Source organism: Schistocerca cancellata, chromosome 9, assembly GCF_023864275.1.
Source record: "Schistocerca cancellata isolate TAMUIC-IGC-003103 chromosome 9, iqSchCanc2.1, whole genome shotgun sequence".
NCBI classification, from domain to species: domain Eukaryota; kingdom Metazoa; phylum Arthropoda; class Insecta; order Orthoptera; family Acrididae; genus Schistocerca; species Schistocerca cancellata.
Genome location: NC_064634.1, coordinates 214,544,785 through 214,616,873, shown reverse-complemented (window position 1 = coordinate 214,616,873; position 72,089 = coordinate 214,544,785).

Genomic DNA, 72,089 nt, shown 5'->3' with positions numbered 1-72,089 from the left:
TCTTAACTTGTTCTCTGTAGATATATGGAACAGGATAATGTTTGGCTTTAAATGTGTCATGCTGCTTAACTTGAAATTCGTACATAAAACCAGACATAGTACCAGGGACGTTGTCAAAAACTGGAGCTTGCTGTAAAAGAATTTTGCGTAGTTGCGTACGTTCGTCGTCTGTATTTGCACTGCTCTGTTTAACTTTATCATAAATCATTTGCATAACGTCATAGTCGGCTTCGTCTGGTGTATTATAGTTGTGTACGTACGTATCTGTGAACAATGTGGAATGACAGTCCGTGTTACGCGATGTAGGAAATACCTGTGTCCGGTTAAATGCCTGTTAATCTGCAGATAGAGCGTGCTGAAATTCTGCCAGTTGTACATTTCCATCTGTTAACATTAAATAGGAATTTTGAAAGTCAATAATTGCGTCATGTTGTACCAGAAAATTCGTACCTAAAATAATGTCTGTCGTCAATAAGGGAACAATCCAAAAATTTGAGTCGAACGTATGACCTAGAATACAAAATGATAAGTGTGTCTGTAATTTTACATTTACTCCCTTACTAGATACTGCTCCTTTTACTTCGGTTTTGCCTAATGGTAACGTAGGATAGGTATTCTCTTTGTTACATTCGCTGAACGTTTTTTTCATTTATAACTGACATATGTGATCCAGAATCTATTACTGCTGAAAATGTGGATGATCCAATGTTTACTTCAATGACAGGGTGGGAAATGGTTTTTTGAATAACAGGTTTTTCATGCAAAAGAGTGTCCCGGATGTCGTCAAAAGTAACATATTCGTGAACAACATTCTGCGTGTCAAAAGTAGTGCTTACGTTGTTGGAAGATGCGACCTGTACTGTATCTAGTAAAATTCTTTCTGACGTGCCGTTATTTGCGGGAGGATGCTGTGGCATTTCAACTATTTGTACTGTCCTGCTATTTCGTCCTGACGCATTAGGTTCGGTATGATATCTACTGTCTGGGTCATTCATGATAATCTGTTGTTGCGGATGATTCTGCTGCTGGTAAGACCTACTGTTATTAAATGTACGCTGCAAATTGTGCTCATTACTTTTACGTCTGTCATGATAGTCATTTCTATACGGCGCGTTGCGATAGGAGTTGAAATGACGTGTTTTCTGTACGTACTGATTTCCTTGTTGCTGTGCGTTACTATTTCGTGGAGCCGACGCTATACGTGTAGGCGGCGAAACATTAATGCTTGGTTGACCTTGCACATTACATTGTTGGTTAGGTATGCTAACCGGCTGGTTTAGTTGCTGTTGTGGGGAAAAACCTCTATTGTTACCAAAATGTGTTTCCTGTTGCTGATAATTTTGACGATACTGGTAATTAAATTTTTGTCTGTTATTAAAGTTATGCTGGTGGTTGTCGTTCCTAAAGCGTCTATTACCTTTGCTATTGAAATTGCGTGGCTGATCGTAATTACTGTATGTTGGTTGCCCTTGGTTATGATGTGAAAATTTTTTGTTTATGAAGGAATAATCTGATTGCTGAACTTCCAAAAGCTGTAACAGATCTCTAAATGCCGAAATATTTTCTTTCTGCGGTCCTGTTAAAAGTGACACTCTTAACGATCGTGGCAATTTAGAAATACAGAATTGGATAAGTGCTGATTCACTGTATGGCTCATTTAAGTATTGGTTTTGTTGTGCCATGTGTTCAAAAATTTGCGTGACAGTGGGGAAATTTGAGTTCTCATAATTCGGTAAGCTAATTAATTGATCCTTGATTCCGCGCTGTGTCGTCTTCGACCAATACGCTGGCAGAAAAGCATTCTGAAATTCTTCTACCGAGTAGCATTGTGTCGCGATCGGTCTCATACGAGTTGCCGGTTCGCCTTCCAAAAAACTGCAAATAAATTCAAGTTTGTGTGTTACGGGCCAAGTTGATGGAAGAGCAAAGCTAAATTGTTGTATCCAATCCAAACGGTGAATCTGTGTTCTGTCATTTTTAAATACCTTAATTTTCCTAACGGATAGAAAGTGCTTGTAATCAAAATTATCGTCTCTGAATGTCTGAACAGGTTCAGAATTGTATGATAATCTGTTTGTCAGTGACTGTTCGGAATCTAAGTCACATGCTCTCTGTAAATTACCTAAGCTATACTGCCTGTGTAAGTGTGACAAATGTTCAGAATGTGGCATATGCGGTGAAGTGTTAGAGGCTGAAAAAATTTTCATTTCTGTCACTTCTTGCTGTAAAGATGACAATTTTCTACGCAATGTATTGTTGGACGAACCTATCTCACTGATTGTCTGCTGTAAATTTTGGAATTCGGGTGTTTGATTAAACAAAACTGGTGAAGTATCGTCTGATTTGATGTCATTGTTATTTTCGATAACGTCAATACGACTGGCCAATTCATCAAATTTTTCAGTCAGTGCTTTTACGTGATCGTAATTTTTAGTGTCACAAGCATTAATTTGTTTTTGTATTTTACGTGTGATTTTGTTCAATTTCTTGTTGTCTGCTTTGATGGCATCGGGATCCTGTATTAGTTCCAACTTTTCAAGTCTGTTGGTCATTGTCTGAAAGTCTAATGTGTGTGTGTCTGTTTTTGTTTTAAGATCGGAGATTTCACCATGCAGCTCGGTGTTCGACTGTTTGATTTCGTCTGATACTGTAGGAATGTTGTTGTTTACGTATGTTTTTGCTTTCGTCAACAACTTTCGCTTATCGTCTTGTCTCTGTGCAGTAATTGTTTCCATGACTTGTTTCTTTACTTTATTCTGTTCCTGTATAAATTTACGGTAACGCGTTTCACTGTTTTGTGGTTGGTGATTAAAACGTTCGTCAATTTGGCTGTTCTGTTGGTCAAATTTCGTGTCTACTTTCGCATCTAGTGTGCGAGAAAGTTCTGCTGACATTAATTTCAACTCGTCGCGTAACTGTGTTGCGTTTTCTGAACATTGTTTACCAACTGCACTAATTTCATCTCTAAGTAATTTTGTTGTGGCTGCATGCGTATTACTTAATTCACTTAATTCTTGTGCAACAGATCTAATTTCTTCCTAGCACAAGCCTTAATTTCCTCACGTAATTGTTCTTTAGTATCATGACATTGCACGGCAACAGCTTTAATCTGTTCACTAAGCTGTTTGAAATTGTTGTCTTGTTTTTCATCCGACTGTTTGGAATTGTTGTCTAGATTTTCATTAAGTTGTTTGTTCGATTCATTAACTTGTAGCAATAACGCTATAACTTGATCCAAGCCAAATTTAGCGACTCTATTTTCTGTGCTGTGTGATGGTGTATCTGCATTTGTCACGTTTTGTGTATCCATTCGATCATTCTCTGATTCTAGAAAAGGTTTGCCAATTGGATGTATGCTGTTGGTCACTACAGCGGAATCAAATAAATCTGACGTACTTGAGTACATTGTTCACCTTCGTTAGAAACATTTATCTGTTCACTGCGTAAATTTTGCAAGTCAGGTGTGTCAAACTGGGCAGCGTTCATTGTTACGGAACGTGCCGCGTCATCAATTGTCGTTAAATATAGTGCGGACATAATTGAATTTGTTTGCTCATCATTAGGATTGAAATCATTACTAGTGGTCGGTACGCAGTGATTATCTGTAATTAGAGGATTATCACTATGACACTGAGTGTTGCTAGTATTATCAGTCAAATTATTCAAGTCGGCTTTTTCGCTCATTGCATATCGCGATGTACTGTTAGCAGTTTTTCGCGGCATTCTCATAAGTTAAACATAAGCACAAAATCAAATACAAAGCAAAATAGAACAAATACAATAACAATAAAGTGCAATAAATTGCCGATGATCTATGAAAGACAGAGTGACAAATTAGTAAATGCGTTGCGCCAGATGCAAAATACATTTAATATTAGGTAAATAAGAGCAGATATATAACTGACTACTTATCAGAAATTCACAAAAATACGATCCTGGCCGGTTGTCGCCAAGTGTAACCTCCCCACAATTAAATAATATTCACATTCAGTGTAACCTCCCAACAGAAAAATAATATGTCTAATAACCTACCAACAGTAAAAAAATATAAGTATAACATTGACATTTAGTGTAACCTCCCAACAGAAAAGTTCCGAAACCTCCCAACAATAAAATGTAATTACTTATATAATTCACATTCAGCGTAACCTTCCAACAGATACACTCCAAAACTACCAACAGTAAAATTTCGTAACCTACCAATAATAAAATGTGACTAATCAGTAATGACTGTGCATTTAAACTAGTGAAGTTTGGGCGTCAGCGGTGCTGCGTCATGGCACTGAAAGATCATTCTGAATAAATAGAAAATTCTTACCTCAATATGGTCGCCGGATAACGCGTATATATCTGCTCCTATAAGAAATTTTTCTGGCGCAGCTCAGTGCAATGCTGGCCGATAGATTTGTCATGTATAAAAAGAAAGAACTGATTTTTCTTTACAATAATTGGGATGACCATGGATTTGAGAAATAGTAATCTCTTTAAATTGAGATGAATGATTATCAAAAGTTAATTTTTATAAGAAAGATTATTATTAAGAGATTTTTTTAAAAACATTTACATGGGGCTTGACATAACAATAGTACATATGCGCGAGGCTGCTTTTACCTTATATTATATCGCTCAGGCTCCGCCATCGCTCCCCACGACCCGCCCAACCAACTCCACACACACAACTACACGCTAGCAACTACTTACTCCTACTGCTACACAGTTCCTACTACAGTCAACACTGCTCTTTGGTCTCAGATTCTCTTCTAGCTTACATATCGCAGGCAGCGCGTGAGCAATCCATCGAAATTACATCTGCTCTAGTGCGCTAGCAACAAATTCCTTAATCATGGACCTCTTACACTCTGAATTGAAAGACTAGTTTTTTCGCAAGGTTCTTCTCAAAAATCAGTAGGAAAATATTTTCTTTTTGTGATGTACCGATGTAATACGGAAGCAGAATTTCTGTAAAATCTTGCACACTGAAAAGGTACCTACTAGGAAACACGTACGTTTCGTGTGTACACCCCAGCGAGCTAGTTGGCACAGTGTTTAGCGCACAGGACTCACACCTGAGAGCACGGTTGTTCTAATCCCGGTTCAGCCTTGCAAATTATGGTTTTCCATGTTTTCCTAAATCACTAAAGTCAAATGTCGTGATGGTTCCTTTGAAAGGCCACGCCTTTCTTAATCAGACCTCGTACTCTAACGACCTTCTTATCGAAGAGAATTTAAACTCTTCCACCCTTTTTTCCTTCTAGTACATTATTGGGCGATGCAGCAATGGGTCTATCTAGACGACTTTTGCGGCACCAAAGAATATCTGTAATCTTTAGCTACAGAAAGAGAGATAGTCCCACAGAGACATGCGTATGGTCTATACCTTACCATTCATTCCTACATGTAGAGGGCACAGGAATAACTCATGCGCAGCAAAAATTTCGCAGTAGTTACTACATGGGTTATATGTTCATCGTTCCTTCCTTGCAGCCCGTTGTTCTCATCATAAGCATTTCATCTGGTTGGGAACATAATGGTAAAACAATGTTTGGCCACTGCTGTATGAGACTAGCATCAGAATCATCAGAGCGTTGAATACATGAGTCACTTTTCTACGATCAACCTGCTCAAGAACTCTTAACTAAGCCCGCATCTCGTGGTCGTGCGGTAGCGTTCTCGCTTCCCACGCCCGGGTTCCCGGGTTCGATTCCCGGCGGGGTCAGGGATTTTCTCTGCCTCGTGATGGCTGGGTGTTGTGTGCTGTCCTTAGGTTAGTTAGGTTTAAGTAGTTCTAAGTTCTAGGGGACTTATGACCACAGCAGTTGAGTCCCATAGTGCTCAGAGCCATTTGAACCATTTGAACTCTTAACTAAAGGTTTGGTTACGTGCGAGGAGTGAGAAGGAGGAGCTCGTCCTCATTTCACTCTGTACTGACTGATGTTGACAAATGATGGCCGGGGAATTACTGTGAGAATAACCCCGCGCTACCCGGTGGCAGGTGAGGCAACACCGTGTGTCGTCTGCCTCGGTCACTGTGTTTACCGTCGTCCCTCATGGGGCTGCACTTCGAATACTGTCGGCCAGTTTGAGCAATGGCGCACTTTATAAATGGCCATGGTCCCTTTCTTCTTTCCATACTGATTCATCAGTCCTCCGACTGGCTTGATGCGGACCGCCCCACAAGTTCCACTCGTGTGCCGACCCTTTCATCTCAAAGCAGCACCTACCACTGACGCCGTCAGTTATATGAAGTATTCCAATCTCTAACTTCTTCTACAATTTCAACCCTCTACAGCTTCCTCTAGTACCATGGAAATTATTCTCTGATGTCTTAACACGTGCCCTGTCATCCTGTACCATTTTTTCTGGTATTTTCCATACGTCCGTTTCCCCGCCGATTTTGTGGAGACCCTCCTTAATTTATCAGTCAACCTAATTTTCAATATTCATCCGCAGGGCCTGATGTCAAATGCTGCGATTTCCTTCTGTCCAAGTTTTCCCAATGTCAAAAATTCACTACCATAAATTGCTGTGCTCCAAGGGACATTCTCAGAGATTTCTTTCTCAAATGGCTTCTATAGCTTAATGCAGAAAAAGGCCTACACTATCTCATCAGAAGTATTCCGACAGCACTTGTCACTAATGTGTATCCACTCTTCGCCTTCATGACAGCTTCAGCTGCTGGAAACTCTTTTACGAATGTTTCTGAATGTCTGTGGAGGAGTGGCGTGTCATGTTTTTCAGGAGCCGAAACCATAGTAGACAGTGGTATTGGGCTCTGTGATCTAGGGCGAAATGGAACTTGTAATGAATCCCATAGGGGTTGCAATAGCTTCGGGTTGGGACTCTCCGGAAAGCCAGTTCATTTCAGGAATGTTGTTGTTCAAAAACCATTACCTCACTGATGCGCATTTGGCACGGTACATTGTTATGCTGACACAATCATCACCTCCGTGCTGTTCCTTTACTGTACGCAATGCTGTTAGATGCATTCTTATTCTTCTGCATTCGGCGTTTTCATAAGAGCTATTAAATGAAAACACTAACCACGATCAACACTTCCATAACGTAGTAACACTTGTAAGTAGGCTGTTTATGTTTTCTTATTGGTAACGCTACGTAGCGCTCTGTATGAAAATCACTGGCTGAGCTGTGTGCAGTATGTGGCTAGTTTGCATTGTTGTCTGCCATTGTAGTGTTGGGCAGCGGCAGCTGGATGTGAACAGCGCGTAGCGTTGCGCAGTTGGAGGTGAGCCGCCAGCAGTGGTGGATGTGGGGAGAGAGATGGCGGAGTTTTGTAATTTGTCATGAACTGCTATATATATTATGAGTATTAAGGTAAATACATTGTTTGTTCTCTACAAAAATCTTTCATTTTGCTAACTATGCCTATCAGTAGTTAGTGCCTTCCGTAGTTTGAATCTTTTATTTAGCTGGCAGTAGTGGCGCTCGCTGTATTGCAATAGTTCGAGTAATGAAGATTTTTGTGATTTATGAAAGGTATAGATTAATGTTAGTCAGGGCCATTCTTTTGTAGGGATTTTTGAAAGTCAGATTGCGTTGCGCTAAAAATATTGTGCGTCAGTTTAAGCACAGTCTTGTATAATTTTTGAAAGGGGACGTTTCATATGTCGACCCTTAGCCGAGGATACCTCACTGGAATCTTCTGATTTTTTCTTGTAGTTTGTGTAATTAGTGTAGATTTTGTTTATTGCTAGCACGTAATTGTAGAGAGAATTTCCTTTGTAGTTGCAGTCTTTCATTGTTGTACAGTAAAACAGTTGTGGCATGCATGTAGATTTGCACCAAGTATTTCGCAGCTGCGCTTGCAATTAACTAGATATTATTTTCAGTGCTATGTTAATGTGTTCCCCTATTTTTGCTCTTCAAATTGTGTTTTTCTGTGTTATCGTGTGAAATATTGTGACAATAATGGCGTGTGAAAAACGTAATATGAGGCTCCAAAGTAAACTGAGAAATGACAGTGAAGACGAGAGCAGTGTGTTAGCGCCACCGAGTAATGAATTAACTAATGCTAAAAGTAGTAATTTGGTAATTGTACATAGGGAAATGGAGCGGGCTGCAAACAATGGTGTAGACAGTGAAACAATTAGTGAACAGGGAAGCATTATCGATCGATCGGTCGGCAACAGCTTGCCTCAGGAATCCGAAATGACAGGACACGTATTTGAGTGATTAATTTTGTATTTAAATCATTTATTTTTAAAGATATTTGAAGTACAATGATACAAAGGTTTTCCATAATACATTTCATTCCATTCTTGTAGTCTGTAACACCTGAGGTTATAATTACAATAATCCTCAGGGGGGTACACGCTTACTTTGTGTACCATGTGTCTGGCAAGCACAAGGAGCCCTAGCTAATATGGTATTTGCTTATACAACTTTACACATCGGTACCATATTTCTCTAACAAACAAATTACACAGCTATCTGATCATTTAACTGAGAGATAAACACTTGTTTTACTACATCAGTGACAGATGTTTATGTAATTACACAGTTGGATAACTTCACACTTATGAAATTGTATTTTGTTTGTACTTTGTGAAATGCTCATATTTTTCGGAACCATTGTGATAGTATGAGAGCTTTGAATGATGTATTTGGTATGGGATTATGATTTTTAAAGTGCGTTTGAGGCAGATGACACTTTTGACATGAGCAGAGAATTTTTTTAGGTTTTGAAATTATTGCAAAAAGCTACGACGTTTTTGAGAGTTGACTGAGGTGTTACGATATTATTATGACGACGATGTGTATTATGCTGCGGAGGTATGTTTATGATTAATAAGCTGATGCTATATGAGTTATTTGATTATGCTACATATCTATTATGATGAAATGTTGAAGAAGTGTCGACGAATAAGGTAAGGAATAATGAGTGGTGGTTAGGGACTCTGGTTTGTGAAAAAGGTTGTTGGAAACCAAGAATAGTACTTTAAGAGTTATGGTATGTGTGTAAATGCGTGAATGTATCACAATGCCGGCGAAAATTATTTGGACACTGTTATATTCATAAGATTTTGTTTCTACACATTTGCAACGCAAATTCTCGACCCGTGAAATTTTGTATATGAGACTGTCACTGTAGCGGAAACTGCTGTCATAAATATTTCCGTAAGAAGGTTAAGTGACCACCTGCACGTAATGCGTCGTGGGCACCCAGCTGTGTCAGACGCCTGGAGAACAAGCCATTAGGATGTGCCTTTTCGGAAGCACAGGTAAAAAAAGGGGGGGGGGCCTTATCCTCGCTATTGACATTCCTTTGTAGAAAGCATCCCAAATACAACACGCTCAAACTTGAAAACATATGATTACACTGTGGAGCTCTTAATTTATGATTTACTGAAATGCCTAATGAAATGACGAGAAATATTTTATGTCTGCACACCTGATTATGACAAGTATCTTTCTACGAGAGTTGAGAGATTGCTCATTTTGTTTAATATCTGGTTTCCAGCTGTGTTGCAGCATTAGTTTTATAAAATAAACTTAGATGCATTTGCTAATGTGAACACTTTCTGTCAACAGATCTATTAAATAATGATTTTATGATGCACATTCTTCGAAAAAGGAGCTTTTGGAATGGAAAGAACAATAAGAAGGGACTGATAACAATAACTGCATATGTAATTTTCTTTTCAAGTACTTGGTAATTTTTTGTAGAATTAGTTTTTGTGGTGCACCACTTTAATTACATAGACATTAAGATGTGAACAGACATTTCCCTTTTCTGCATTGTTGTTTTTACTGTAATATTTTTTCTGCTTGAGCTATGTCATGTTTAGGTATAAGTTACTGCTGTTTGCCAGGCATAGTGTTACTGAATTTGACTTTGTGTTACTCTTCTAAGCTAGTTTTACTACTGTTTTATTTTTCTTGTTTGCTGCAGAGTGCCTTATATTAGTTGTAGTACTGCAATTGCTTTGCCTATTTAAAGTTTTTGTCCTTGATGTTTGTGTTAATTGTTTTATGCTGCTGCATTGCCTCGTCCCTTAGTTTAGCATCTGAGCTCAGTAGATTTAAGTTAGCTTAAGAGGGGGTAGACCATAAGAGAATGAGTTGCGATGAATTGGGGGAAATGCATTGAGAAGTTATACGAAAAAAGTACAGAAAGCAGGTATAGGTAGGATTTTCTTGGAAAAAAATGATGAGGTAAGATAATGGAAAATAAATAATGAGGTAAGAAATATGTGAACATATAAATACAGAAAGCATGCTTGGATAGGATTTTTTTGGTGGAAGCAAAGATTGAAATAAGAAGAACTATCTATGGAATGAAGTTTTGGGGTGGGCTGCAGTACCAAATGTTACACTGAAAACGAACCCTGTCCTTTCCTTTTGTGTTATCCCACTATGTTTTTGTGTACCCTTGTGTATTTGTTTTCTTCCTGTCTCTGTGTAGTTTCATAGAATTTTTTTCTCTTCTAATACTAAGCTACATTCACTATGATGAGGAATACTGTTATCCTCAAATATAATTGGCATTAATAATATGTTATTTACCTTGTAAATATGCTTAGACATTATTTATTCTGTTTTATTTTAATGCTCATGTGTAAAGTTGATGTTTCAAAAGTTATTCTGATCTTTTATGTATGTACTCATGTCATAATTCCTGTAACACTGACGTATATGTCTATTTCTATTCTTTTGTAAAGCCTATATTACTACAAATGTTATCTGTAATGTTATGTTCTTTAATGATGTATTTTGTACCTTTTTTATTGTATTTTTATGTTATAAAATTGTAATTGACACCAGTTCATCATATTATTAACTTGTACGTTCCATTTCACTGTACACGTTTTTGTTGGTCATAGTATATGGACAATATGTGAGAAGTAGGGACTGTTAGTGTTTGCACATGTGTTAATAATTCAGCAAGGGACTGGATAACAGAATTGCTGGATCTAAGGACAATTCCAAAAAAACTTTGTGAGTGCACAAGTGGTGGTTATGGACTTGCTATTTTGTCCGTAAGACTCTTCGATGGTGATTGTGCACCTGCACAGTCGCAGCAGATGGCTGCTGACTATCATCTCTACAAGGACTACAGTGGATCTACACCTTTGCTGACCCACCAATACCATTATTTCTACAAGGACCACAGTGGGTCTGCACCTCTGGTAGCCCACCAATACCGTAATCTCTACCAGGACTACAGTGGGTCTACTCTGTGATGACCTACCTACCAATATTCTTCAAAACATCGAATGACTCTGCGGTGGGTTTGCTCTGTTGTGGCCCATTACCTGTCAGCATGTCAAGAGTCAGCACTGTCTTTCCGTTGGAGGGACAACACTACTTCTTCAAGACTGCATGGAAATCCACTACTTCTGTGTGCAATTTCTTTTACTAATGAGACTTTGTAAAATAAAAACTGTAATTACTATTATGATGAATGATCAGGACTGTCTTTATGGACTGTGAGAAAATTTTAGCTTTTGACCAACATTGTATCAATAAGTGTGTGCATTTGATTTCTTTGTTATTGTAATTATGAAAAATTTTATCAAATCATTATTGCCCAGTGCCCAAAATAATTTGCAAAATTTGTTGTGGGGAGCGTGGGGGCTATGTAAGTAGGCTGTTTATGTTTTCTTATTGGTAACGCTACGTAGCGCTCTGTATGAAAATCACTGGCTGTGCTGTGTGCAGTATGTGGCTAGTTTGCATTGTTGTCTGCCATTGTAGTGTTGGGCACCGGCAGCTGGATGTGAACAGCGCGTAGCGTTGCGCAGTTGGAGGTGAGCCGCCAGCAGTGGTGGATGTGGGGAGAGAGATGGCGGAGTTTTGTAATTTGTCATGAACTGCTATATATATTATGACTATTAAGGTAAATACATTGTTTGTTCTCTACAAAAATCTTTCATTTTGCTAACTATGCCTATCAGTAGTTAGTGCCTTCCGTAATTTGAATCTTTTATTTAGCTGGCAGTAGTGGCGCTCGCTGTATTACAGTAGTTCGAGTAATGAAGATTTTTGTGAGGTAAGTGATTTGTGAAAGGTATAGGTTAATGTTAGTCAGGGCCATTCTTTTGTAGGGATTTTTGAAAGTCAGATTGCGTTGCGCTAAAAATATTGTGTGTCAGTTTTAACACAGTTTTGTATAATTGTTGAAAGGGGACGTTTCACACTTCCACCGTACATAAAAAAAATTGTTCAAATGGTTCTGAGCACTATGGGACTTGACATCTGAGGTCATCAGTCCCCTAGAATTTAGAACTACTAAACCTAACTAGCTTAAGGACATCACACAGATCCACGCCCGAGACAGGATTCGAACCTGCGACCGTAGCGGCCGCGCGGTTCCAGACTGAAACGCCTAGAATCGCTCGGCCACCACGGCCGTTCACCGTACATCGGTGTTGTCATTACACGTGATAGCAGGTAACGTTCTCCAAGCTCTCGGAAAAACCAAAACTTCCCATCTGATTGGCACACGATAAAGCGGCGTTCATCATTACTTATCACAAGTTACCAGTCATCCTCTGTCCAGTGGTGTCCGTCTACACAACACCAAAAGCTTACCATTGATCGCTTAGCATTGACTACAAAAATGTACAGCTGTTGAGCAGCTGCTCGATCACTGCTGCTCATTTGTTAACCACCAACACAATTTGCGCAAACTGGACTGCTGCAGTACTCGACGATCCGTATCCCTCACTACCTGTGGTCTACCTGGTCTTTGTTTGGCTGTGATTGGTCCTCGCGTTTTCACTTCGCAGTCACGTCACCAGCAGTCGACTTGGGCCGCTTTAAAAGTGTGAAATGTCCCTAATAGGTTCTTTGTTCAGATGACTTCAATTAACCAATCTACGTTGGAAGTCACTGATATCTCTTGAGCGTTCCACTCTGGTCTGATGGAATGTTATCTATCCCTTCTGAATTATTGGTCCTTAAGTCGTCCAAAGCTCTTTTAACTTCTGACTCTAATACTGCATCCCCTATCTATTTTAAATCGATTCCTGTTTCTTCTTCTACCACATCAGACAAATCTTCCCCTTGATAGAAGCATTCAGTGTATTCTTTCCATCTATCCGCTCTGTCCTATGAATTTATCAGTGGATCCCCATTTCACTCTTACTACACTACTGGCCATTAAAATTGCTACACCAAGAAGAAATGCAGATGATAAACAGGTATTCATTGGCCAAACATATTATGCTAGAACTGACATGTGATTACGTTTTTACGCAGTTTGGGTTAATAGACCCTGAGAAATCAGTACCCAGAACAAGCACCTCTGGCCGTAATAACGGCCTTGATACGCCTGGGCATTGAGTCAAACAAAGTTTGGACGGCGTTTACAGGTACAGCTGCCCATGCAGCTTTAACACGATACCACAGTTCATCAAGTGTAGTGACCAGCGTATTGTGATGAGTCAGTTGCTCGGCCACTATTGACCAGACTTTTCAGTTGGTGAGAGATCTGGAGAATGTGCTGGCCAGGGCAGCAGTCGAACATTTTCTGTATCCAGGAAGGCCCGTACAGGACCTACAACATGCGGTCGTACATTATCCTGCTGAAATGTAGGGTGTCAGTGGGATCGAATGAAGGGTAGAGCCACGGGTAGTAATACATATGAAATGTCACGTCCACTGTTCACAGTGCTGTCAATGCGAACAAGAGGTGACCAAGACGTGTAACCAATGACATCCCATACCATCATGCCGAGTGATACGCCAGTACGGCGATGAGGAATACACGCTTGTAATGTGCGTTTACCGCGATGTCGCCAAACACGGATGCGACCATCATGATGCTGTAAACAGATCCTGGATTCATCCAAAAAAGTGACGTTTTGCCATTCGTGCACCCAGGTTCGTCGTTGAGTACACCATCGCTGGCGCTCCTGTCTGTGATGCAGCGTCAAGGGTAAATGCAGCCATGGTCTTTGAGCTGATAGTCCATGCTGCTGCAAACGTCGTCGAACTGTTCGTGCGGATGGTCGTTGTCTTGCAAACATCCCCATCGGTTGACTCAGGGATCAAGACGTGGCTGCACGATCCGTTACAGCCATGCGGATAAGATGCCTGTCATTTCGACTGCTAGTCATACGACGTCGTTGGGATCCAACACGGCGTTCCGTATTACACACCTGAACCCACCGATTCCATATTCAGCTAACAGTTATTGGATCTCGACCAACGCGAGCAGCAATGTCGCGGTACGATTAACCGCAATCGCGATAGGCTACAATCCGACCGTTATGAAAGTCGGAAACATAGTGGTACGCATATTTCCTCCTTACACGAGGCATCACAACAATGTTTCACCAGGCAACGCCGGTCAACTGCAGCTTGTTTATGAGAAATCGGTTCGAAACTTTCCTCATGTCAGCACGTTGTAGGTGTCGCCACCGGTTTAAACTTTGTATGAATGCTCTGAAAAGCTAATCATTTGCATATCATAGCATCTTTATCCTGTCGCCTAAATTTCGCGTCTTTAGCACGTCATCTTCGTGGTGTAGCAATTTTAATGGCCAGTAGTGTATTACCACCTTGCTTTTAATGTCACGGAAGGTTGTTTTGACTTTCTTGTATGCTAAATCTGTCCTTCCGACAATCATTTCTTTTTCGATGTTTTCACATTTTTGCTGCAGCTATTTCGTCTTAGCTTCGCTGCAGTTCCTATTTATTTCATTCCTCAGCGACTTGTATTTCTGTATTCCTGAGTTTCCCGGAACATTTTTGTACTTCCTCCTTTCATCAATCAACTGAATTATTTCTTCTGTTACCCATGGTTTCTTCGCAGTTACCTTCTTTGTACATTTTTTTCCTTACCAATTTCTGTGATGTCCCTTTTTAGAGACGTCCATTCCTCTTCAACCATAGTGCCTACTGAGCTTTTCCTTACTGCTGTTTCTATAGCCTTAGAGAACTTAAAATGTATCTCGTCATTCTTTAGTACTCCCGTATCCCACTTCTTTGCGTATTCATTCTTCCTGACCAGCCTACTCTTCATCACTAGTACATTGTGATCTGGGTCTATATCTGCCCTGTGTACACCTTACAGTCCAGTATCTGATTTCGGAATCTCTGTCTCACCACGATGTAATCTAACTGAAATCTTCCTGTATCTTCTGGCCTTTTCCAAGTATACCTCCTCCTTGTGTGATTCTTGAAACGGGTATTCGCAATTACTAGTTGAAGCTTGTTACAAAACTCATTTGGGCTTTCTCCTCTCTCATTCCTTGTCCTACGCCCATACTCTCCGGTAACCTTTTCTTCTACTCCTTCCCCCTCATTCCAGTTTCCCATGACTACTAGATTTTTGTTTCCTTTTATATAATGTATTACCTTTACAATATACTCATACACTTTCTCTATTTCTTCATCTTCAGCTTTCGACGTCAGCATGTACACCTGAACTATAGTTGTCGGTGTTGGTTTGCTGTCGATTCTGATAAGAACGACCCTCTCTGCCCTACCTTCCTATTCATAACAAATCCCAATCCCGCTATACCATTTTTTGTTGCTGTTGATATTACCCTATACTCATCGCAACAGAAATCCTTGTCTTCTTTCCACTTCACTTCACTGACCCCTACTATATCTAGATTGGCCTTTGAGTTTCTCTTTTGAGATTTTCTAGTTTCCCTACCAAGTTCAAACTTCTGACATTCCACTCTACGACTCGTAGAACGTTATCCTTCCTTTGATTATTCCATCTTTTTTCTCACGATAACCTCCCCCTTGCAGACACCACCCGGAGGTCTGAATGGAGGACTATTCCGGAATCTTTTGCCAATGGAGAGATTATCATGACACTTCTTTAATTACAGGCCACAGAGGAATTACTCCCTCGGTATCTTCATATACTTTATCTGTTTCTTCATATTCTGCTTGCTATATCATATCTGAATTATTATTGTAGACGATTCAGACGAGGGTAATCCTGTCGCTCAACAGTTCACAGTAGTTTCCTCTCTGCCACCTACATATTCATAACGAACCCTACGCCAGTTATACCATTTCCTGCAGCTGATGATGTTGCCCTATATTCCTCTGACCAGAAACTTTTTCTATTTCGTTTCACCGACCCCCACTGTTTCTGTCTGAAGCTTTAGATGTCGTTTCTCAGGTTTTCTAGTTTTCTTAACACTTTCAAACGTCTGACAGTCCGTGCCGTGACTCGTAGGATATTACCCTTTCTTTGGTTACTGGATATTTTTCTCGAGGTAACGTCCCTCCTGGCAGTCCTCTCCCGGAAATCCGAACGATGAATTAATCTGCAATCTTTTGCCAATGAAGATATCTTCATGACACATTTTCACATACTGGCGACACACCATGTGGATACATCTTTTGTCTTAAAATGTAGTAGTATCTATTACCTTTAGTTTCTTCATGCTGCTGATCTTTGCTCCTCTGCGCGATAGCAATGGAAATACTGTCGGAGACAGTGCTGCCAAAGCAGAAATACTTAACACAGCCTTCCGAAATTCCTTCACCAATGAAGATGAAGTAAATATATCATAAATCGAATCATGAACAGTTGCCAACATGAGTAACATAGAAGTAGATATTCTCGGAGTAACGAAGCAACTTAAATCACTTAATAAAAGCAAATCTTCCGGTTCAGACTCTATACCAGTTAGGTTCCTCTCAGAGTATACTGATGCAACTTATTTAACAATCATATACAAACGCTAGCTCGACGACAGATCCGTACCCAAAGACTGGAAAGCTGCACAGGTCACACCAATATTCAATAAAAGTAGAATGAGTAATACAGTAAATTACAGGCCCATATCAAAAAATGGTTCTAATGGCTCTAAGCACTATGGGACTTAACATCTGACGTCATCAGTCGCCTAGAACTTAGAACTACTTAAACCTAACTAACCTAAGGACATCACACACACATCCATGCCCGATGCAGGATTCGAACCTGCGGCCACAGCAGCAGCGCGGTCCCGTCTGTAGCACCAACAACCGCTCGGCTACAGCGACCGGCTCAGGCCCATATCATTACCATCGATACATAGCAGGATTTTAGAGCATACATTGTGTTGCATAATTGTGAAGAGAATTGTCTATTGACATATAGTCAATACGGATCTAGGAAACATCGTTCTTGTGAATTTCAAAGTGATTCCGTATTTATTGATATCCAGAAGGCTTCCGACACTGAACCATATATGCGACTTGTTGAGAAATGGCGTGTTTTCGGAATATCGTCCCAGTTATGTGACTGTGTTCGTCATTTCCTATCAGAGATGGCAGAGTTCGTTCGAAGTAATTGGTGGAATGTCATTCACTAAAACAGAAGTTTTATGGGCTTTCTGCTGTTCCTTATCTGTATAAACAATTAAGGACACAATGCGAGCATACGTTTCCGTTGTTGCAAATGATGCTGTCGTTTATAGTCTTGTAAATTCTTCAGAAAATAAAAACAAATTGCAAAACGATTAAAAACAGATATTTGTATTGTGTGAAAATTGGCAATTGATCCCAAATAATGGAAAGTGTAAGGTCATCCATATGAGTGCTAAGAGGTATCCGTTATGGGTTCTTTTACACGATAAATCAGTCAGAACTAAATGCTGCAAATTCAGCTAAGGACCTAGGAATTACAATTACGAACAACTTAAATTGGAAGGAACTCGTAAGAAATGTGGTGGGGTAGGCCAACTGAAGACTGTATTTTTTTGGCAGAAATGTTAGAAAATGCAATGGACGTATTTTAGAGACTGCCTACACTACGCTTATCCGTTCTCATTTGGAATACTGTTGCGCGGCCTGGGATCCTTACTAGATAGGATTAACAGAGTACATCGAGAAAATTCAATGAAATTCAGCAAGTTTTGTATTATAGCGAAGTATGGGGGAGAGTGTCACTAACATGATACAGGATATGGGTTTGACATAATTTTCGTTGCGGTAGAATCTTCTCACGAAATTTCAGTCCGCAACTTTCTTCTCCGAGTGAGAAAATGTTTTGTTGACATCGATCTGCATAGGGAGGAACGATAGTCATAATAAAATATGAGAAATCAGAGCTCACACGGAATCATACAGGTTTTAGCTTTTTCCACGCGCTGTTCGAGATTGGAAAAATAGAGAATCATTTGAAGGTGGTTCGATGAACACTCTATCAGGCACGTAAGTATGATTTGCAGAGTATCCATGTAGATGTGGATGTAGATGCCATTAATCTTTGGCCTGTGAAGAGACCTGCATGATACATTTTCAGTTGCAGGCCACATATCATGTGGATAACGCTTTTGTCTTTAACGCAGTAATTAGCTTCAGCGCCTCCAAGTCTTTGATATTTGCTGATTCATCCGCTATTTAGGGGCTCTTTCTCATCCCAAGGGCCAGGGTGTGCGCTGAACCTCTGCACGTTCCTCCCCCCTTTTTGACAACACATTTGGCAGAACAAAGATTTCTTATACTGGAAGTGTTCGGCTGCCATTGCTGACGACATTTTATTCAAAAGTAAAGCGCTGGCTGGGTTCGGGCCCACAACATTTCGATTACTTGTCAAAGGCGCTACCCCTTCCCCACCGGTATGGTCCCAGTTTCTGGGTTAAATTGGTGAACAAACGACGTTACAGCACAGCTGGACTATGAGAAAAGGTCGGTTAGTAGATTATATCTCTAAGCCCCAAAAAACTGTAATGAGTAGTGGCGCCTAATCGCAATGTGAATTGTAGGAGACCAAGCAAATCAAGCTTTGAATACAGGAAGCAGCTTCAAATGCATGTACTTACACTGAGATGAAGAGGCCTGCACGATGGAGCCTAACGTGGAGAGTTCCATCGAACTAGTCATGGTACTGAAGACCACAAGCACAAAATTGTAGGATTATGAAATAAAAATAAATAGACGAATAAAATTAGACTGAATTTCCCATTTTGAATTTATATAAGTTCATGATATGCATGCATCAGTGAGCTTGCGTTCTTAGATTGGTAAAAAAAGATGCCGTATTAGCATATGCCTAAAGGAACACAACAGCACATTCGGATAATAGAATACAGCATATTAATGATGCCACAGCATGATGTGCATGCTGAAGTATATTTTTGAGATTCTCGTTCTCTATAGGTTACTGGAACTGTGAAGCAGCTGTATACATTACCTCTTCAATCCTGGTGATAAAACAAGAGAAGGAAAATGTTTATTCGTTTGTTTTGTTTTTGTTATACATAGTTATATTCTAAATTACATTGTTTTAATTTTTATTTTCTGTATTTTCTAAAATATGTAAGTTACATATATGTGTACCTACTTCAGGTCCTAAACTACAGAAAAAAATGTATTTTGTACTACTCGCTAAGAGTATTGTTCTAGGAATGTTTTAAAAGACGCAATTGTTTCTATGCAAGCTGTACACAAATATGTATTACACTCCTTACACCAGGTTATCGTGCGTGAAACGCACCATCATAGCGACATTCAGAGGCAGTCTTCGCTCTTCGTGTTGGAGAAGGTGATCAACAAGTTCAAATAGATTAGGCTTTCTCGCTGGGGTACAACTTTTCTTCTCCCGTGTCAGCTGTCATCATCATTATACGGATATTTCAGAGCTTTCCCGAATTTCCCTAGACATTTCATTGGATAGCCGTGAGCACTTCTCACATCAGGACACTATCAGTGAATTTGCATAATTCCATGTAAAATTTATTAAATTTTCCTACACCTACCTTTGCACAAGAACTTTTGTACATAAACGAAAATTAACACTAGTTAAATCAGTAAAATGATTACACAGTCTTATGGGCCACTTCTTGGTTCTGGTGTCTGACCTGTAATAATCCATGATCTTGCCACATACATCAGTATTGCAGATTTTGCAACTGTAGCTTCATCACAGCCTTCACCCGTGGTCTAGGGCTGCCGGTGCGGTAGCTCAGTGTGTTCGGTCAGAGGGCCAATTGTCCTCTGTAAGGCCTGTAAGAGGAGAAAGATTGAGTTCTGCAATAATCTGTTCAAGAATCACAAGGAGCTATACTTACAGAGGGCCTGGAGACAAGGGAGGATTCCAATCAGATTACATCATCAGACAGACATTCCAAAATCAGGTACTGGATTGTGAGGAGTACCCGGGAGCAGATATAATCTCACATCACCATTCAATATTGATGAAAACTAGACTGAAGTTTAACGGAATCTTATGGAAGAATCTGTGTCGAGGGAAGTGGAATAATTGCGTTTTGAGGAATAATGAGACGCGGCTGAAGCTCGCTAAAGAAAAGGGAGGAAGTCGGGTATAACGTCACGTCGACGTCGAGGTTATTAGAGGCGGAGCACAGGCTCGTTTGGTGTCAGTGATGGGGAAGGAAATCCACCGTGCCCTTTCGCAGGAATCATCGCTGTCGGCCGGTGTGGCCGAGCGGTTCTAGGCGCTTCAGTCTGGAACCGCGCGACCGCTCCGGTCGCAGGTTCAAATCCTGCCTCGGGCACGGTTGTGTGTGATGTCCTAAGGTTAGTTTGGTTTAAGTAGTTCTAAGTCTAGGGGTCTGATGACCTCACATGTTATGTCCCATAGTACGTAGAGCCATTTGAAACATTTTGAGGAACGTGCTACCATAATGCACAAGGTCGATAAGGAGTTGTTTTGGTTGGGCGTTCCATTTCTTCCAAGCGCCGTTGACAACTGTTGGAAAGTCGTTAGTTCATGGGGACTAGTTGGAACAAATATCCGAAACCCAACCCATAGGTTCTCGAACGGATTTAAGTCGGGGGGACCGTAAGGTCAGTCTAATACGTGAATATCCTCTCATTACAGAGCACCTCCACATGCTCTGTTCGATGTGGTTGCGCGTTGACATCCATAAAAATAAAGTCATGGCCGATTAATCCCATGAAAAGACCCACAAGAGGCTCAGAGTTCATTGCCATAACTACCTTGGCCAATCAATGTATCGTGTTAGAAACCCGGAGGTGCGTATGCCTAAGTAACCCTCCGCCTCCATGGAACATAGCACCTACCGTTCGACAATGTTCCTTGCTGCATTACATGTTTCTACCTCTCACCATATGAGGGTACTTGCAGTATTGTCAAACTTAATCGTTTTGTGGTCCATTTTGTCTTGTTGTTGGAGTAAATTCTACAGCCAGCATGGAAGGACATTGCAGAGTATGCATTACTATTCGCGGTGATCACTTTCCCTATTAAGAACACTGTCCCGTGTTTTGTAATGTCCAGGGGGCCATCGCGAATTGCCCTGATCACAGTGTAATTATTTCTTTGGAATAAAGGTGTCATTTCTGTTCGTCTCATTGAGTATTGCTCTCATTTATCTTCTGCGTATGGTCAAGGGAGTATGTTTGACTTCCAGTTATGTGTAAACTGCACAGTCTATCACAGAGTAAATAATCGGTTAGAAGGCGTTCTCATTAATAAGTGTGGTGTGTATCAGTAGGTTAATTCTTACGTTTTGTTAGAGAAGTGATACCTTTACCATGAATTTTTAAAGTTCATATCCCATTGTGCTTTGACATATCTCTGCAATTCACTTCTTTTTCAATGCAAGTCAGAGTTGTCGAGTTGCACAGTTCATGTCAGTGTAGCCCTGAGTCGTTAAAGTAACTGTATGTGCGTCTCCTTGAACCTACAGGTTCATTTATATCACCATCATTATGGCTAATGCGGAATGTGTTGACAGGACTTGCAATCCCCTTTGCAACTAAGATTTAATCGGACACTGTGCAAGGTACACTGCGTCCTTGAAGCCTGATTTTGCGCTTGAGGATTATATGGGAAGACAACGGCAAAATATTGCCCTCACCTAAGGTAAGAATTGTATACCAGTATTGCGTGTGAGATGACAGAGCGATTCAGTGATTGAGAACGTATGGAATCCAGAACACAGTTTGATCACTTAGATCTCCTTAAACAAGTAAACAGGAAGTTGTACTGAAAACCGACACCAATAATAATTTAAAAACAACTCGGTATTATCATTTTTTAATATCTTGTGACGTTGCCAATCTTGGTTATAAGTTTTATTTTCTTGCATTTCTAGTTTAAGGAGACAAAACAATATCATAATCATGTAACTGATTGAAATCAGTCATTAAATAAAGCAAAGAAAAAAATGCGATTGAACACTGTTTTGTATCCTACAAGTATTGATATTCTTTATCACAGGAGGTCCAAGCACGGTTGCTAACAACCTCCGCCAGTCTCGTGGTTTCATGTTTAGATCCAAGTAATTATCGCTTCAGTCTCTGACACGTTAGTTACTTTTTCCTTTATGCTCCCACTCTTCCTTTCCTTTCCCTTTCCATCTCTTCAGCTTCTGCCTAGTGTATATGAATATGTCAATATTGCATTTGGCTATGTACGTTAAAGGAAGAGAACAGATATTCAAGGTAAATTTCTGCTAGATTGCCAACGATTTCGAGTCTCTGGAATTATGGGATGAAAATATTACTGAAGTGCCTGTTGCTTCGTTGTAAGACCGTTTTTTGGCAAATAAACGTTTATTTTGTAAGTCAGGTCATTTCTATCTGTGGTTCAGCGTACGACATCCAATTTATACCGTGGCTAAATAACGTTAGAATGTAGTTCAGTTTGTTAGATAGCACTTTGAGATGTCTACGAATGCGTAAGTCTTCTGAGCCTTTTTACTTGTTGAAGAACCAGATTACGATTTTGTCTATTGACACACGAAGATATTTCTGTTGATACGCAATTTGTGTGTCATACATCAGAGGATTGCCCTAAGTGTACTTCATGGTATCGGTACATGAGTTAACCGGGTATTGTACTTGAAAATGATTTCTGATAATTTGATTATAAGTTCTAAAATGCATGTAAGGAACGTATGACAATATACTATAGAAGGACGTTTATCATATGACAGATGGAGACTCCAAACGGGGAGTCATCTCTACGGTGACCACTGTCCTGTCGGCCAAGAAAAGGGCAGGAAATGGACCAATACATATTTCAGAGGAAATCAGTAATAAAATACGGTGACTATAAAAAAAGTCTTAAACAAAAAGGCTTCACTACACAATATCTTTTATACGTTTAACATCAACTCCATTAAACTGATTAATACCCTCATTATGCAAAAAAACTACTTAGGAAAATACCATGGAAACTTCTTTAATTAAAGCAAAAAGCAAGTAACGTCATCCAAGAAAAAAAAAAGTGCAATGCTGAGTCCCTTAACGACAGTTATTTGATATATAGTACTATATTTGACCGTTAAATTTTCTATGAACTTGAAGGTTGTCAGGTACAAAAGTCCTTCATTCTCGCTGGCGAGTTGAAAAGACCATGTACTGATCTCATTTGCTAAGCAAGTGCCGGCCGCAGTGGCCAAGCGGTTCTAGGCGCGTCAGTCTGGAACCGCGCGACCGCTACGGTCGCAGGTTCGAATCCTGCCTCGGGCATGGATGTGTGTGATAGGTTGGTTAGGTTTAAGTAGTTCTAAGTTCTAGGGTACTGATGACAGATGTTAAGTCCCATAGTGCTCAGAGCCATTTAAACCACTTGCTAAGCAAGTGTCATCTTCGGATGCGTCGTGAAAGCATATCTGCACGTTGTACTTCCGGGTCAAATCTTTTTGAAGCAAACAGATGACAGAGCGATTATGATTTGAGTCGGAATGGCCATGTGGGTGACACACGAACACCACCTTGTTCCGCTGGTCCTAGTTGTATACTGTACTTCTCGTTGCGTGGAAACAGCTTGCAGCTACCATGGTTTCCTGTTAATTTAGATAAGACGCGTTTGTCTTTGTGTTTTACTGTTGACTGCCATTTCTAAGCTGCTACATACAAGAACATTCCTGATGAGAACGTTATGTGATAGGGTGGTGTGGTTTCATACCTTACATGATTTTAAGTTCTGCAGATATGCTTCCCTTCTCACCAGTGTTAAATCCGTTGTTATATTCGAGGCATTTTTCCATGTATAACGATCAATCATCCGTGAATATAGTCACGCGTAATGTTACTTTTCCACTTATTTAATGCTAGAACGAAGATTCAATATAATATGGGGCTCCTTCCTTTTTGTTTTTGATGATTTCTTGTATTGTATACCACATGGTCTCTTGGAGCAAAATATGCAAAATCAGTACTGAATTCTCGTCGTTGTTTACTGAACATTAACCAAAATTTATTTCAAAATGCCTTTAATTATTTTACATTCCGACGTCGTTTATGATGTATCACATTTTTCATGATGAATTTGCATGTGCTCACTCATTCTGTGCTTACATGCGGAGTTAATCTGAGCACAGTTTACTAAACACATTCTTCTTTCAGTGGAATTTATACTTCCATCCGCACACAACATATTTATGTCTTTGTATGCATATTAAAGGAAGTATGAGGAAAGTCAGAGCTACTGACAACTTCCACCCATGTGCTGATCCTGAATATGTTGTGAGCGAGTATTATGACTAATGCTTCTTACGAATAGCTGTTGTTGTTGTTATGGTCTTCAGTCCTGAGACTGGTTTGATGCAGCTCTCCATGCTACTCTATCCTGTGCAAGCTTCTTCATCTCCCAGTACCAACTGCAACCTACATCCTTCTGAATCTGCTTAGTGTATTCATCTCTTGGTCTCCCCCTACGATTTTTATCCTCCACGCTGACCTCCAATACTGAATTGGTTATCCCTTGATGCCTCAGAACATGTCCTACCAACCGATCCCTTCTTCTGGTCAAGTTGTGCCACTAACTTCTCTTCTCCCCAATCCTATTCAATACTTCCTCTTTAGTTATGTGATCTACCCATCTAATCTTCAGAATTCTTCTGTAGCACCACATTTCGAAAGCTTCTATTCTCTTCTTGTCCAAACTATTTACCGTCCATGTTTCACTTCCATACATGGCTACACTCTATACAAATACTTTCAGAAATGACTTCCTGACACTTAAATCTATACTCGATGTTAACAAATTTCTCTTCTTCAGAAACGCTTTCCTTGCCATTGCCAGTCTACGTTTTATTTCCTCTCTACTTCGACCATCATCAGTTATTTTGCTCCCCAAATAGCAAAACACCTTTACTACTTTAAGTGTCTCATTTCCTAATCTAATACCCTCAACATCACCCGACTTAATTCGACTACATTCCATTATCCTCGTTTTGCTTTTGTTGATGTTCATCTTATATCCTCCCTTCAAGACACCATCCATTCCATTCAACTGCTCTTCCAAGTCCTTTGCTGTCTCTGACAGAATCACAATGTCATCGGCGAACCTCAACGTTTTTATTTCTTCTCCATGGATTTTAATACCTACTCCGAATTTTTCTTTTATTTCCTTTACTGCTTGCTCAATATACAGATTGAATAACATCGGGGAGAGGCTACAACCCTGTCTTACTCCCTTCTTAACCACTGCTTCCCTTTCATGTCCCTCGACTCTTATAACTGCCATCTGGTTTCTGTACAAATTGTAAATAGCCTTTCGATCCCTGTATTTTACCCCTGCCACCTTTAGAATTTGAAAGAGAGTATTCCAGTCAACATTGTCAAAAGCTTTCTCTAAGTCTACAAATGCTAGAAACGTAGGTTTGCCTTTCCTCAATCTTTCTTCTAAGATAAGTTGTAAGGTCAGTATTGCCTCACGTGTTCCAACATTTCTACGGAATCCAAACTGATCTTCCCCGAGGTCGGCTTGTAACGCCGGAAATGCATATCCTCCTATTTCCATCTATTGTACTATTATTTTTTTTCCTTGCTTTGTTACCTCAAGATATGACATTTCTGTCTCTTTGTATATTGTAATTGTTTTACTGTTTGTATATATAGATTTATACATTTATGTCGATGTATAATTGGTTTGTTTCGTAAATATTATTTGTATTTTTACGCTGGGTCTTGCCTAGGGAAAACTGCTATCGAACGATTACATCGATAGGTCGTGTGAAGAATCAAAGTGTGTAGGATCTTTGGTAGTGTTAACTCTGCCGCGTGGAGCGCGGGCTGGGCAGAGGGAGTCTGGCTGGAGTAGCGAGTGGAGCAGGTGTGTTGTGTGACGCTCCCGCGAGTTGCCGCGCTTTCGGGGTTTGGCAGCATGTAATTGCGATCGACTTGCGATGATAGGTTCTGACATGGTGTCGCGGACGGGAAACATTAACTAGCGCACATCAAGAGCCCGTTTCGTCTGGTGACCGTGTCGAGAAGAAGACGCGCCAACATCCAGCTTCTGCAACAGCGACGGCCGACAATGAGTGACTGTCGCCACCTCCTCGACCGACGGCTTCAAACCTTCAATCAACCGACGAGGAAGACTGGACGCACGTAAAGTTTTAGAACTGTATGGCAGACCTCAGCTTTTCAAACTGTTCCATTTTCGTCACTATAATTACAGCAACTTAGCATGAACTTTTGTTGCTCATTGTCCCAATTGCATTACCAAGCAGAGTCCCTTCCTTTTCCGAAATGAACCCGAGTGTCGTTGAAATTCAAACGCCAGCATTAAAGTAATATAGCTAACTCGTTTTCACTGCTTTAATTTCAAAGTTCAATTATGGCATTAATAGCTGGCTACAATATTCAGATCACACAAGCACGAATTAAGAGGGCGAGCTTTGTTACCGTATTTTAGCTTACCTGTGACTGCAGCTCAGCTTGGTACGTACTAAATTTTACTATTGTTAATTGTTCAGAATCATTTAATTCAAGTTCAAAGTTAAATCCCTTCTTTCTAAATTGCGTAGATTCAAGTAGCTTTAGAAATGATTGTTGAGGTAGTCCAAGACTAACCGTATTTTACTGAATTTCGATGTGCTTCAGAAAGAAAGCTCACTATTAACTTCAGTCACTAAATTAACTTTCGATTTCCCGGTTTTATTAATTCTTTTGCTTAATTAAGTCAGGGTGTAGCGAAATTTATTACTTCTGACAAACTTTCAGTTTTCACACTACACGTGTCAACCTTCAGTTGCCATGCTTCTAGTGCTAATTATATGTGTAATAACCTTTCTTTTTCAGTTACTATAGTAATTGTCCTTAGGACTGGCGACCGTGATTTCCCCCAAATCTCAAATACCTAATTACCGCTAGTTAATTGTTAACGTAACGGCTGCACATTTACTTTCTTTATTAACTTTACCCCTTTTCAAAATTAATTTCCACCAGTTTTATTAGCACATTTCCTTTCATTTAGATGTAACCCTTTCCTCCCTCTTTACCGACAGGTTAACTTCGGTGACGATTGCTTTTCCAAAACTCCCATTAGGTACACGCGGTTTCATTTTTCACTGTCATTAAGGTCGGTAAGTGAGGGGGAGGTTACAGGCTTCTACCAGTTTTTCCATTCGTCTGTAAAGAATTCGTGTTAGTATTTTGCAGCTGTGACTTATTAAACTGATTGTTCGGTAATTTTCACATCTGTCAACACCTGCTTTCTTTGGGATTGGAATTATTATATTCTTCTTGAAGTCTGAGGGTATTTCGCCTGTTTCATACATCTTGCTCACCAGATGGTAGAGTTTTGTCAGGACTGGCTCTCCCAAGGCCGTCAGTAGTTCCAATGGAATGTTGTCTACTCCGGGGGCCTTGTTTCGACTCAGGTCTTTCAGTGCTCTGTCAAACTCTTCACGCAGTATCGTATCTCCCATTTCGTCTTCATCTACATCCTCTTCCATTTCCATTATATTGTCCTCAAGTTCATCGCCCTTGTATAGACCCTCTAAATACTCCTTCCACCTTTCTGCTTTCCCTTCTTTGCTTAGAGCTGGGTTTCCATCTGAGCTCTTGATGTTCATACAAGTGGTTCTCTTATCTCCAAAGGTCTCTTTAATTTTCCTGTAGGCAGTATCTATCTTAACCCTAGTGAGATAAGCCTCTACATCCTTACATTTGTCCTCTAGCCATCCCTGCTTAGCCATTTTGCACTTCCTGTCGATCTCATTTTTGAGACGTTTGTATTCCTTTTTGCCTGCTTCACTTACTGCATTTTTATATTATCTCCTTTCATCAATTAAATTCAATATTTCTTCTGTTACCCAACGATTTCTACTAGCCCTCGTCTTTTTACCTACTTGGTCCTCTGCTGCCTTCACTACTTCATCCCTCAAAGCTACCCATTCTTCTTCTACTGTATTTCTTTCCCCCATTCCTGTCAATTGTTCCCTTATGCTCTCCCTGAAACTCTGTACAACCTCTGGTTCTTTCAGTTTATCCAGGGCCCATCTCCTTAAATTCCCACCTTTTTGCCGTTTCTTCAGTTTTAATCTACAGGTCATAACCAATAGATTGTGGTCAGAGTCCACATCTGCCCCTGGAAATGTCTTACAATTTAAAACCTCGTTCCTAAATCTCTGTCTTACCATTATATAATCTATCTGATACCTTTTAGTATCTCCAGGGTTCTTCCATGTATACAACCTTCTATCGTGATTCTTAAACCAAGTGTTAGCTATGATTAAGTTGTGCTATGTGCAAAATTCTACCAGGCGGCTCCCTCTTTCATTTCTTAGCCCCAATCCATATTCACCTACTACGTTTCCTTCTCTCCCTTTTCCTACACTCGAATTCCAGTCACCCATGACTATTAAATTTTCGTCTCCCTTCACTATCTGAATAATTTCTTTTATTTCATCATACATTTCTTCAATTTCTTCGTCATCTGCAGAGCTAGTTGGCATATAAACTTGTACTACTGTAGTAGGTGTGGGCTTCGTATCTATCTTGGCCACAATAATGCGTTCACTATGCTGTTTGTAGTAGCTTACCCGCACTCCTATTTTCCTATTCATTATTAAACCTACTCCTGCATTACCCCTATTTGACTTCGTGTTTATAACCCTGTAGTCACCTGACCAAAAGTCTTGTTCCTCCTGCCACCGAACTTCACTAATTCCCACTATATCTAACTTTAACCTATCCATTTCCCTTTTTAAATTTTCTAACCTACCTGCCCGATTAAGGGATCTGACATTCCACGCTCCGATCCGTAGAACTCCAGTTTTCTTTCTCCTGATAACGACATCCTCTTGAGTAGTCCCCGCCCGGAGATCCGAATGGGGTACTATTTTACCTCCGGAATATTTTACCCAAGAGGACGCCATCATCATTTAATCATACAGTAAAGTTGCATGCCCTCGGGAAAAATTACGGCCGTAGTTTCCCCTTGCTTTCAGCCGTTCGCAGTACCAGCACAGCAAGGCCGTTTTGGTTATTGTTACAAGGCCAGATCAGTCAATCATCCAGACTGTTGCCCTTCCAACTACTGAAAAGGCTGCTGCCCCTCTTCAGGAACCACACGTTTGTCTGGCCTCTCAACAGATACCCCTCCGTTGTGGTTGTACCTACGGTACGGCTATCTGTATCGCTGAGGCACGCAAGCCTCCCCACCAACGGCAAGGTCCATGGTTCATGGGGGCAGGAATAGCTGTTAGGCTTTGCAAAATAGGGTCTGCACGTCCACATCACGTTTGTTCACTACACGAGAGAGGACGCATTGAACTCCAGATCTTCTTAAATGGTTTGAACGTCTCGTTTATAATTTTGTATTACTTAAACACATGTTCAGGTCTTCCTTACGTTTACCGCGACACTATCCAAGGTTGGTTCAAAAATGGTTCAAATGGCTGTGAGCACTGTGGGACTTAACAGCTGAGGTCATCAGTCCCCTAGAACTTAGAAATACTTAAACCTAATTAACCTAAGGACATCACACACATCCATGCCCGAGGCAGGATTCGAAACTGTGACCGTAGCGGTCGGGCGGTTCCAGACTGAGGCGCCTGGATCCGCTCGGCCACCACGGCTGGCCCTATCGAAGATCTTCCTACTTCCGAATATTCCATCTAAGGATGTCATGAATTAAAGTTTTGTATAAAAGGGAAATGTATTCGGGGGTTTGATACAGAAATCGTTACAGGAACAGAAAGCAGAGGGCAACGTTGAATGGTAACTGTGATATTGGCGACCGAATGTTTATTATAGTGTGGCCATTTCTTAAAACGAACACTGACCGTATGATCGTCTTTTTCGTCGATCTTTGTTCCAAAAGCTGTTTCCACCACCGATAAAAATCTAATTGGCTAAAACTGCTGCGTTAGATGATGATAATGTGATATTTGATTTGTGGGGCGCTCAACTCCATAGTTATCAGCGCCAGTACAAACTTCCAATATTTTCATTGTCCATTCTCACCACGTCCCTGAACGACGACGGAATGATGACGACAACACAAAGAGCCTGTCACCGGGCGGAGAAAAATCTCCGACGTGACCGGGAATCAAAGCCGAGACCCCACTATCTAAAGTCAGCAACGCTAACCTTTAGACCATGATCTGCTGACTGCTATATTGGAATGAGCGCTCCTGTCACTGTGGTGAATGGAAGAGTTCGGAGATTTACGTGAACGATACGCGTGTGGAACTTGTGCCCGCGATCGGCCTGACAGTTAAATATAGGTTGCGCAAGGTTCGTGACACCATTGCATTTTATGGCGGCCAGATAGAAGTGCTTGTTGCGTTGAACTCTACTATCTATTTATTTCTGTTTCTTCTGTCTGTACATATGTTGAAGTCCCTTGTTTACATCCGTCTTCCATATTGAAAGAAGGTAAATTGCAGTACTTAGAGGACTGAATGTAGAAACGATACTTTTTGCAGTATTACTATTATCAAAGCTAATGCGTTCTATAATTGACCAGTATAGCGCCTGTGTCTGTGACTTTGCAGCTATCTTCTCTGGGACGCTACAGAAATGACATTTTCTTCATCGGTGCCAGTAAATTCTGAAAGTAAGAAGTGGCTGTTCTTGTAAAAATTTCTCTGTTAACGAATGATGACGCACTGGCAATATTCGAATAGCAAATGTTTTATTCAACTTTTCACCGTGATGCTCTTTGTAATTTCTGATGTAGTGCGTCACTAAAGCAGATGCTGTCCACGTCCTAAAAGACACGGTTGGTGACGTTAGACTGCACCATTGTTGTGAAACAACGATCATTAAGGGGGTGACATCACAGCGTAATCAATAAATATATCGATTCACACAACGGCTAATAGCTCAGTTACGCTCACAGAAACTTTTTCATCTACGAGGGTTGGAACTTAAATAGTGGCAATTATTTATTCACAACGGATAAAAAAGAGTTACATGTTTGCACCAGATACTGTCCTTCAACGTAGTCACTAGCTTTGTGTAGAATCCGCTGCCAGCGATGTGGAAGGCGTAGCATACTGTTAGCAAAGCCTGTACTGTTGATGGTGCGAATGCAGCGGTCTACTGCCTGTCAAATCTCTGGAACAATTCTGAACCGAATGCCACGGAGTGGTTCCTTCACCTTCGGAATCAAATCAAAGTCACAAAGACTTTACTCCGGGGAGTATGGTGGATGGTACAGTACTTCCCAGCCCCATCGGCCGAACAGAGCAGCCACAGCTTGCGCTGTATGCGCCCGCGCCTTGTGCAAAATGATGGGTGGGTTGCGAAGGAAGTGTCTGTCGCCTCTTCTTTCACAAAGCTGGTCGCAGATGATGCTCCAAAAATTAACAATAATACTGTGCACAGACGGTCGGCCGTGGAGGAACGTAATGCGTCAGGATAACACCATCACAGTCGTACACGAGAATCACCATAACTCTCATCATACTGGGGCTCTGACGCACCTTCGACTTTCATGGCGACCCATAATGACGCAGTTCGTTAGATTGGCGTTTCAGTTTTGGCTTCTACGATGTCTCATCCAGTGTTACGATACAGCGTAAGAAAGCCTCTCCTTAGCGCTCATAGCGCTCCAAGTGCGTCTGAGCAGCGTCGTAACGCATCCCTTTCTGCATTTCCGTCAACTCATGCGGAAACCATTGTGCTGCAATTTTTCGCATGCCCAGGTGTTCCCTCAGGATTCGAAGCACAGTCGTATGCGCTAATCCGGTTTCGTGGGCGAGTTCACGAATCGTATGGCTCTCGATCACTGGCCACTACCACGGCAACAGCATGCACTTCTTCAGTGACGCTAGGACGACCTGCCCGATGCATGTCTGCCACAGTTTGCCGACCTTCGTTGAAGGCTTTTACCCAACGTGCCACTGTTCTGTACGGCAATGCCGATTCCCCGCACGCCTCTTGAAGACCTTGATGACACTGTCGTGCTGTACGACCTCTGGCACATTCAATCTAGATCCAACTCAACTTGTTTCTGTTTCGAAAACAGGTGACACCGTTACGTTAGACCGCTGGCTGACCAGTCACTGTTTTTACCGTGATCGTGCGCACGCCGGTGCCATGGGATGGGCGAGTCCATGGCTCGGAGGTAAGGCAGGTACGTCAACAACGTGTGCTACCAGTGACAATAGTAGATTCCATTGCATAGTGTCTCCGCAACAGTGTTGCCACTATTTAAGTTCCAACCCTCGTACATCCAGACGAAATTTTATGACGGACTAGGAATTCTTTACAACCAATAAAAAGTATCTTTCGAAGATTAAGTATCACCTTCCTCAATCGTAGAAGCTTAGAAACGTCAGATTCGAAAGACCTTTTATTACTGTAGGACACGAGCTCTAATGTTGCGGTCCGTACAAAGTGCACAGGACAAATTAAATTTCACGCTGTTGTAGTCTTTATAGTTACGGTAGCAATTAGCTGCGGTGAGCATCGCGTAATAACCGTGCTGTTTCCGCAATAATAAATGTCACTGTTCTCTTAAGCTTCCACTATTTTATACGGCACAAATACTACAGTCTCTGTACTTCATGCCGTACTTGTATGTCACCACTTTTACTTTCTTAGTAGCAAAAATAGTTCCTCCTAAACAAAATTTTGGGTCTGAATTTAGCGCATAGGAGAACTGGCAGTTAGCCCAAGGAGTTACTGCACTTAGATGCTTCTTCTTAAAAATAATTTAAGTATTATTTTTCCAGTTTACTAGAATTAGTCACATAGGCGAAATATTTTTACAAGAAAATCCCGCAGCCTTTAAGGGACTCAAGAATTATTTTAAAGTGAACCATCAAGAAAACGCTACTTGAATACACAGCACGTACACAAAGATGCAATCCTGTTTTCCTAAGATTTCCAGATGCTGCTACTTCTAACTCGTAAATCTAATCGTCTGTTGTAAGAAAAAAAGATTACAGTACTTTGAAAATAAAACTACTCAGTAACGTACAGGACGAAACTAAGATATTACTCATATTATAACAACAAAAAAGCAGTTCTTGAATCTAACTAGGAGTCGCGTCTGCGCCCTGGAAAGAGAACCCTCGAAATGTCATCCACATGGGAATTACGTGAGATCATAAGTTACACTTCTAGAAATGAACGCACTTTCTCTCTCTAAAGGAATCAGCCTGAATTGATGGAATGAAGGCAACAATATTTTGTAACCCATCACTCTGATTCCCTTTTACATTCTGCTTTCAAACCCGTGACCCATCACCGATCACGTGCAGTGGTCGGTGAAAGTGATTGGCAGAGGAGAATCTTCTTTCACCGTTGCTTCATAATGTGACTTAAGTATAGTGATCGAATGCGCCAGCCATGAACACAGTGCTTTAATGCACAACAGAGACAGTACGATTTTCAGGCAGATTTGGCGTGAAATTTACTAAAAGTATCCTTACCGAGATATCCCATATCCGTTGAGAGGAAAAGACGAGAACGAATATAGAAATGAGAGTAATGTTCCCACAGTAAAATGCTGTGTCCTTGAATCCTGGCAGGAACTGACCAATCAGTTTCTCGTTAAAACAAAAGTTTATTACGTCCGCGAGGCTTCTTTCATGGGGAAACGTTCAGACTGAAATGTATCTGTTGACTGTAATTCTGGAAAGGTGAACGAAATTAAACGTAATGCGGGTGGGGTGGTATATAAAATAAAACTACCCATGCCGTGTAAGGTTAACTGAAGCGCAGTCAGTCGTTTCGATAAAGATACGCACAACGATGTTCTTAAAGTAATTTGTCCTTCATACACAAGCTTGTCTAATAGCCCATTTTAACCCATAATCAAAGACTGACAGAGTTTACCAACTATGAAAATGGTAATAAATTGAATTCAATCACTGCACATTAATTCCACAGCAACTTATGTACGTGGGGGAAAAACTAAACGGAAATCTCCTTTCAAAACTAATACAGCTCACAAAAAAAATGGCTCTGAGCACTATGGGACTTAACCTCTAAGGTCATCGGTCCCCTAGAACTTAGAACTACTTAAACCTAACTAACCTAAGGACATCACACACATCCATGCCCAAGGCAGGATTCGAATCTGCGACCGTAGCGGAAGCGCGGTTCCAGACTGTAGCCCCTAGAACCGCTCGGCCACTCCGGCCGGCAATACAGCTAACATAACATATTAAACTGCCATACGTAATACACATATGACTGGCCCGCAAGGATCTGGCGAAGATTGAATAAAAGAGGTGTACTTCCAGAGATTGTGACTGAATCAACTTTAAACAATGTGGCAAAAATAATTGCTTTAACCACGTCATAAGAGGAAGGTGGTGTTCAGATATGCACAGGAACTACTAGGGACTTTCAGTAAGTAATGAAACACAGGTTTTCAAGGCCAGTTCCAACTGAAAAAATGTGGAGTATGTTGTGGGACATTGTGGAATATTCCCGATTTCGGTCCTATAGACTCGCAAAGTTCCGAAAGCTGGCGGCGCTATGTGTATCCTTCAAAATAGTGTCTTTAATGGAGCGGTGTTCCAAGCAAAGAGCTGTCATTGCGCTTCTTTCGGCTATGTAGCCGCCATCTTGTTGCGCAAGGTGGGTGACCTTGTACGAGCTTCAGCAGGCGCCACTAGGGCCACGCAGGATCGCGCTCTAGTTTTAACAGAGCGCGATCCGCTGCTAAAAAGAACTTCCGGCGGCGCCATTGCTCCGCTTGGCGTGCTTACTTCCGCTGCAACGCCCAGATAGGCTTATCGCTGTGACGTAGGGGCGCCTTATCTCTCGTGAGGCAACAGCATGCTCATTCGACTCGAGGCAGCTGCACAGTACACACAGCCATGCCGTACAGGAGGAGGAGATACATCAGGAAGAGACAGATGCCTGTCTACAAGAATGTTGATACTTTCGACATGAAACCTAAACAAACAGCACAACAGCAACTACTTGGAGGTCCTATTACATTTGTAGTATGCAAGATTAATTTTTCTTGCACAACTGCAGAGGTTGTTAGTGGTAATTCGTGGTTGACTATTGCCATACTACGAGGAGGTGATGTACCACTTGGAGGTTTGGAGAGCTATAATGAGAGAGACATTATAGGTTTCAGGACCTTCTCTATTGGTGTAGTTCCAAACGAGGCATATGGTACTTGTGTCGTAACAACAGATAAACCATTTTCTTTGTACACTAGGAACAGGAGGATGATAAATGGAAATGAGCATCGCAGTTACTTTTAGGCGTTTGCAGAAATTTGTGGAGACCTGTAAGTGAAGAAAAATGGCGAGTAGTTGCACGAGGGGCAACAAGATCGTGCCAACCTCTCCGATCTCCCGTGTGGCGGCTGGCCGCACAAAGCTGTGACTTCTGCAAGGTAGGAACGTGCGGACACTCTCATTCGAGGTGATCCACAGATCACAATCAGTCAGCGCGTTTCACAACTTGAGGTCTCTGTTTGTAGTGCACACACTTTCGTCCAACAGCTAGGGTGATGAAGAACTACGTCCCGCCGGGTTCCTTGCTGCTTAACAGAAGACTGTAAAGAACAACGGAGGAACTTCTGTGAGGAATTCCTTGCGAGTTACGAGGCTGATAGTGACAACCTCTTGTCGAACAACGTCACAGGCGATGAAACTTGGGTTCATCAGATCGAACCAGAAAGAAAATGACATTGCATAGAGTGATGCCACGCCACCTCTCCTCCAAAGGAAAAGTTCAAAGCCCGATTCTCAGCCGATAAAATCATGGTGACGATCTTCTGGAAAATGAGGCAAAAATCTAATGTTGTCCCTCGCACTGCAACGATCAAATTTAGTGTATTACGCTCAGGAACCTAAGAAAACGACCTTAGCGTATTGGTCGCCACAAAACAGCAAATGGACTTCTTCTCCATGCCAACGCAAGACCTCACACAAGCCGACGCACCCTAGAGGAGCTCACAAAACTTCACTGGACTGTTCTTCCTCATCTATTCTACAGCCCAAATCTCTCAACTTCCGATTTCCACCGGAATGAAAATACGTACCGGTTTGTATCTCAACGGACCCCCCACGCCATCTGTATACTGCTGTAAATACCGATCTCCAATACTCTTTGCGCTAATATCGAATTTTCCTTAGTCTGACAAGGTTAGATTAACAAATAACCGTGAGGACTAGTTGGTTGACACGGATTTCAAGCCAGCCGTGGTGGCCGAGCGGTTCTAGGCGCTTCAGTCTGAAACCGTGCGACAGCTACGGTCGAAGGTTCCAATCGTGCCTCGGGAATGGATGTGTGTGATGTCCTTAGGTTAGTTAGGTTCAATTAGTTCCACGTTCTAGGGGACTGATGACCTCAAATGTTAAGTCCCATAGCGCTCAGAGCCATTTGAGCCTTATTACGTTTCATTTATCAATTTACACTGTGCTGATAGGGGTTACGGCACAGCGATAAACACATATAAAAATGGCGGTAGAACGGAGCTCACAGTTAAGAAAGGGCAATGCTTTAAAGTAGCTGTCATTTGTACTCAGGTGATTCATGTTAAAAGGTTTCCGACGTGGTTATGGCTTCACGACGGGAATTAACGGACTTTGAACGCAGAATAGTAGTTGGACTCTAACTGATGGCACATTCCATTTTGGAAATCGTTTGGGAATTCAGTATTCGAAGATCGACAGTGTCAAGTGTGGCATCGATAGCTACCATGCCACGGCGTAGGTGCAAGTTCTTAGGTTAGCACTACGACACCGACGCCGACGACAGCGCCCCCCCGGCGGCGCTGTGCAGCTCTACGAGCACCGCTCCGGAATCATCCCATTTGATGCCGAATAGACGACCAACTAACATTGTTTCTCTTTCGTAGTGGGCGACCCACTACCGATTTTACCTGTGTAACTTTTGTGGACTTTGATACATCCGGCTTCGCACCTACGTGCTCCTCACTGCAAAGTTAGGTATTCACGTTATTATGTATTCAAGTTAATATTGTGATATAGTAAAACCATTTCAAAGAGCAGTACCGGGAGATTTTTACCTCACCTGCTCCTACTCGCTTCCACATTCGGCCTATCCTTCTTCAGTATACAGGAGCAGACCCACGCGCCGCCTACCAGGCGGGATACAATATCAAGAGTGTGCAGACAGTACCAAATTTCAAACATAGCCTCTTATCACGGGCAACGTAGTGGCGACTACATTCACTTTACGACCGAGGGTAACGGCGTATGTGTGGAGTTGTCAGTGTTAACAGACCAGCAATACTGCGTAAAATAGCTGCAGAAATAAATGTGGGACTGTCGAACGTACGACGAATGTATCCGTTGGGACAGTGCGGCGAAAGTTGGCGTTAACGGGCTGTGGAATCAGACGGCATGTCTGCATGTGCCTTTGCTAACAGCACGACATCGCCTGCAGCGCTTCTCCTGGGCTCCAGACAGTATCGGTGGGACCCTAGACGACTGAAAAACCGTGTCCATGTCAGATGAGTACAGATTTCAGCTGGTAAGAACTAATGGTATGGTCCTAGTGGTACGTAGATCCCCCGAGCAGATGAACTCAAGCTTTCGACAGGGCACTGTGCGAGGTGGTAATGACTCTGTCATGGTGTGGGATGTTCACGTGGAATGGACTGGGTCCTTTGGTCCAGCTGAATCTGTCATTCACTGTAAATGGCTCTGTTCAGCTATCGGAGACCACTGAGGCTACAGTGCATTGCAGTCATACGTAGATACAGGGTGTTTCAGAAATGACCGGTATATTTGAAACGGCAATAAAAACTAAACGAGCAGCGATAGAAATACACCGTTTGTTGTAATATGCTTGGGACAACAGTACATTTTCAGGCGGACAACCTTTGGAAGTTACAGTAGTTACAATTTTCAACAACAGATGGCGCTGCAAGTGATGTGAAAGATATAGAAGACAACGCAGTCTGTGGGTGCGCCATTCTGTACGTCGTCTTTCTGCTGTAAGCGTGTGCTGTTCACAATGTGCAAGTGTGCTGTAGACAACATGGTTTATTCCTTAGAACAGAGGATTTTCCTGGTGTTGCAATTCCACTGCCTAGAACACAGTGTTGTTGCAACAAGACGAAGTTTTCAACGGAGGTTTAATGTAACCAAAGGACAGAAAAGCGATACAATAAAGTATCTGTTTGAAAAATTTCAACGGACTGGGAACGTGACGGATGAACGTGCTGGAAAGGTAGGGCGACCGCATACGGCAACCACAGAGGGCAACACGCAGCTAGTGCAGCAGGTGATCCAACAGCGGCCTCGGGTTTCCATTCGCCGTGTTGCAAATGACGCCAACGTCCACGTATCGTCTCATGCGCCAGAGTTTACACCTCTATCCATACAAAATTCAAACGCGGCAACCCCTCAGCGCCGCTACCATTGCTGCACGAGAGACATTCGCTAACGATATAGTGCACAGGATTGATGACGGTGATATGCATGTGGGCAGCATTTGGTTTACTGACGAAGCTTATTTTTACCTGGACGGCTTCGTCAATAAACAGAACTGGTGCATATGGGGAACCGAAAAGCCCCATGTTGCAGTCCCATCGTCCCTGCATCCTCAAAAAGTACTGGTCTGGGCCGCCATTTCTTCCAAAGGAATCATTGGCCCATTTTTCAGATCCGAAACGATTACTGCATCACGCTATCTGGACATTCTTCGTGAATTTGTGGCGGTACATACTGCCTTAGACGACACTGCGAACACCTCGTGGTTTATGCAAGATGGTGCCCGGCCACATCGCACGGCCGACATCTTTAATTTCCTGAATGAATATTTCGATGATCGTGTGATTGCTTTGGGCTATCCGAAACATACAAGGAGGCGGCGTGGATTGGCCTCCCTATTCTCCAGACATGAACCCCTGTGACTTCTTTCTGTGGGGACACTTGAAAGACCAGGTGTACCGCTAGAATCCAGAAACAATTGAACAGCTGAAGCAGTACATCTCATCTGCATGTGAAGCCATTCTGCCAGACACGTTGTCAAAGGTTTCGGGTAATTTCATTCAGAGACTACGCCATATTATTGCTACGCATGGTGCATAAGTGGAAAATATCGTACTATAGAGTTTCCCAGACCGCAGCGCCATCTGTTGTTGAAAATTGTAACTACTGTAATTTCGAAAGTTTGTCTGCCTGAAAATGTACTGTTGTCCCAAGCATATTGCAACAAACGGTGTATTTCTATCGCTGCTCGTTTAGTTTTTATTGCCGTTTCAAATATACCAGTCATTTTTGAAACACCCTGTAGGTAGCAAGGTTTTTCTACGAAGTAGCCAGCACCCTCTTCTCCATTGGTGATTCTAGCAGTCCTTCGTAATTACTGGATAACATACAACATTGCGAGACGTTCCACCTCCAGTGGCGAGACACTCCATTCAAAGTCAAGTTTGCTGCCGAAGGCAGCTGCAGAATGTTACCGAAGGTACGAGCACAGTGAATAGGCTCCCAGATATGTCAGTGACTCAAAGACGTATTAAGTAATAGAAACCAGTAGGTGTCATCGGAGACAAGGGTATTGTCAGGAGAGTCCCGCGGAAGTGTGACAGGACTGCTATTATTTTCTTCATAGATTGCGTCGGAAAGTAAACTGGTTTTGTGACATATTACAAGTTCCTAACCAGGGGTGAATTATTTGGTTTCACCTTAGTGCTTAGGTTTTTGAATTGCTACGTAATAATCTAATTTATTAGACACAGTTCATGCGTTTTCGTCAGGGTCTACAGTAGAGTTGCGCAGAACGTGCCGATACTCCGTTTATTAGCAGTTTTCCACGGTCATTAGTATGGACGGGGACTGCGATTGTTGTGTGCGGATGCGAGACGAGTTGGTAACACATGGGTCTCAGCTTCAAGCTGTGATGGCTTCGGTTACACAGCTTGAGGCTGCAGTGGATGAGTACCACTGTTGTGGGCAGGCCGTTGGGATCCAATGGACGTCTACCACGTCAGAGTCCTCCGATCGGTCCTCACCGGTGGCCATCCCAGTTACTGCTCGTACTGAGGTTTACCCCTCACCTGTGGTCGAGAGGGAGGTCGGCCCGGGGCGTAGAAGGTGGTGAAAGACTTCCCAGGTGACCGCACGTAAGGCCTCCTCGGTTTGCCTGACAAACAGGTTCCAGGTGCTGTCTGTGGCTGACACTATCACTGAGCCAGATTCTGTTTGCCGGTCCTGTTTCAGAGGAAACCTCTAAGCCTGCAAGATCCGGATGATCACAGTGGGATTATTGATGGTTGGGAGCTCCAACGTTAGGCGAGTTATGGGGACCCTTAGGGACATAGCTGCCCAGAAGGGAAAGAAAACCAATGTGTACTCAGTGTGCATACCGGGTGGAATCATTCCAGATGTGGAACGGGTGACATGAAGAGCACATGGTGCAGCCAACTGCAGGTGGTTGCTCACGTCGGTACTAATTATGTGTGTCACTTTGGATCAGAAGAGATTCTCTCTGATTTCGAGCGCCTTACAGAAGTGACAAAGGCTACCAATCTTGCTTACAAGTTGGAAGCAGAGCTTACCATTTTCAGCAGAGTCAATAGGACCGATTACGGACCTCTGGTACAGAGCCGAGTGGAGGGTTTGGACCAGAGGCTCAGATGGTTCTGCGACAGTGTAGGCTGCAGATTCCTCGACTTGCGCCAAAGGGTGTTTGGGTCTCGGGTTCCACTGAATAGGTTAGGGGTTCGCTATACGCAGGAGGCAGCTACAAGGGTAGCAGGCGCTTTTTGGGGCGGACTGGGCGGTTTTTTTAGGTTAGAGTGTCTCGGGAAAACGCATGCATGGCTTCAGTCACAAGGAGTGGAGGCCAAACACAGGAACAACGTAGATACAGGAAACATCGGTATAAAAGTTGTAAATTGTCGTAACTGTGTTGGGAAAGTACCAGAGCTTCAACCGCTAATAGAAAGCACTGATGCTCAAATCGTTATAGGCACTGAAAGCTGGCTAAAGCTAGTTATAAGCTCATCCGAAATTTTTGCGAAGAACCTAACTGTGTTCCGAAAGGATAGGCTAAATATGGTTGGCAGAGGCGTGTTTGTTGCTGTCAGAAGTAGTTTAACTTGTCGCGAAATTGAAGTAGATACTTCCTGTGAGTTAGTATGGGCAGATGTCATTGTTGGTAACCGGAATAAAATCATAATTGGATTCTTTTACCGTCCTCCAATTCAGATGATACAATTACTGACAGTTTCAAAGAAAACTTGAGTATGATTTCAAACACGTACCTGATTCATACGATAATAGTTGGTGGTGACTTCAATTTACCCTCGATATGTTGGCGAAAACACACGTTTAATTCCGGAAGTACGCATAAAACATCATCCGAAATTGTATTAAACGCATTCTCTGAAAATTATTTCGAACAGCTAGTTCATTAGCCTACGCGAATAGTAAACGGTTGTGAAAACACACTTGACCTGATGAGATTATATTGTCATTTATCGACTATCTAGTCATCAGAAGATAAAAAGAAGTAGCAAAAAGATTTAGAAAAGATAACTGAATGGTGCGAAAATAACGAAAAGTGTGAGTTCATCCCCATGAATGCTAAAAGGAATTTGTTAAACTTCGGTTACAAGATAAATCAGTCAAATCTAAAGGCCGTCAGTTCAACTAAATACCTAGCATTTACAATTACAAACAACTTAAATTGGAAGGAACACATGTTGTGGGGAATGTTGTGGGGGAGGTTAACCAAAGATTGCGTTTTAGTGGCAAGACACTTAGAAAATGTAGCAGATCTACTAAGGAGAGTGCCTACACTACGCTTGCCCGTCCTCTTGTAGAATACTGCTGTGCGGTGTGGGATCCTTACCTGATAGGACTGACGGAGTACATCGAAAAGTTCAAATAAGGGCAGCACGTTTTTTTTATCGCGAATTATGGGAGAGAGTGTCACTGAAATGATACAGGATTGGGCTGGACATCATTAAAAGGAAGGCGGTTTTCGATGCGACAGAATCTTCTAACGAAATTTCAGTCACCAACTTTCTCCTCCGAATACTAAAATATTTTGTTGACGCCGACCTACATAGGGAAGAACGATCACCACGATAAAATAAGGGAAATCGGAGCTCGTACGGAAAGATATAGGTGTTCTTTCTTTCCGTGAGCTATACTAGATTGGAATAATAGAGAATTGTAAAGGTGCCAGGCACTTAAATATGATTTGCAGAGTACCCATGTAGAAGTAGATGTAGATGATCAGGCGGAGTGGTGGGCAGCCGTCTACGGGAAGGTGACGAAGCTGAGTGACTGTTGGAGGAGACCAGATACTTTCACAAAACATCTACACTCACGCTCATAAATTAAGGATAAAGCTCATACATGGTGAAACAACGCTCTGGTGGGCGGCTTGCGGATTTAAATCACCTCGGAGTATGACCATGCGGTGCATTTGACCTGTGGTCGTCGCACGGTGGCGCTGGCAGCAGTCCACATGTGCTGAGGTGTGTTGGTACATGTCAGAGTACGGTGCAGCTAGTAAGTGTGCAAACGCTTTCAGACATGTAATGGTGACTGTGTGTTGAAAATGGCTCAAAGAAAACGTATTGATGACGGTATGAGGGGTAGAATACTAGGGCGACTGGAGGCTGATCAAACACAGCAGGTCACAGCAAGGGCCCTCCGTGTGCCACAAAGAATGATCTCAAGATTATGGCAACGAGTCCAGCAGACAGGAAACGTTTCCAGGCGCTAGAGTACGGGACGCCTACAGAGTACAACACCACAAGAAGACCGATATCTCACCATCAATGCCCGCAGACGGCCATGGAGTACTGCAGGTAGCCTTGCTCGGGACCTTACCGCAGCCACTGGAACAGTTGTCTCCAGACACACAGTCTACAGACGACTGAACAGACATGGTTTATTCACGCGGAGACCTGCAAGGTGCATTCCACTGACCCCTGGTCACAGGAGAGCCCGTAAAGTCTGGTGTCAAGAGCACAGTACATTGTCATTGGAACAGTGGTCCCAGGTTGTATTCACGGATGAGTCCAGGTATAGTCTGAACAGTGATTCTCGCCAGGTTTTCATCTGCCGTGAACCAGGATTCAGATACCAACCCCTTAATGTCCTTGAAAGGGACCTGTATGGAGGTCGTGATTTGATGCTGTGGGGTGGGATTATGATTGGTGCACATAATACCTGCATGTCTTTGATAGAGGAACTGTAACAGGACAGGCGTATCGGGACGTTATTTTGCACCAGTATGTCCGCCTTTTCAGGGGTGCAGTGGGTCCCGCCTTCCTCCTGATGGATGATAACGTATGGCAACACCGAGCTTCCATCGTGGAGGAATACCTTGAAACAGAAGATATCAGACGAATGGAGTGGTCTGCCTGTTCTGCAAACCTAAACCCCATGAAGCACGTCTGGAATGCTCTCGGTCGACGTATCGCTGCACGCCTTCAAACCCCTAGGACTGCAGGAGCTCCAACAGGCACTGGTGCTAGAATGGGAGGCTATACCCCAGCAGCTGCTCGACCGCCTGATCCAGAGTATGCCAACTCGTTGTGCGACCTGTGCACATGTGCATGGTGATCATATCCCATAATGATATCGGGGTACATGTGCAGGCTATACCCCAGCAGCTGCTCGACCACCTGATCCAGAGTATGCCAACTCGTTGTGTGACCTGTGCACATGTGCATGATGATCATATCCCATAATGATATCGGGGTACATGTGCAGGCTATACACCAGCAGCTGCTCGACCACCAGATCCAGAGTATGCCAACTAGTTGTGCGACCTGTGCACATGTGAATGGTGATCATATCCCATAACGATACCGGGGTACATGCGCAGGAAACAGTGGCTTTTGTAGCACATGTGTTTCGGGACGGTTTTCTCAACCTATCACCAATACCGTGGACTTACAGATCTGTGTCGTGTGTGTTCACTATGTGCCTATGGTATTCGCCGGCCGAAGTGGCCGTGCGGTTAAAGGCGCTGCAGTCTGGAACCGCAAGACCGCTACGGTCGCAGGTTTGAATCCTGCCTCGGGCATGGATGTTTGTGATGTCCTTAGGTTACTTAGGTTTAACTAGTTCTAAGTTCTAGGGGACTAATGACCTCAGCAGTTGAGTCCCATAGTGCTCAGAGCCATTTGAACCATTTTTTGCCTATGCTATTAGCGCCAGTTTTGTGTAGTACCACGTTGTGTGGCACCACATTCTGCAATTATCCTTAATTTATGAACATGAGTGTAGTTGATGTGACGAATGGCGGCTAGCTTTAAATATAGAAAAATGTAATTTAATGCGGATCAGTAGGAAGGAACAAACCTGTAATGTAATGTTAGTAGTTATGTCCTGCTTCACATAATCACTTCGTTTAAATATCTGGGCGTAACACTGAAAAGTGACATGAAGTGGAACGAGCATGTGTAGATAGTAGTACGGAAGGCGAATGGACGACTTCGATTCATTGCGAGAATTTTGGGAAAGTGTGGTTCACCTGTGGAAGAGACTGCATATAGGACGATAGGGCGACTTATTCTTGAGTACTGCTCGAGTAAATGAGACCTGTACCAGATTAGATTAAAGGGAGGCATCGTAGCAGGCTGCTAGATTTGTTACCGGTAGATTCCAACAGAATTTAGAGAACCGGCATATAAGTCTGACTGCAGTACGACTCTACTGTCACCAATTTACATTTCGCGTAAGGACTATGAAGGTACGACACGAGAAATTAGGGCTAGTACGGAGGTATGCAGGTAGTCTGTTTCCCCTCGATCTGTTTGCGAGTCGAGCAGGAAGGAAAATGGCCAGTAGTGGTGCAAGTTTACCCTGCGCCACATACCGTACGATAGCTTGCGGTGTATGTATGTAAATGCAGATGCATGCATGCGTTCATTTAAAAATAACCTTCGTATACAGCTACGATCTATTTGTGAGCATTAATTCTTCTCCCACAGGCTCAGTTTTTAGTGAAACAGCTTTCTAGTTCATAAATGTCGTGTACACACCGTTAGGAAGCAGTATTTAGATAATACTTGTTATGTTAAAATCGGGAAGCTGCTAACACAGAACCTTAGGGTTAGCAAAAGACTCAGACAAGGACGCTGTTTAGCGCCTACCTCCTTCAAAATATTTTTTAATGAAGCTCTCAAAAACTGAAAAAGGAAGTGCAAATACATTGGGAATTAGAATGGGTGATGACATCCTATTGTTCCTAAATTTCGCCAACGATCAGATCATTTTCGGCGAGGAAGAATGAGATGTGTCGTGTACGTCAGGAAAGCATAAATAAGAATAGCATGAGGGATCTACAGTAAAGTGTAGTCGATTACATAAATATTTAAGGACAATCGTTTCGGATAAAGGTGGAAGCAACGACGGAATAAAGCACAAAACAGAAAAGGGAAGGTGACAACAAAGCAGTTACACTCCAGTACCTGGAATAAAACTACGTCAAGATTTAGAAAGAAGGATATACAAAACAGTAGTTGAATGCATTGCTCTGTATGGTGTAGAACTGTGATAAGTCTCCAGGGTCAATGAGAAGAGATTAAAGGCAATAGAAATTGATTTTTGGAGTCAAAGTTGTGAAATAACAAGAAGAGACAAAATAACATATGAATTTTTTCGAGAACAGATGGGGGTTACCAAGGATATTGTAGACACAACTGAAAATAAACTTGTTATGAACATCCAAGAAAAGTGCTAGAAGAAATATGACATTTTAATGTGGTACTGGAGACCTCTACGACAAAGGAAAAGAGGAATACAGGGGTACACTCGAACGATTTGTGAGGCGCGGGATTCAGAACAGAGGCAAGCAAGAAGACGACTGCCTAGAGAAGAAGAAGGAAACTTTGTTACTTTGATACGAGAGATGCTGCATGGTGTAGAAAATTCACAAAAAGAGAAGAAGAAAGAGTATTCCAATTTGTGGGCTCAATTTCAAGTTCGACTAAGAGAGACACCGAACATGTACTGGATGGGAAGTGCGATATATCAAGAACATCCACTGCGCAAAATGCTATCTTCCAGAATGCTTCAGATGCAGTCCTTTCATTTGAAACTTATTTTCTAACATTTCTTTCAGCAAGTGAAAATGACGACAAATAAATACTGGAAGTTCCATAAAATTGGCTTTTGATACTGGCTGCTGTTTCTGGGAAGTCGTCCAAGATTGTATTTGTTAGAGCTAAAGAAGCAACGCTGGTAGTTCGATATAAACCGGTAGATTTAATGTACCAGGTTGCGTGAATCGTTCGTGGTAGAGGTGTTCTTGTGACATAAAATTCTGAGACGAGAGTGTGAGGGCGATGCCCGTAGAACGGTGGCATCCAAGGTCGCGACAGGACCGGATGTCATCCGTTAAGCAGGCCTGCACTCGCCAGGGTCGACCACCTCCAACTGCCTCCTCTGGAAGGTGGGGGCTTCGTTTACCTGTTTTACCCATCTTACCGGCGTTGCTTTGCATGACGTGCAAAAAATAAAAGAAGTTGACACTTGTGACTGCATTTTTCACCTACCATAAACTTAATACTGAAAAATGAACACCTATCTCGACAGAGGTTGATGCGAATTGAAGTTACACAAATGTCAATCGGGCCCAAGTTGTTACACTGAGGACAGCCGGGGAAATTTCTTATGTCTGTTTCTCCTACCTCTCTCTACATAAACTGGATGAGTCAGGAGGAAAGGAACGTGTTTTGACGGGTGATAACATTACTGATTCAGAACAAAAATCTTGTTGTGGACATATGCCCTATTCCGAATGGTTTCCGAGATAGAACACTTTTAATCTATCTTCTGTATTATTCATTTTAATTGTTTACAATGTACCACAGTATTATAGAGCTTGTTGAGACGAACATTATGACACACGACGCTTGTGATCTATCAATTCGGAGAACTACCTCAAACTGGCCTACAAAAACTACCTAAGCTACAACGCACTTGAGTCGCGCAAGGTTTTCATTATTCCCGCGATCTCTACGTGAAAAATGTTAGTCCTAGGCAATAAATATATATGCCCTTTTTTGTAGCAAATGTGATTTAGTTTAATTGTGTACTGAGACACGTTTTCGTAGGAGTATGCGGTTTTCGAGTTATTAAAGAAAAACATATTGACTAGAAGAATGGATCGGTTGGTAGGACATGTTCTGAGGCATCAAGGGATCACCAATTTAGTATTTGATGGCAGCGTGGAGGGTAAAAATCGCAGAGGGAGACCAAGAGATGAATACACTAAGCAGATTCAGAAGTATGTAGGTTGCAGTAGGTACTGGGAGATGAAGAAGCTTGCATAGGACAGAGCACCATGGAGAGCTGCATCAAACCAGTCTCTGGACTGAAGACCACAACAACAACAACAAAGAAAAACGTACAAAAGTGATATTAAACATGTTCTATCTCGGAAACCATTCGCGGCAGGGCATATGTCTATATGAAGATATTTGTTCAGAATCACTAATACTATTACGTCTCAAAGCACGTACCCTTCCTCCTGACTCACCCTGTATATAGAACCATAAAATGAGGCAATTCCACCACATTAATATGGCCCTGTCATGATGTGCTCTTAAATTTATTATTGTAATAATTTTTACTATATTCTGTATTCTGCGTATAACAAGCTGAAATGTGTTGTCGGGTATGAAAAATACACCTCATAAGCAGTACATAGGCAATTTAGGTAACATACAATTTATAATTTTTATACAAATTCAATATGTGTACGCCATGTGGGATAAGATGTAATCAAACGCGTACATAAAATTCATGTGCCACTAATAAGTTGCTTAGTCTTTCTACACATACGAAATTCTTTCAGTTTTCTTTTACAAGCTGAATTTAGTTGATATTGTCTCTTTTTATCAGTCCACTTAATTTGCAGGCCCACATTTAACACGTTTTGATACGTTTCCTCTTTGTCCATAGTCCACTATGTGCTCTAGTCGTGAAATCTCCGAAATTTCTCTATCTTATTAAAGCCAATGTTTGTTACTAGACTTTCGTCTTTCTATAATTTACTCTCAACCCACTCTATACTCAATAGTCTATTGATAACATTGAACAAATACTGTACTGCTTTCTGACTTTCACAAAGGATATCAATGTCATCATCAAAGGTTATCTATGATACACAAATATGTTTTCCATTCTTGGTTCTTGTACATTTTACACCATCTTTCCCGACACACAGGGTAGCCACACGGTCTCAACGTCTTGCCACGGTTCGATCGATTTCCCCCGTCGGAGGTTCGAGTCCTCCCTCGAGCGTGGGCGTATGTGTAGTCCTTAGTGTAAGTCAGGTTTACATAGAATAAGTAGTGTGTAAGCCTAGGGACCGATGACCTCACAGTTTGGTCACATACTAACTTACCACCACCATCATCTTCCCTATTACGGTAAATTATTTTTTTAGGGCCTCAATAATTATGCACTCTATAATTTTTCAAATTATTTGCAAGACTGACAAATGCTGTCCTTCCATTAGTGGTGTCCCAATGCAAAAAAATTTCTGAGATATAGTAACTAGTAATTGCAGCTCGATGGTTCAGTGGATAAGACCAAGACTACAAATATGAAAATCCTGCAAGCAGAACTCTTTTCCATTGGACAAAATCCCTGCTCAGCTGCAGCAGTGCAGAGGCTGACATCAGAGAGTGGCTATGTATTAGAGAGGTGGTAGTTTGTAACGCCTGATCTACTTCCTATTTCGTGTAGAAGTATTACACGAAGGGAATATCCATTTATGAGCTTATCTTGAATGTGAATTAATGCAAAATATGTACACCGAACAGTCCGCCATCTCTCAAGCATAAGTGTAACAACACAGAGGTTGACATTAATCTGCGTGAATACTCGCCTCGCTGTCCAGTACAGCTAGCAGCTAAACGTGCCTGAGGGTGCGCCGGTTAGCCTGTTACCCAACGAGCAGTAGTGAAATTACGAGTAGAACATTGTGCATGCTGCGTGAACTTTTCAGTCTTTCTCGTACGATTTTTAGGATTTTACATAAACTGTTCATTAACAAAAAATAAGTAAATAAATAAATAAAAATTAAAATAAAAAAAAACGAATTTTTTGTACATAATTTGTCCACAAGTCAGCTTCATGGTGAAATTCCGATCATTTCGTTACTGGCCATAGTTACTGTGATGTATCGCTTTTGAGTGATACAATACGCGAAATTCGAAAAGTTTGCAAAGAAGACTAGGGGTCGCTATAGTATTGCGTCATATGTTACTGAGTACGATATTTATCTGACATATAGTATTTCTCTTTATACTTGGGAGGACATCTATACCGGTCGCCAGTCTCATGCCTAAAGAAAAATCCAGTATGTTAGCTAAATTTTATACGGGGCAACATAACATGTAATATGCATCAAAGACAAAATCATAGCGACCCCTATTTTTCATCACAAATTTTTCGAATTCCCAGCGGTGTCTTACTTAAGTTGCAAATTTCACTATAACTATGACCAATAACGAAATGACGGTCACTTCAGGTATGTCTCGATTCTAAGAGTCCAGCGCGTCGCCAACCGGAGTGCAGAAAGTGGGCGAATAGTTGATCGTAAGAGAAAACTTCGACAATATATACTTGATAATCAAAATTTCGCATTGCATCTTCATGTTGACATAAATAAAGCGTGTGAGAGAATATATTTAATCCAAGATTGTTCTCAGCGTGAATAAAAGGAATGGGGAAGTTGCTCAAAACAAAACAAAAATCTTTGATTTCCTATAAATGAAACTAAAGGAGCTTCAGACAAGTGAAGAATAACCCCCGTCTCTCTTTTTTTTTTATTGTGCTCTTTAGCATACTTCGAACTGAGTAAGCTCTAATAACGTTAAATTTTAGAGAGCTATTTTTAGTAAAAATGGTAAAATTTATGCTAGTTAGAAAGCAGCCTGAAGAAATTCTGAAGAGAAAAACTGTAACAATAAAAACATTATTTTCCTTCCCGAAAATCATGAAAGAAGATAGCATGACCTTTCAAATGAAGTGATAATTAAGGGGTGTTAGAATTGAAATTTTTTTCCCAATTTCGGATTTTTATGTCATTATAAAACCTGGAATTTTGCGAATAAAGTAATATATATATATATATATATATATATATATATATATATATATATATATATGGGAGGTATTTTGTTTTTTAAATATAGACTACAGTGGTTGAAAATGCTAAAATTTTTACGCGCACCACTTCAAGATCTAATAAGATCGGTAATTTTTTGTATAGAAGGCTGTGGATTGCTTTGTTATAAGGGTTAAATTACGTGTTTGTATTGGTAGCACTGTCAAAACCAGTATCATTATCGTTTCATAGTATAAACACCCGTGGTATCTCGAAGTGCTAACGTTTTTTCGAGGCAGGCTGTCATACAAAATAATTGATGAACTACAGCAGTATTACGTGATGGCCATTAGAAATAATACACAGGATTTGTTGAAAATGACGCAGGCAGTATGGCCTACCTTCTTCCACAGACAGTCAACTGATGAAATACCAGTACACCACTTTTGCCCCCCTGGACCGGATTCATGGTGCAATTACCGCAATTCCCAGTACTCAAGCAGTTCAGACAGCCATAAACATTCCATCCCAGCAGCAGTCATGGATATCATAAAACCTTTTTACAGAGACCTGGCAAATCCTGAATTACTCAAGAAGTGTCTGCATGGCCAGACTCAAAATCACAATGAGTCGTTCATTAATCTTATATGGAGTCGCTTACCAAAAAATGCTTTTGTTGGAATGCAGACACTAAAGTGGAAGTCAGTGATGATGTTATTGATTTTAATGATGTCAATCTTGGTAGGGTGAAAGTGCTACAGCATACGGGAATTAATCCTGCAGCAAACTGCATCACAGAACTTGAACGGATGGACAAGGTTCCCATTGATAAAGCACAGTGTGGAGCACAGTTGTCCACTAAGGAGTCCAGAAAGAAGAAAAGAAGAAAACACTTGGAAAACGATCGAGGGGATTATGCACAGTATGGTGCTGGGTGCTTCCGAGTGATTAAAAATAAGAAATTAAGAATATATTAAATGAGTTACAGTATTTTGAAACTTTAGAAGCCGTTCCTGAAAATTTACATTTTCTTTTGTATTTTTCCCTAAACCTCAGAAACCACATCGAGTAGAGAATTAAAATTTTCTGGGAGTAATAACATACAGATCCTGAGTCTACTGCACTAAACGAAGAGCATAATGTTGCGTATAATTAAAATTACTTAGGATAACGTACAAAAAAGTACACAACATTAACCGTGATATTAAAAAATTTTATTTCCAAGAGCAGTGACGGAAATGCAATTATTGTAGTTCAGTAGACTGAGAACGTACAGTTTAATGTCCTGTGAAAGTTTCATGGCAATGGCTACAGTGGTTCCTTAAATACAGGGAAGTCAATTCACTAAATTTAACATTGTCGGGATAGGGCGATCCAGCTCCCCTTAAAATATTTTTGTTACTATTTAGCAGACCCAAGTTTTCAGACTGATGTACGAGAAGGCAGATGCCAAATAAAAGTGTCACTGACATTTCCAGATGTTCATCATCATGACTTCTCACAGTATAAATCTTATATATTGTGTTAGGATGAAGTACGCAGATCAGAACTGGTTTATTACAGACCTAGCGATCTGCTTCTCATGTCGAAGAGCGCAGGCGACGGGTGACCGCTTAAGTACTTGGCGTGCGAGCGGACCATTACGCGTCGTAGTTAACCATATTTATTTCGTGTTAGGAAACTGTCAAATTCCGCTTTGTAGATAAAATATCACGATACCTTAAGATTTCGTTCGCGTAGTGTGTTCACCTAATTTCAGTAAGAAAAAAGTTTCCCGCAAGTCGAAAATTCTGTGACATAGCAACGTAATGCATTTTCGTAAACTGTCCGTTATCTCTCAACAAATTGCTGCCCCACATGAAAGTAAAATCGAAACGTACTGCAACTCTTCCAGAACACAGCGATGTCAGTTCCCTATATGTGCACTGAACAGCTGGGCTGTTTGAGCGAGTTGAATGAAATGTAACATTACGCCTGTGTTCTGCATCGGACATGACAGACGACACACACCAACAGCCTTCTCAAAAGGGGAGGTAGGAGCAACTCCCTGGTCAGAGAATATGCTTCGAATATTTTATTCATACGAACTTTCTCACAGAACCTTTGCTCCTAGAATCTTCTCCGGAGGTTGTTCCCTTTTTTTTTTCTCTCCATACGACCCACTGTCTAGTACATTATGGCAGGCGCGGGATCCAGCAGTCCGTGACGTCAGATGGCCGCCATGCCATTGGGTGCTACGTCACTACATTAGAAGGGGATAGTTTCTGCGTTAGATTAAGCCGCATCGCGCTGACGCCCGCTAGGCCGTTGCCCGCCTTCTTACTGAGCGCACCCTCACATTAGGAATGCACCGTTTGATTCCACCTACGCGGACCCATCTCCTGTGTCAGAGTGGTGAAGGTGGCGAGAGGCGGAGGTTGGTGGGTGGGTGAGGGGGGGAGGAGGCGGCGGCAGAGTTCCGTACTTCCTTCTCTACCTTGCCTCGAACGTAATTTGCTGTCAAAAACATTTTAATGTACCACATATCTCTGGCATTTTAATAATCCACTCATATTAAAAATGTATGTGTGTGTTTGTGTGTGTGTGTATGTGCGTGCGTAAGTGTTTTTCTCATCCCCTCCTAAACCACTAGAGCGCTTTCAACCAGTCTTTTTAAACATATCCTTTATTCACAGACAACAATCTCCGTAGAAGTAAGAACTTCTACCTAACATAGTTCAGTAGATATGACGTGTGATCAGTGAGCTCCAAGAAAAACTCGCGCATCACGCATGATATCTAACTTTATTACTCCTTAACTACCAACTCTATTTAGCAGGTAGTACCCACATATGCTGCTGAATGTATCTACACAAAATAATTATATGACACACAGTTCATGAAATATGACGTTTTAAATGCTGAGATGAATGAAAAATTGCCACGTGCTGCTTTAAGTTTTAATACATTTATTCTTTACTTCTAAGACTCTCGTACAGTCGAGTGAAGTTAAGACAATCATTGATATCTGGCAGTGTTTTTGAAAGCTTTCAACTGCGAAGCCCAAACGGCTGTAGGCGCAAATGAAAGACGTCTATAAAGAGGGGTTGCCATAGCGACGTTTACAAAATCGTGAAGCAACTTTGCCGAGTGCTCAGTAAATGTCCAGGATCATGTTTCTTAATTTGGATACTATACTGACACGTTTGTGCATTAAGCATGTTTCTTTGTACGACTGTTTCATAATTTTAAAGTTGCTGTCACGAATAAATGTAAATGACTATTTTTAAAAATACAGTACCTCACTACAAACAGTCCTTTTTTTGTTTTCGTCTCTAGTAGAAAGTTTGCAAAATGAATAATCGGGCAGTGCCGGATTTGTCAACTATGCTGACTATTGACTGTTAAGTCAATGAATGAAATAAAATTTTATTATTCTAACATTGGTGACAATAATTTGTTTACGTTAGTGTTTAGTACTTCGGTTCAGCATTATTTATAATCATTTAAAATTTAGAAAATGTATTTGAAAATAATTTCCCCAAAAATTTGAGATGTTAATGTGAACTGTAATTGCAAAGAACTCTCACAACTTCATGACTTCATAAGTCTTCGAATGAAGCCTTGATAGCAAGAAGCACTTGTGAAACTGTTTGAATTCACGAATTCCAGGGACGTATGGTACTATATGGCATTATCGTTTTCTTTGAGGTATGCGTATGGGACCTGGAGATAGCATAGTGGAATGCCGAAACTTGTTGCCGTCAAAATAAAATAAAATAACATCGCAGTTAGAATGCTGTTGCTCAATGTAACTGATACTGACTATTTAGTTTAAAAGTAAAATTCTACACATGAGTGGTCGTCATAAATTACGTACACAACATAACACAATTAAAGAGTCACTCTCTCCAAACCCTATAATTTCCTCCCATTGGGAAGTAGAAGTTTGAAACTTGGATTAAAGCTACTTACAACCTTCGTGCTGCTACAAAAGCATTGCTTCCTGCATCATTAACTTTTGGCGTCGCTTCAAACACAAAGTTGTCGACAAATGCTAAGAAAAGAGGCCAGTGGTCAGAATTTCATGTAAGTTGTAAAATTGCGGCAACTAATTTCACCACAATTCAGCCCAACGTCACCGTGGACGTGTGACACGACAGTAAGGACGTCTCACCCCTTTCCCACATCTCACACCTTGTTTCGATGCCACTGCGATGGAGTACTGAACCGCCGAACATTGTAATTTCTAACGGTTGGCCGCTTAATACAGGTAGAAGAGGGCCTTACGGAAAGGCACACCGACGCATACAAATTAATGACTGGCTGTCTCTGTACAGGTACATTTTTAAATTCATCATCAAAGGAGCCCAGACGGCACTATGTGTATTGCTGAATGGGGGAGGGGGGTCTTGTATGGACCGTTTGAAATTCACTCACGTACGAACGTCGGACTCCCCTCCCCCTCCCACCATGAACACGACACAAGACAGGGAGATTTGGAAAAGCATAAACACGCTTTGCTACTTCACTTGACGTTCAAATTTAGTCGAATGCTTTTGAACAGTCCCTAACAGTTCCACCGTGTACATCATTTGTGATCGTATTATACTCCAAGGGATGCTATCACGTTCAACGGGTGCTTAGAGAAGAGTTGAATTGTCCGGGGATGTCGTCCTAATAGTCAATGCAAACTTTTCTTCTTTACCGCGAAACGTGGGGGAACCAACGCCCCAAGTGAAGGAGTGATATCATTCACGCCCCTCACTCAATCCCCTTGAGGTCTTTTTGCTTCGATAGTGAGCAACGAGCAACGGTGTCTCTGAATGTCCCCCTTCGGCGTTGAAGGGCAGAAATGTGGATAATTGGGCGTGTGAAGGCCTTCCTGTCGTTTCATATGTCACCGTTTGGCAGAACTGTGGTGAAATTAGATGTCAATGAGAGATTGCACTTCACACAAACTGAGCTATGGTCTTTCTTCCCTACGTGTTGATATCTAGCCAAGCCAGAGGGTATCGTCTCAGGGCGCCACGCCTTTGCACCATCACAGAGGAAGATTGTAGGCGCTTTGCAGCCGAACTTCAAATTTTTACGTCTCAATGGGAGACAATTATGGAGTGAGCCTTTAATTGTGTTCTGCAGTGTAATTGCAAAGAATTTTGTGTTATATTGTGTTGGGGTGTTAGGATTCCGTATATGGTCCATTTTGTAGAACAAGAATCAAATTTAGTGTATAGTATCCATCGCACACATCGTTTAAAATTCATAAGAGAGCCACGAAGAACAGGCCACTTGTGGTGAGACGCACTCGTGTTTCACGGACACCAGGTGTAGGAATAGCACTAGACCGGCGGAAGGGATAAAATGACCCCTGTCACACGTTTTTCGTTCATTGTCATATTCAGTTTATCTACTTCTTTAATGAAATCATATGACCTTTTATATAATTTTGTCTCCTCTTACTGAAGATGTCCTAGTATTTATAAAATATTTAAATTTTCTTCGCCATTTCATTCAGTATACGTAGAATGGCGGAAGGGGTCAAGTTGACCCCACTGTAATTTGTCTTCTGAATGTAAGTAAATTATTCAACAATACATTGGCAACAATGAGCACTAACGCAAAGCAGTTGCTCCTTATTGTTGCATCTTGTCACGTGTACATTCGAGTCCGCCACAGCTTATGTTGTGTTATTCAGGCAATCTTTGTCTGTGAAACACTTTTTCGAACATGTATCGTCCCCGTGGACTTTCTGATGAAGAAGTGTTACAGCTCTTAGAGAATTCCGAAGATTAATGGAAGAGGATTCAGATGCTGATATAAGTCAATCACCAGCTCTTTCAACGTAGCACGTACGTCTACAAATATGGCTGTAAGGGATGGATCCGCGTGGGAGATTCGAAACTATTCATCTTCTGGAAGGCAGTCAGCTGTGAATGTTCTGAAGGTGACAGGAGGTCCCTCTGCCTATGCTTGCCGACGAGTAGAGAGCTATGTCATCATTGCGTTCCGTCTTATTTTGGATGATACAATGCTACGTCTCATGAACTACACAAATGCTCGGAAAGTACTAAAAAAACAATGACTGGACTGTGTCACTTGAGGAACTGGAGAAACTGATAGTCATCATATATGTTTGGGGTGTATTATGCAGAAAAGTTGTGTCTGGATGATCTCTGCTCGCACTCTTGGGAGCCTTCTTTTATCAAGGACATTATGCCAAGGGGCAGATTTCAGGAACTTCTTCGTTTTGATGAAAAATCAACCCGGGCTGAACATCTGGCAGCCAACAAATTCGATCTTCTATATAAAATTCGGGGAAAGTTCATTGAAACGATAAATCGCGCTTACTAACCTGGAGGAAATGTAACAACTGTCGAGCAACTCTTACCAAGCAAAGCAAGATGCAGGTTTACTGAATTCATGTCCAACAAACCGGACAAATATGGTCTCAAATTCTGGTTTGCTGTTGATGTAATGGCGAAGTACTAGTGTATATGTAATGCTTTCCCATACCTTGACAAAGAGGAGACGCATAGAGAGAAACAACCGCTTAGAGTACATTGTTCTGCGTCTATTGAAGCCATTTGCAAATCAAAGAAGAAATGTTACCGCAGACAGCTTCTTTACATCTCTTCAACTTGCTAAGAAACTCAAAGAAAAGAAAACTTCATTAGTAGGTGCAACGAACATGACCCGCCGTGAAATTCCAGATGAAGTAAGGAATCCGAATGCTTAAATACACTCCACCACAATACTGCACAACAGTGGCAACACAGACTGCACCTTCACTGTATATCCAGGAAAGAGGAATAAAAATGTCATGCTTCTGAGCACGTTGCATTCTGAAGTAGCAATAACCAGGGAAGCAAAGAGATAACCGAAATCGTAACGTTGTACAATGCAACAAAGTACGGCGTGAACGTGGTTCATCAAATGACGCGTAAATATGCGTGGGTTATCTATAACGTAGTAATGAACAAGAAAATGGAAAGGAAGAAGTTCATACTTCGACTGGCAAATGAACTCAAGAGAACGAAAGAGCAAGTACACCAGGCAAAGGAAGAGGATATAGGATTGAAATTACATAAAAAGCGGAGGAGGTGCCAAATCAGTCGCTGCAGAGGCAACATGACCAGCGAAAGCTGTGTGAAGTTCCACAAAGCGCGTGCGGAAAATGTGTGCAGAAAACAGAAATCACCTGTGCAAATTCCGTCTTACAGCTTCAAATAACTTGAGTTAAAAGTAATACAGAACTGTTTGTAAAACGCATGTGAGAGTAAAATGGAGCAAATATACTAAATGTTTCTAGAAGGTTGTATGAATAGTTAATAAATTAAAGTCTGCAGTTAAGAAACGTGCTGTTCAAATAAATTAGTAATTATTTGTAATTGTAAATAATTGTTGTCATTATTAGAAATTAAGTGTGGATTAACAAACACTAAAAAATACTTGTTTAAGCCCAATATGAAAAGGTTTTATGTGGGGTCAAAATGACCTCTTTGTGCCGTTTTAGGAATGTCAGGAACTCCGCTGTTCTCGTGATATTAAACGGTGAGACAAATGACGCCACGAAGTACGTCTGCGACGTAATATTCAATTTCCTGAGGAGCTTTTCTGTTGACAAGCAATAATTCTTGAGGAGCTATTCCGTCAGCTCGTCAGAGAAGATTTACCGGTGGTGCTGTGCACTTTAATCTCACAAAGAATGATACGAGGTCAACATGGAAGATTAAATTTGATGGGGAAATGGGGTTATTTCAAGGTTACTCGCCGGAAATTTACGATACAACGTTCTCACTTTAATAGCGTCACGCAGCTAATTGTCCTTCGTGCGGCGGTAAAACTTTTCGAAAGCACGTGTAAGTAGTGGGAGAGCAGAAAAAGTTGTTTATTACTTGAGCTCCCCGTGCTTGGTAATGGTGACGTCGTCTACTATGACAGAAGAAACCACAGAATCTGCAGGCGCCACACAATGAATGTAAGGGTTTATAGTGTGGCATCTCTGCTGCGTCACTGCCGCGGCAATCGACTGCCCATTCTGCGGTCCGGCACTGCCAAGTTTGCCCTTACGCTGACCGTGTCTAGTGGCAGCTCTGAACTAACAAACTCAAGATTAGCCGTATGGCAATCTACATTCAGTACGACATGTACTTGTGTTTCCCGCGACAGCCTTTTCTGTACTTTGTCATACACTACCATGCAGAGAAAAATGCATCTTTTCTGGCGTCTATGGCAGAACTGCAACTCACTACCATTTTTGCTGCACTTACATCTACTAGAAGCTACGAAAGAATAAGGAAGGAAAAAAAACTCAGCGGGAACTTATATTAGATCTGTGGATTGAGGAGACTGTAACTAGTCTGTCAGAAGCCGACGAACACTGAATGGATTATACATACAAGTACATTGTCCTGTCACATTAATGTGACCATGTGTCAAAAGCCTGGATAACAATTTTTTTGTGGCGCGAACCACTGCATAATGTGCGGGAAGAGAGTCAGTGAGATTCTGGAAGGTACCAATAGGGATGTTGAGCCATGTCGATTCCAATGCCGCGGCCAGATGCTATAGGTTTCTCGTTTGAGGATTCAAGGACACCGGCCGGAGTGGCTGAACGGTTCTAGGCGCCACAGTCTGGAACCGCGCGACCGCTGCGGTCGCAGGTTCGAATCCTGCCTCGGGCATGGATGTGTGTAATGTCCTTAGGTTAGTTACGTTTAAGTAGTTCTAAGTTCTAGGGGACTGATGACCTCAGAAGTTAAGTCCCATAGTGCTCAGAGCCATTTGAACCTTTGATTCAAGGAGGCCCGATCGAGGTGGTCCCAAAAATTCTCACTGCCAGGGATTTTGGTGGCCAGGGTAGTACGGTAAGCCCGTGCCGAGGAAAAACAAATTGTATGCACGTGTTGACATGGTCCCCAGTGTGCCTTCCACTGAAAAGGCCACCAATCGCCACTCATAGTACGCCACTTGCGGTTGTACGCCTCGACGCCAAAGAACATCAGTCGTCATGGGCGCATGAACCAGGCACCAGTCGATAACGTTCGCTGAAGGGTCGTTGAGCAGACACCGTTGGTAGTCCCTTAGTTGACCTGAGCGGGCAGTTGCTCAACAGTTGCTCGTCTATTCGCTCGTGCGCATCTGTTCAGCCGTTGTTCACGCCTGGCATGTATATTCCGTGGTACACCACAGTGGCCTGTTCGCCGGTTTTTGATACCACTATTTGGCCATGCACACTGTACTTGAAACAGCGCGGAGTGGCCGAGCGGTTTGAGGCGCAATGTCACGGATTGCGCGGCCTCTCCCGCCGGAAGATCGAGTCCTCCCTCAGGCGTGGGTGTGTGTGTTGTTCTTAGTATAAGTTAGTTTAACTTAGTCTAAGTAGTGTGTAAGTCTAGGGATCGAAGACCTCAGCACTTTGGTACCTTAGGAATTCACAAACGTTTGAACATTTGAGCTATGCTTGAACCACGCCAGCTCGCGAACAGTTTACAAATGTAGCCGTTTTGGAAATACTTGCAACCGAAATAAAGTGGGGCGACCAAACTGACCTCCTAAACATCAGAACTTCGGAAGACTGAGTATTAGAACTGAATGATATCTCGTAGAGATCAAAATTGGACCAATTTACAGCTTAAGGTGGTATAATTATTGGCGAATGAGACTGATACTAGTTTCCACAAAAGAGACCTCCTTGTATAAATTACTGAGAGCAAAGTTACGTCTTGGGGGGAGGTATTACACAGATGTGAAAAGCAGACTGCAGAAATAGGAAAATGGGAGAATGTAAAGTGTGATAATAATGGAATACGTAAGTAGATGGCTAAAATACGAAATTAAGTATTACCAATGTAAGATAATAATGGCGTGTAAAATACCAACCAAACTAATGGGTACTTTAGAGAAATTGTGCTAAAAAAATATTTAATGTTAGAGTTTGAAATATGTAGACCAAATCTTGGTGATGCTAAGTGTAATATACATGCAGAGCTGTAATTGTTACATTATACTGCAGAGAGGAGAAGACGGCAACAGTATAACAATCGGACGAGGGTAATATAAGAGCTGGAAAGCTTAGATTATACTGCAGAAAGGAGTAGACGGTCACACTTTAACAATCGGATGGGCAAAGAAGAACAAAATTAAAGCTAAATGAATTTTATTCACAGTGGATGCTGTCGAACTCCGTGACTGTTCCCTTATATGGTGTAGAAAACCACATGTTTGTATGTAAACATAGTGCATTTCAGGAGTGCACACCGTAATAATGAAATATGCAGCTAAACTTGGTAAAACTGACATATGGACGTAAAAATGATGAAAAGTGTGTAATTAAGTGCCAAAACTGCCACCACAGCATAACTATAATAACGGCGCTTCATCTTTATTGATCTCCAACAGTATAAACACGTGCATGAATGTATGAACACCTCAGGACGGGTGCAAGCCCGAAACCGATCGGATGACAAATAAATAAACTTTTATTGTGACTGGTAGCGGATATTTATCTACGCACTAAAATTAAAGCTTTCAGTAGCTTGTCATGATATGCAGAAAAGAGATGTGGTTGGCGAGTTGGGGGGGGGGGGCAAGAAGCGAGGTCATCGGTCCCATCGCATAAGAGAGGACAGGGAAGTCGGCAGTGCAATTTCAAAGGAATCATCCCGGCATTTGCCTGAAGCGATTTAGGGAACTCACGGAAAATATAAATCAGGACGGTCGGACGCGGGTTTGAAACCTTGTCCACCTGAATGCGAGCCGATTGTGCTCACCACTGCGCCACCTCGCTCCATAAAGAGAGGTGAATGGAGTTGTTGGTCCTCTACCATCGACACCGACTTTTGGATTTGGAACTACTGTAAGTGGGCTTGTAACAACACTAACGTTATCCTACTATATATGTAATACATTTTTTCTTCTGAATTTCGATAAATTAGTATCATCGATGTTCTGGTTTCATTTCTTTTTTGTTTCATGCCATTATGTTGAAGAGCTATAAACAATTTTCAATGTAAATTTTAATATTTATGTCAAATTTCAAGCAATGTTGTAATCAAAGTGAAGTGTAACTAATGTTGGAAATATTGTAAGATGTTAAAGTTGTAATTGTACGCCTGGTCCATACGTAGACAATGCATTAGAATATGTGGAATGTAAAACCTTTGGTGAATACCCTGTCTGTAGGGGAGCGGTAAAAGGTGGAGGCAGGCGAGAGCAGGAAAATGCACACGGGCGCTGCACGGCACAACGGGCTCAGCAGTAGTAGTCGGAGTTGGGCATCGATCTGAGAAACACGTGCTAGATCGAGGAGACTCTCCTGGAAAAAGTGGTTTCGTTGAGCCTCGGATGCGCTGTTTCCGACATCTATACAGCATGGCAATATTCCATAGGCACTAAATGGAAAAGCATTGCGACGCCATGAAGAAGTAAAGTGCCGATATTTCATGAGCCCTTGCTGCACGCGTGCTTTGTGCCTCGCCATCTCGCCGGCTGCTGACCGCCTCATCGATACGAACAGGTTGAAACTTTCAGTACTGTATTCGTGTGGACCAGTGTCACTTTTGCTACATACTGTTCAATAATAACTTAAATTTTACCAGAACTGTCCTATCAATTATTTATCCTCACAACTAACCTAGACAGGGTCCTTTCCACATGTTGTGCAATCCGAGTATCCTAAGATGAAGATTTAAAGTTTATGTTAATAATAATTACCTGCAGACCTATCACTGTTAAAAGGATATTTAATGAACTTTGTTGTTAATGAATACTGGACGAATAATATAGGTATGACAAAGTTGGAAGATAATGTTGAAATTGGTTTAGTAATGAAGTTTATTTAAATTGAGACAAAAATAACGGTAGTTAAATGAGCAGGAAATAAGACAAAAAGAGTGATAAATCATATTTTGGAAATCTTGAATGCTTAACTCTTTCAATAATTAAAATTCCAATGCAGTGATCATAACAGTTTCAGGGTCTCCCCCCCTTTCTTTCTTTTCTATTTATTTAAATCCTGAAGTGTACCGAACTGCTTTGACCAGCAAAGTTAAAGTCAATATAAAACCTAAATTTATCAGTGTTTTACCCTTCTTAAAATTGACATTGTATGTGTGTTTCAAAAGTGCTGTTTCTACGGTAACCTATGCCCGATTTCAGTCGGATCAATAGACAAAACGCGGTTTGTAGTAATCATTATAGTGTAATGTTGTGTATTTATAGATTGCCCAAATTAGTACAGAAAGTGAAAATATTAGTTCAGTAGATTTTTCTGGTTCTCAAGTTTACCGTATAATGCAGTATTACTACGTGTTGTTATGCTTGTACGTACATCCACTAGTACAAGGAAAAAAACTCACTTAATGCCTAATTAGGCTGGCGACCGTATTATTAACAATTGGTAGCATCTGCTGTGTATATTTCTTGCCCGTCCTAACGTGTAGTTGCACTTTAGACTTGCTTGACCTATCATTGTTGTTACTGAGTGGGTGTCAGTCTGATTTTGCCTCCATTCAGGTACACGCGGTCAACATATTTACTAAAATCCTTTCTTATAAGGTGAAGCCCGTCAACTTACCATAGTACAGGCTTTAAAGCGTTAACGTACGCGAGAGCGGAGACGTTACAAGTGGCTTCCCGGTGACAGGACATCCAGTTGTTGTCGGTCACAAATTAACGTGAATACCGAACAGTGGATGTTCAGTGGCACGAATTGCAATATTAATTAGTAAAATAAATAACAGTGAACGTCAAATACGGTAGTGTGGTGCAATTTGCATTCAGTATGGACAGGAGAGTAGACAGAGTAGATGTGCCGACCGTAATGGAAGAGGCGCATGTCAATAGCAGGAGTTTACGCGGCCAGATAACAGATGGCGTTAGTGAAAGGCAATTGGCGTATATACAGTATCACGAACATGTTAACGAACAGATTGAAATATCGAGATTGCCTCGAACACAGCAAGGGATAAAACAAGAAGTGGGGGATGACTTTGTAGACGATAGTGGGTACGTAAACGAATCCACTGACATATTTGATTCTCCACAGATAAAGAAAGAACCGAAAGAAACTTTTGAGGTAGGATCGGAACGCACAGATTCCGTAAAACAAGACAGTGTGAAAATTTTAAGCATGAACGATTTATTTGAACAATTAACCAAACAAATTGCAGGACAGAATGATCAGCTTAAAACACATGCTGACGAGCTCAAAACACAGAATGATCAGCTTCAAAGACAAGTTAGTGATCAGGTTAGTCAGCTTAAAAAACACGTTGACGAGCAACTTAAAATATAAGTAGGTCAGGTTAAAGTACAGGTCGAATAGCAAGGAATTAAAATTAGTAAACAAATAGAACAGGTAGAACAAAAAGTGGGTAATTTAAGCTCTGTAGTAAATACTATGAAGTTTGAAATTGACACTAATAATAAAAGTATGGATACTATGCAGGGGGAGATTGACAACATTAACAGTAGGTTTGATGTTGACATTCTCAACGTCCAAGCGAAAGTAGAGCCTCTAGTTGAAACGAAAGTAGACGAAAAAGTTTTCGGTCTTAAAACTGAGATCGTAAATGAATGTCAACACGGAATATCACAGTTGAAAAAGGCAGTTTCAGACACTGAAAGAGAATTAGGCGAAAAGGTGACCGGATGTGTACTAAAGTGTGAACAAAATACATCGAAAATTCGAGGTAAAATTTTCGATGATGAGGGTAAAATTAAAGATAGGCCTGGTGTTGTCTGTAATGGCACACCACTTACGAAGCTATTGGAAGGTGAGGAACGCTTCGATCCCGCCAATAAACATAACGGATGGCATCCGTTAGATTTCATCAAAAATTGCGAGAGAATATTTCCTGAACACTTGTCTGATCAGGAAAAGATAAACATAGTAATTAGCGCTTTAGCAGGTGACGCTAAGCGCTGGGGAATTAATTTGAATACCGAACGAATGACGTTCGAAGAATTTAAGCAAAAGTTTACGGAAGAATATTGGTCCGAACAAAAACAGGATCATTTGTGGCGCGAGTTTATCATGGTCAAACTTCATGATAACAGGGGCAGGAATTCTTTGAAAGATTTCTGCGAATATTGGTACCGAAAGTTGACGCATTTAAGAGGGAGAAGATCCGATTCAGAAATCATATGGGAGCTATATAAAAAGCTTCCAGAAAATTGAAAGAGATATGTGGGAAGCAATCATCGCAGCTTCCAAGCGTTTCTCGAAAGGGTCGAAGACGAAGACCACTGGCGCGAAAGTCGTGCCAATTATCAGAATTTTGGCAACAGAAATAATCGTAATAATGACGAGAGAAATGACGGCGATGGGTTTCGCGTCAATATGATACAGAGAGGAAGAGGCAGAGGAAGAGGAAGAGGAAGTTATATAAGTCGCGGTAGAGGGTACACCGCGCAAAATAATAACGACGCGGGAAACTGATTTCCGCGAACGTTGCGGGCCAAACGGAAGCGGACAATACATACCGGCCCCGATTTAAGAAAAGTTACCGGACTGACAGTAAAGTTATGAGACAGATTAGAGACAGGCGTGGAACGACGCAACGTGTTGTTGCGAAACAAGCGTCAGGTGCGGGCATAAATGAGTCATCTTTGCTGCGCAGAGCGACACATGTTAACAGACGAGTGGAACATCAGAGGGCAACGTCCCAGACTAGCAGAACAGCTGTTCAGAGAGAAGCCGCTAGCAATGCGGCAGCATTAGATATGAACATTGCCGTAAGAACTGGTGAATACATTACGAGTGGTGATTCCGTGGCGAAGGAAATAATAGATGAAACTGTGGATACACAGAGAGGTGCAGTTAGCAGTGTTAGCAATAAAGTAAATGGCGAGAATGAACTAGCAGAAGTAACTGATTGGTGTGTGCAGATCGACGATCTGTACAAGGGCCTCAAGCAATGTGAGTGGGAGGATTTTAAGAAGGAGTATGAGGCAAGGAAGTTGATTAGTGAAAAAGGAGATAATAGGGACGTCGATAAGGTGACGTGGCCCAAATTTGAAGAGAAGAGAGTAAACAGCGCCGCGCTGAGTACGCGTGCTGCAGATAGGACGAAGGTTAAAGATAGGAAGGAATTGGAGGATGAAATCCTAAGCATTGACGAAGAAGTAACTTCTGTCAACGATCCGCCAACAGTACGAGCTGCTACCGAAAGGCACCATGAGGAAGAGGCAGGTAATTACCTAAAAGTAATTGAAATCCACGAGGATTACACGAAATATGAAGTAACTGTAGATGTGAGTAAAGCTGATAATGAGGCCGTTTTGCCGAAAGAGGATACTGAGTTAAAATCAAAGCCTGACGAAAATGCAGAGGAAGAACTTAGTGCCTGTCTCAGAAAAATTTTTATGTTAGAACCTGAAAGCAATCCAGAATGGTCGGATTCTGACGATAGTTCAGATGACGAATATTTTGGTACTGGTGAAAATAATGGGGATGCAGCTAATTGCGATATTGTACCTAATGATGACGAAGTTTCAAAACAAAATCCAGATGTTGAGACTGAACAAAGAAAGACAGAGCCACCTGATGACTCAGGGTCTATTTTACAAAGAGTTCAAGTAATTAATGACTTTGAACTCCCGGAACCAAAGAAACCGCCAGATATAGGTGGGGTGAATGTTAAAAGCATATCTTGGGACGATGTTATCGTCGACCTGGATTTGCTTAGGGAAGATCACAACAATGAAAAACATTCGACGGTGAAACAAACTGTAATACCAGTTGAAATTTATAATGTGAAATTGCAGGTACTTCTTGATACTGGATCTCAGATAAGCGCAATCTCCCAGTCGTTTTTCGAACACATTTGTGATGAGCCTAGAATAGTAATTATGTCAGTGATGGGTGTAAAAATTGTTGGTGCTACTGGCAAGACTAGCAAGCCGGTAAAGAACCAGATTTTGGTTGAATTTAGTATAAAAGGACAAAACTTTGAACACGATTTTTTGGTTGTGCCAGACTTGAGTACAGAAATGATTCTGGGAATAGATTGGTTGGATAAAGAAAAGGTTATTATTGATTGTAGCCAGGAAGTGATCAAAATTAATAGTGCATCTAGGAATTTAGAATTAAAATTTGAGGAATATGGGAAGGTGTTCGATTCAGAAATTGATTCTTTATTGTTGGAGATTGATCAAGGGAATGATGGTTTGACAAACAAGTATGAGGTGTACCATGTCCAGAGGTTAATAAATGAGAGTGACAAGCAGGGGCATGATTTTAAAGAAATGGTGGAAAATTTGAAGGAAATATCTCCCGAACAGAAAACAGAATTGCTTGATATTTTAGAAAGTAACAGCACCGTATTTTCGGACAAACCTGGCCTAGTTAAGAACTTTGAATACCAGATTGAGACAATAGAGCATAAACCTTTCTTTGTAAGACCGTTTTCGGTACCCATATCAAAGAGGCAGGCTGTGCAAGTGGAAATAGATAAAATGATAGAATGGGGTGTAATCGAACGGAGTAGCAGCGAATTTAATAGTCCTCTTATCATCGTGAACAAAAGGGATGGGGGAGTAAGAGTAGTTATTGACGCTAGGACTTTGAACAAAATTGTAAGAAAGGAAATAGACAGACCTGAAAATCTGGACGAAATGCTTCAAAAATTTTATAATGTGAAGTATTTAACCAGTCTGGACATGACCGCCGGATACTGGCAAATTCCTTTGAGCAAAGAATCCCGTAAATATACCGCTTTCCTATTTGCCGGAAAATGCTATCAGTATAAAGTAGTACCATTTGGGCTTAGCACTTCGGTGGCAGTATTTATTAGGGCACTGGATTTTGTATTAGGGAGAGAATTGAGTTCCCGGCTAACCATTTATGTAGATGATTTACTGATTGCTACATAAGAATGGCAAGAGCATTGTGAATTATTGCAGAAAGTTTTTGTTACTCTACAAACAGGTGGCATGACGCTTAAGTGGAAGAAATGTGAATTTGTGAAGTCGGAAATAAAGTTCCTGGGGCACATTATTACTACAACCGGTATTGGCAAGGACCCGGAAAAGTTAAGTGTAATAGCAGAGTGTCCAGCTCCTAGAAATAGAAAACAGTTGAAAGCCTTTTTGGGTTTATGTGGGTTCTATAGAAAATCCGTCAAGGGGCAAGTTTTTAATAATCCTCATTTGAATAATCTACTTAAGAAAAATGGTGCTTTTGTGTGGACAGAAGGGTCCACGAGAGATTTTCAAAACCTTTCCAAATGAGCACTGACAGCAGTGCTTATGGAATTGGTATAGAAGTTTTCCAAGAAAGCTGTGATGGCAAAGAAATCGAACACAGGACTATTGCGTTTGCAAGTAGAACTCTAACAAAATACGGGAGAAACTACACTATATCGGAAAAGGAAGCTTTAGCCATTATATGGGGGTTAAAGAAATTCAGAAATTATCTGTGGGGCCATAAGCTCATCATACATACTGATCACAAAGCCTTAACTTTTCTTAAGAATTGTCGTTTACTAAATGGCAGGCTAACTCGTTGGGCTTTGTACCTGCAACAATTTGATTACGAGATTTGCTATGTTAAGGGTACTGAGAATTATGTGGCAGATGCTTTATCTCGATTGCCTAATGGTATGAGTGAAGTGCCCAATGAAAATGGTGAAGAGGGTACTTTTCAGATAAGGTATATGAAAGAGGTTTCAGGAAAAAGGAAAATGGAACAAATATGTAAAAATATGAGATACCATCAAAATGAGGATCCGACATGTAAATCTGTGAAAGTAAATTCTGACAGTGTGCAGTACCTCAGATTAAGAAGTATTACAAAATCTTTAAAGGCATTTTATATAGGAGGAAAGATTTAGCCACTGAGGAATGGAGAGTATGTTGGCCACACCAGTTTGATACTGAGGTCGTAGACTATTTTCATTTAGCATTGGGGCATAGTGGTCCAAAGAAATGTTTGGATAAATTGAATAATGTAGTAGTGATTGCTGGTAGTGTCAGTAAGAAGGTAAAGGAACGAATTAAGTCGTGTGATGTCTGTCAAAGGGCCAAAGTACCGAACAGAACCAATAGAGGTCCAATGCAAAGTACTTTACCTGAAGACACCCTAGAATTATTATCAGTAGATTTATATGGTCCCCTCCCAAAGACTTCGGGAAATTGTGCATATAGTTTAGTAATTTTGGAAGTATTCTCAAAGTTTGTGAAATTATACCCCTTGAAAAGAGCAACAGCGAAAACTGTATTTAGTAGGATGGTTGAATACTTCAGAGCCATCGGGAAACCCAAAGCAGTACTATCTGACAATGGACCCCAGTTCATACCCAAAATTTGGAAAGAAGGAATGGAGAGAAATGGTGTGGAGGTTAAATATATATCAGCTTATCATCCTGCTAGCAACCCGGTTGAAAGGTACATGCGAGAAATCGGAAGATTGTGTAGAACTTACTGCAGTCATAACCATAGGGCCTGGGGCAAGTTTATATCGGACTTTGAGGATGTCATGAACACCTTACATCATGAAACTGCAGGGTTCCCACCGGAAGAAATTTTGTTAGGCAGCAGAAGTAAAAGTTTAATTGAGGAAAAACTAGAGTTTCCGCCTTGTACAAGCTTGGGGTTGAGTCAAAAGAAAGAATTAGTCAGAAAAAGGGCAAAGCAAAAAGCTGAATCGAGATCTAAAAGATATGATAAAAATCTGAAAGTTTCAAAATTTAAAATTGGGGATTATGTTCCTTTAAAAACCCACGAAAAATCTAGTGAACTGAACCATGAATATTTATAATGGACCATATGTAATACAGAACATTCCACACGATAATGCTTACTACCTGATCTACCCAAAATCCAAAAGACCTTTAGGTGTAAGAAATGTGGTGGACCTGAAACTGTATGTTCCTAGAAGTGAGTGAACTAAGTACAATCAGAAAACAATTTACAGTAATTGTGCTGTATATTATGCTGAAGCTAATTTATGCCAAATGTAACAAAACTTTGTAACTTAGGTAGACCAATATTAGTGTACTAATGTAATTATGTAAGTTTCAGATTACCAATTGTACTATAAATGTAAAGAGGTATGGAGAAAAAGGGCTGAAAAGAAAGGATAAATGCTGTCAGCCAGTTAAAGGATGGGACTGTCAAAAATGAAAATGGGCAGTGTATGAGCCATAATATAAAGGACTGTCAAACACCAAAGAGGGCAGAGAGAATTGTAAGTGTGATACAGGAGATGTGACAATATGAGGTGAAAAGGACTGCCCAAATCTCAATAATAGGCAGCAAATGTGTGTAGTAATTTTCTAAATATTATTATGTGTTTTGTTTAGTAAATAAGGAAATGGACTGCCATTCAATACAAGCAGCTACAAATTGTTTTATAGCGCATATAGATAATTGTATTTGCTTTTGTAAATAAGTGTTTGTGTTCCCAATTTGGTTTTATTTGTCTGAGAAATTGAACAATGATGAATAATTTGCTACTTAAATAATGTTGTGATATGGAGGTTGGACTGTGCCAAAGGCACGTAAGCAAACGATAGGTAAATGTTCTTGATATGTTAAAAATTATAGACTTATGTAAAGTGAGTGAAAGGAAGTTTGTGGTATAAATTTTTTTTTTTGGTGGGACAATAACACAAAGACTCAGAACCACTGTATAAATATAAAGTTCAGTGTTCCCATCAAATTTGCACTTAGTGAAATTTAATGGAAAGAGGGGCATGTGTAACAACACTCACGTTATCCTACTATATATGTAATACATTTTTTTCTTCTGAATTTCGATAAATTAGTATAATCGATGTTCTGGTTTCATTTCTTTTTTGTTTCATGTCATTATGTTGAAGAAGCTATAAACAATTTTCAATGTAAATTTTAATATTTATGTCAAATTTCAAGCAATGTTGTAATCAAAGTGAAGTGTAACTAATGTTGGAAATATTTTAAGATGTTAAAGTTGTAATTGTACGCCTGGTCCATACGTAGACAATGCATTAGAATATGTGGAATGTAAAACCTTTGGTGAATACCCTGTCTGTAGGGGAGCGGTAAAAGGTGGAGGCAGGCGAGAGCAGGAAAATGCACACGGGCGCTGCACGGCACAACGGGCTCAGCAGTAGTAGTCGGAGTTGGGCATCGATCTGAGAAACACGTGCTAGATCGAGGAGACTCTCCTGGAAAAAGTGGTTTCGTTGAGCCTCGGATGCGCTGTTTCCGACATCTATACAGCATGGCAATATTCCATAGGCACTAAATGGAAAAGCATTGCGACGCCATGAAGAAGTAAAGTGCCGATATTTCATGAGCCCTTGCTGCACGCGTGCTTTGTGCCTCGCCATCTCGCCGGCTGCTGACCGCCTCATCGATACGAACAGGTTGAAACTTTCAGTACTGTATTCGTGTGGACCAGTGTCACTTTTGCTACATACTGTTCAATAATAACTTAAATTTTACCAGAACTGTCCTATCAATTATTTATCCTCACAACTAAACTAGACAGGGTCCTTTCCACATGTTGTGCAATCCGAGTATCCTAAGATGAAGATTTAAAGTTTATGTTAATAATAATTACCTGCAGACCTATCACTGTTAAAAGGATATTTAATGAACTTTGTTGTTAATGAATACTGGACGAATAATATAGGTATGACAAAGTTGGAAGATAATGTTGAAATTGGTTTAGTAATGAAGTTTATTTAAATTGAGACAAAAATAACGGTAGTTAAATGAGCAGGAAATAAGACAAAAAGAGTGATAAATCATATTTTGGAAATCTTGAATGCTTAACTCTTTCAATAATTAAAATTCCAATGCAGTGATCATAACAGTTTCAGGGTCTCCCCCCCCTTTCTTTCTTTTCTATTTATTTAAATCCTGAAGTGTACTGAACTGCTTTGACCAGCAAAGTTAAAGTCAATATAAAACCTAAATTTATCAGTGTTTTACCCTTCTTAAAATTGACATTGTATGTGTGTTTCAAAAGTGCTGTTTCTACGGTAACCTATGCCCGATTTCAGTCGGATCAATAGACAAAACGCGGTTTGTAGTAATCATTATAGTGTAATGTTGTGTATTTATAGATTGCCCAAATTAGTACAGAAAGTGAAAATATTAGTTCAGTAGATTTTTCTGGTTCTCAAGTTTACCGTATAATGCAGTATTACTACGTGTTGTTATGCTTGTACGTACATCCACTAGTACAAGGAAAAAAACTCACTTAATGCCTAATTAGGCTGGCGACCGTATTATTAACAATTGGTAGCATCTGCTGTGTATATTTCTTGCCCGTCCTAACGTGTAGTTGCACTTTAGACTTGCTTGACCTATCATTGTTGTTACTGAGTGGGTGTCAGTCTGATTTTGCCTCCATTCAGGTACACGCGGTCAACATATTTACTAAAATCCTTTCGTATAAGGTGAAGCCCGTCAACTTACCATAGTACAGGCTTTAAAGCGTTAACGTACGCGAGAGCGGAGACGTTACAGGCTGTTTAGGTTTTTATTTTGGTAACGCCACGTAGCGCTCTGTATGAAAATCACTGATGTGCTGTGTGCAGTGTGTGGCTGGTTGAACTTATTGTTGGAATATACGCTTGCGTAGTGTAGGGCATTTGGATGTGAACAGCACGTAGCGTTGGGCAGTTGGAGGTGAGACACCAGCAGTGGTGAATGTGGCGACAGAGATGCCAGAGTTTTGAGAGCGGACGACATGGACGTGTGTCCGTCAGAAAGTGGAAATTTGTAAGACTGGATATCATGAGCTGATATATATATGATGACTTTTGACCATTATTAAAGTAAATACATTGTTTGTTCTCTACCAAAATCTTTCATTTGCTAACTATGCCTATCAGTAGTTAGTGCCTTCTGCAGTTAGAATCTTCTATTTAGCTGGCAGTATTGGCGCTCGCTGTATTGTAGTAGTTCGAGTAACGAAGATTTTTGTAATGTGAGTGATTCATGAAAGGTATAGGTTA